The following is a 72,089-nucleotide window of genomic DNA, read 5'->3' as shown; positions in this document are numbered from 1 at the left end:
AGGTGTGTTGGGAAGATGTTGAGATTTGCTCTGGACACCCCATGTTACTCTGGAAAGGGCTGATGCTTTTTTTTAACTGTGATAGCTCAATTGTCTTAAGTTTTAATGATTTTCAATTTGAAGATGTTTATTTGGGATAAGTACACAAGGTTCTCTATGTAAGTTATCTCTTTTTCCTCTTCTCAGCATCTCCTTTTCCTCTTCTCAGCATCCTTTTCGGAGTGATTACTGGACTGTAGCTGGGAGATCTAGGGCTAAATTCCTGCACAGTGATTGCTAGTTCAGAGCATAGGCTCTGAAGTCGTCCTGTTTTGGCTGAAGTCACAGTAGTGCCTACTAATTACATGACTTGGGAGTTGTGTAGCTTTTCTCTAAGCCTCTGTTTTCTCAGCTATGAAATGGTGCTTGTGATATTATCTCATAGCATTTCTGTGAGAATGAAATGGAAATAGGAATGTAAGGCAATCAGTATATTAAAATAACTTGGGAAAATATAAATTTTCAAGAAATATTTCTTAGTACTAAGACTATCATTGCCATCATCATTCTCTTGTTACACGTGAATTTGGAAATGTGATTCCAACCTTCTTGGCCTCTTTGCTTATATTCAAATGAGGAGGATGGATTAGTTGGCTCTAAATTTCCCTTTAGCTTTGACACTATGAGTCTGAAATAAAGTAATGCAAAGTGAGTAATTAAATCCTCTTAATGTAGAAGAAAGGGAGAAGAAAAAGTTCTGATGCCTAGATTCCCTTCCAAGTTTACTAGAATTAGGATTATGTAGCATTTTGAATACAGAGTTTTTTTTTTTTTGTTTTGTTTTGTTTTTTTTAATTTATTAATTTATTTATTTATGGCTGTGTTGGGTCTTCGTTTCTGTGCGAGGGCTTTCTCCAGTTGCAGCAAGCGGGGGCCACTCTTCATTGCAGTGCGCGGGCCTCTCACTATCGCGGCGTCTCTTGTTGCGGAGCACGGGCTCCAGACGCGCAGGCTCAGTAGTTGTGGCTCACGGGCCCAGCTGCTCCGCGGCATGTGGGATCTTCCCAGACCAGGGCTCGAACCCGTGTGCCCTGCGTTGGCAGGCAGATTCTCAACCACTGCGCCACCAGGGAAGCCCTTGAATACAGAGTTTATTCAGGAAATCATTATATTCACTTTACTTAGCTCCATATTTTGTTAACTGTGGAAACACTGGAACTTAGGGGTAATCTTCTCTGAAGATTCCTCTTAATGACTTTATAAATTTTAATCTTGAAACTTCTTAATTTTGGAAGGTGTTTATCATTCTTATGGCTTATTATGTTATATTACATATGTAAACATGTATTATGTTTATATGTATGTTTTTATACATAATTTTATATAAAATTATATTTTTATATATTTATATGTTTACATATAAAAGATATATTATTCAACCTATCATTTTGCAACTTGCTATTGTTTAAATTTTTATTTTTGACATTGATCAATTTTGGTAAAAGTGACTTAAGTCTATTCATCTTAGCTACTATATATATCATTCAACTGTATGAACAAATAATATCCCTTTGAGCATTTAAGCATTTTCATTTTTTAGTATTAAAAACAGCATCAAAATGAATATTCAAGTATATTTTATCATTTTATGTATATGACTTCCTATATATATGGTTTGTATATCTGGAATTAGAATTCCAAGTGTTTTGTGGTTTCTGTAATTAACTGTACTCTCAATTTTAAGTACACAAGATTAGTTTTGTGTACATGATGAATCTCTTTATGCTGTTAAAGTTACTGATTAACTAGAATATCATTTTACTCAAAACTACAGAGATATGAGATACTTATGCTAAGTTGACACAAATGTGTTGAAAAGTCATATTTGTGTATGTTCACAGAGATGATATGGTGTTTTTAATACATCAGTTTACTTAAATAGCGACTTATATAGAGTGTCCACGTACAACGTTTTGCTTGACTGTACTCCCGTGGGTATTTTGGAAGTCCTTTTTAAGCATTCATAGATTTAATAGTCGATTTTGCAAACTGATATTGAAAAATATTCAAATGAATGTTGAGAATATGAGATTTAATATGAATGAGCTTTCATATTAATCATCATAGAATACCAAAGAGAAGCATGATTTTCAAATGTATCTCCTTGTAAGCAGAGTGATTTGTAAACACACAAAGCCTATTAGATATGGGATTTGATTGATAATACATTTCTTTAAGGTTGTAATTTATTATACTTTTCATGCCCACTCCTCTCAATATGCAGAATTTAAAATGCAATGGCCAGAAGACAAGGAGATGTCACTAGAAGAATGTGGGCATGGACTCCAGGACTGCTAATGATGATTGTGATCCTTTGGAGTCAGCAGGGGAATGGACAAGGCCAAGGTAGGTGCAAGCATGTTTTAATATTTTGAGAGCTGGATATGAGATTTGAGATTACGTGGACCTTTGGTTTGATGTTTTAAGTGATTTGTTGTAGTCTTTCCCCAAGTTTTTTTGTTAAAGTGGACTATAATGCTTATGAAAGCAGTTAAATTGAGCTGGAATTTGGTGTGTTGGTGTATCAAATTTGAAGCCGTTGCTTCAAGATTGGCTTTACTCTGTTGTAGTAGATGCTATATACATAGATATATTTGTGTGTGTGTTTATATGATTTTACAAAAACCTATTAATTAAAGTTATTATATTTTTGAAGTGAAGCTTTTGGATCTCTTTAGTGACTTTTATGTTTTAATTTTTTAAATTTCAAGAACATATTCATTAAAGGGTGTGATGTTCTTCAGAAATTAAGTGGAAAATTTGACGTTCCTCATTGCTTTGCCAAGTGTATTTGGAGGAAATTAATGATAGAGTGGAGCTGCAGGTTTGTTGTGTCCTGAGGTGTCCTTTGCAGAGTTGAAAGGAATCATAGATTTTGTAATAAGGTTTTTCAGTATACTGATTTGATCAGTAGCTCTGTGGAGTGGTTTATGCCAAAGCTAGTGTCTAGAAAATGTGTTCTGTGATAAGTATTATTTTTGGAGGTGTGTTGCCTACTCAGATGCACATTGGAATTTAATGTTTTATATGATAAAAGGAAGTCCTGACCCCATAAATTTTGTTTTGTCTTAGAGGAGAATCCATTTTGACATTGTTTCTGCATTTGTTAAGCCTTGAAATCTGTGAGCAGGAAAGGTATGAGGGCATTGCTCTAGATAAAACTGAAACTGTATAGTGGTGTTGACCTTTTGGTAGTCCTATGGTTTCCAAAATATCCATTAAATATTGTACATATTCAAGTAAGTTTATTAACTCTTTTGAAAAGATTGTTCAAAAAGAACATTGTTTCTTTATAGTATATAATTTTGTTCATTAATTTTTGAAATAAAATAAGAAGATGTTTTTCAAAAATAAAAATGCATGTGTGTCTTGTATGTGAATAGGTATGTATACCTATATGCAGATAATCAATTTTAATAATGAAATAGACTTTGGTTTTTAGTTTTTCTTTCAAGCCATTAAGAATTTATATTAACAACTAGTTGAATTCTCATTTTGCTTTTCTCTTTTGTTAAAAATAATGTAAGAAAATCATATTTAACACACGTATTTTTTTCATCAAAGGTCTAAAACAAGAATCTGTAGGCAGCATTTCTGTTGGATAGGAGAGTTGTTTATTCCTCCGGCAATGTGTCGGATCACTAAAATGCAGCAGGACAACTGTTTCTCTGCAATAGTGATCCAACAGTATGTTTAGTATTACAGGAGATTGCCAAAACCCTTTCTGTGGCCGTCATTTCCAGGGATTATGGTTTATTCTCATTGGTTAAGAGCTTATTGGATATTTCAAATATTTGAAGAAGAATAAGTATTGTCTCTCTCATTTGCCCATGCTCTTTATTCTTTCTTCAATATTGATTGCTTGGATATTCTTTCCTTTGATAGTGACCATCATTTGTAAAAAACATGCCCCGAAGTCAATATCATGCTAAGCTATAGTGAAGCTTCTAATGGTAAATGCAAGTTAATTAATTTAATTTCTTTTTAAAAGTATAAATTAAAATAGGCAATGATTCAGAGGACAAAACAACTTAATAGAAAAGATAATGGAATGCTTTAATACTATGTTAAGGGAATTTTACTTCCTTTACAGTAGCTAGATTGAATGAAGCAGATTTCTCAGGCATGGTAAGCAAATCTTATAATTTCAAGTACAACCCAAGCTACATATTACCATTTAGATCAATAAGCCTCATTAAATATTAATTTTTCCTCACTTTGGGACATATAATTAAGCAGGATTTTAAAATAAAAGTTTCAAAATTAAAACTTTATATTACTGGATATGTTTGTAAATAAAAATCTCATAGTACTTTACTATTGGTAAGAAAATAATACATTAAAAATCTGTAAAGTTTTTTCTCTATTAAGTTTACAACTTTGCCTTAAACTTTAATTATTGGGACCTCCAAAGTCTGGAGTTGTGGTTACATGTTAATGAGTATGATTTTTGTAGCAAACATGCATTCAAAATTAATAAAATTATTTTCATGTAAATTTAAATTTCTTAGGGATGATAAGCAAAGATAAATTGTATTTTTTATACAAGTGCTCCATATTTATCAGTAGATTATATTCTAATTATTTGTAAGTCACTGGGAAATCTGGATGTTCTTTCCTATAAAAACCATGTTAGAAATGATAATTAAGTTTGAGGACAGAAGACAAAAATCCACTTATTCTAGAATGTAAACGAAGCATCATACTCAATTCAACTGTGTGCAGCACCACTTATAACGAATGTTACAGGAAATGCGTTCTGAATTCTAAATAAGAATGTTGGCCGATAATCCCCCTGGGGGCATCAGGGTCAAATAAGAAGAAAAGAGTGGAAAGAGTAGGTGGGAATCAGGTAGACGTCCCTTGTCAGTTTTTTATATCTGTCAAGAAAAGCATCCGCTTGAGGACATCTGTTTTCCTGACATTTGACTTATGGAATAGTAGATGCTTATCCTTAGACTAGCATTCCCTGACTTGGACTCTGCCCATTCCTATGTTGCTTAAGTGGTTAGTACATTAGAAACTGCATAAAAAGTGAAAATTAAGTCAATCCTTAAGATAAGTAGACTATACATCATTTTTTTAATAGAAAATATGTCTACTATGCAAATAAAACAAGTAACATAAACGTTCAGATTTATTTTTGTCTTTAAAGGAACTGTTATAAGATAATTGTACACATATATGTTTCCAAACACTGAATGAGACATTGACTTTGGGGATAATCTAAATAAAACTGAACTAATATCCAATGTGTATAGGTGTAATTTATAACACAACAGGTAAAATCATGGGACTTTTGACTGGGAAGAGGGCTATAAAGGCACCAGAGAGTCCAGTAGATTTACAGAATTTTCGGAAGTGCAGGCAACAGTTATTGTATTCAGAACTGAGAATTTTTTTCCAAACTCAGAAATCACATTTCTTTCTTTCCCCAACAATATGCTCAAGTAATAATGAGATGTGTATAAAGGTAAAAGTGTGATTTATGTAATTTGTTTCAACAGTCACTGAGATGCATGTGAATTTAAAGGCAATGTGAGGCAGTTTAGGATTAATATGAATACTTCTTAAAGATAAAGAAATTGATTTGACTTTAACAAACTATTCAGAAATATTGCTTGGTAATTCATAAAAATATATTTCTCTCTTAATGGCGTCAATAAAGGAGCTCTATTCTGGTACATAATAAAGGTATGCTATTTTTCTGGTACATATTAAGAATAATAAAAAGAAGAATGAATATGTCAGTCTGTTTCTAAAAAACAAGTTTGTCAGAATTTTTGAATTAGCACTACTTTCCTGATTTTTGTAGCTAATATAGGGTTTAAACATTGTGATAATTTTTAATATATTATCATGAGTGCCCATAGAATTTTAATCAGTTTGGTTTCTATGAAAATTTACATGTTGAAATTCCAATTGGCCACCCTGAAGCTAGATGTAAGAGTTTGAAATTTTGAGGAAGCAAATGGAGATCACTCATATAACAAAATTCACTTTTGAAGACAAATCAATTTATTTTATCTTCCATTTTCATGACCAGATTTTGTGTAATACATTGAGCATTCAAAAAATAAAATATGATAATATTTAACAATTATAATCTTTAGTTTCATGATCTTCATCATGAAATATTTTAGTTAAGAGGCAAAAATTCTGGAAAAGTAAATTATTTGGCTGTCCTGTTTTTCAAGTTGTTAAACTATATTATCTTTGAATCACTATATTTACATACACAAACCTAATCACTTGTGTTTTGCATTCATCACACATCCATTTTTTTCTTTAGAGAGATCAGAGACAAGCTTTGCTAGGATGGATGGATGGATGGAGAGATAAAGAGTTCTCTCTATATATCTTTTTCTCTTTTCCTTGAAATCTTTTCCCAGTGTGTACCAAAGGTATTTTTATTGTTTCTCTCATTTTCTTTCATTCAGTAAATTTAAGTGATTATGTAATTTAATCAGTAAATGAAGATAGTATCCAACTTTGAGTTGAAGGTTTACAGTTATAGCTTTTCAATTAGAATATCTCAGAGAATGTGATCTATGAATTTTAATATATTAGAATCACGACTGGTAAGGAATAATTGCCTTGAAGGACCTTAATGCCACCTAGAGTTTATGTTTTTCAAGTTAACTTGGGTAAAATATTTTCATCTTGTAACTGAATATTGTTTTAAGAGAAGTAAGCTCAGACATTTGGCAGTGAGTATTAAAAGATAATTATTTGTATGTCTCAGGAGACCTGACCTTAAAATATCATCGAGCTAAATAGTGGTGAAATTGAACTTTATGTATAATACAAGTCTTAATGTGTCCACCATTGTTTACCAAATGTAAAGAATTTTCTATTGTTCTAGACAACGTGTGTGTGTGTGTGTGTACACATATAAAAATATGTATGGCAGAATTTAATTTAATCTATGGCAGAATTATGTTACTTATGTCCAGTTTTGGTTTTGGTTTAAACTGCTTAAAATATAAATGCAAATTGTCCCAAACCTGAAAAACCCCATAGATGCCCATCTCAACAACATTTAAAATTCTTCCAACAATTCCTAACAGCCTCTTCCTACAAAAAAGCCAGCCATTTTTAGCGATTGGATGCAGTACACCGTTTCCATAACTTGAAATGTTCATATTATATTGTAAATAGGGAAAGTAGTGATTTAAGAATGCAAGTGGATTTACCTTAAAGACAATATTTTTGAAGAACTTGTCCTCAAAATTTGGATTTTTGAGAAAACTATCTGTGCATTTCAGGTTCTTCGCAGACACCTGAAGGTTATATTCCTAAAATAAGTCTCAATGCATGTCCCCTCATGCAATCTGCATGGGAGCCCGTGAAGTAAGGGAGGTGATACCACAAATGTCTAATTATAAAGAATTGCTTTGGAGTGCTCGCCTATATATATACATTTTTTTTTCTGCAGAAAGGAATTCCTTTTCACAATTTAGATTGGATGCTTTTAATGAAATTATGACATAGTACTTTTTTTAGTGTTTTCAACTGTCTTTTTGATCATCAAAGCCATTGCCATGGGGAGAAAAAAGGCTAGGTGTGAAATATTCCATTTTTGGGGGGGAAGAACATGGCAATTGATACCTCTTTTTACTGAAATTATATAACATTATCCAACATTTAGATGACATTTGTTCACAATATTTTAAAACATATTTTTACTGTGCAACATAATAAAGTATGTTTGTTTTTTCTTTAACATTTTTATTGGAGTATAATTGCTTTACAATGGTGTGTTAGTTTCTGCTTTATAACAAAATGAATCAGTTATGCATATACATATGTCCCCATATCTCTTCCCTCTTGCGTCTCCCTCCCTCCCACCCTCCCTATCCCACCCCTCTAGGTGGTCACAAAGCACCGAGCTGATCTCCCTGTGCTATGCAGCTGCTTCCCACTAGCTATCTATTTTACATTTGGTAGTGTATATATGTCCATGCCACTCTCTCTCTCACTTTGTCCCAGCTTACCCTTCCCCCTCCCTGTGTCCTCAAGTCCATTCTCTAGTAGGTCTAAAGTATGTTTTAATTCCCATTTATTTTATTCTTTAAGGTAAATCTCATTTTATGAAGGTTCTTCTAACCTCTAAAAATTAAATTTATTTAGGAAAAAATTATTTTAAACACTGTTCCAAGTGCCCTTAGCATTTTTTATTGGGGAGCTTTAATGTTCTATGTTTACACATTTAAAGACAGCGGGCACTTGGTTTAGAATTAAAATTTCATTTGAAGTTTTTTGTTGTATTTGAAATTTGTTATGGAATTTGACTTGAAGAATAGATAAGTTTACCAGACATTATCTTCTATGTGATATGCTAGCCTTATCTTTCTCCCCAGCCGCACATATGGAGAGAAAAAAGAAGTTAAACTGGGAGTAAAGAGGCCATAAATAGCTAAGGAGATAGAGGAATAGAAGAAAGTGGTAAAAACAGGAAAAAAGGGAGAAGTGACAGGAGCAGGTGTGAGAAACATGTAAGTTAGAAATATGTAATTCTAACATATGCTAATAATAGTAAATCACGATGTAAATTCTTAAATTTATCTGCATATGAAGTTTTTAGTAGGATTTTTGCCACCAAAATATAGAAATAAATTGGAAGAAGGCTGAGGAGGGCAGCGGCTCCTTCTCCAAGCAGGCGCTTCCCCTACTCCCCCTTACTTTGTAGTCAGCCTCGTAGCCAACTCATGGTATGAAGTGTTAAACTGTGCTTTAAAAGCAACTTAAGTTCTTTGTGTACTAATTAAGGACAAACAAACTAGACTCCTTAGACATTGTAGTCAAGAGATTCAAAATAGCCTGTGTGTGACACTGGGCATCTTGGTCTTTGGCAGAAAATACTGCTTATTCTTAATTCTTTTTGTTTCTTTCTACCGCTTCGACCTATAATGTCATACCTACCTCAGCGTAAAGATATACTTGGGAATCACTTCTCTGTCACTTATTAGGTGTCCTTTAAAAAGCTCATGAATTACACATGAATTTCTATGTTGCCAACTTAGATTTCAAGAGACTTTAAAAAAATTAATCTGGCACCTTTCCATTATGAAGGCTGTACACAGTGTTCACAAGCTAGGTATTTTCTTTAAGGGATATGTTCCTCATCCACCAGCGACTTTGCTTCCCAGAATCATCATGTATCTTGTCTAGAAGATTTTCTGAAAATTTAGAAACACAGGTTTATATTTGGTCATGTCATAGTGTGATCTGTTTTTCAACTTAGCTTTATCAAAGTATAAACTGTGTTTGGTTTGTATAGTTAATTGTATATAACATAATAATTGGGATGCAATATATCTTACGTTTTTTCTTTCATGTGATGATTTTTTTTACTTACTTTTCCTGCAGTAACTTCTGATGCTCATTTGTAAGATCTTGCTTTCTCTCTTTTTTCCATCTATCTTCCTTTTCTCCCTTAACTCAGATATCACCTATTCTGTCTCTGCCCAGATTCTACATTATTATTTTGATGTTGCTTCTGGCAGTTTACAAAGCTCCCCATATACAGTATTTCTCAGTATGCCTTATAATTGTTCATTTGTGTCTTTTTCTGATTTATGTATAAGCTCTTTGATGTCTCAGAGTACATATTCATTTACTCAACAAAACTTTATAAAGTATTTACTTTGAGCAGTTTAGAAAATTGACAAAAAACCCTGCCATCATGGAACTTGCATTCTAATGTGGGGATACAGATGACAGACAGCAAGCAATGTAAATATGTAAAGTATAGCAAGTTAGATGGTGAAAAATAATGCTGTGATGGGGATCAGATAATTCTAAGAGGGTAATTTTTAATTGGATAGTTAGGAGTGACCTTATAGAGAGAATAGCAATTGAGAGTCCAAGGCAGTGAGAACCTGAGGCACACAGAGATTCCGGGCAAGAGTATTCCTTGCAAGGGTACAACAAATGTATAAATCTTGAGTAGGATCATGCCTGGTGTTATGTAAGAACAGCAGAAAAAAAAAACAAACAAACCCAAAAAACTTTGTGGCTAGAGCAAAACACAAAGGGTGGGGAGTAAGAGAAGAGGTAATAAATAGCACAGGGAGGAAGGGACGGAGACTGTTGAGAGTCTTACTTGCAGTTGTAATGAGTTTGGGTTTTGTTTGGAGTGAAGTGGGAAGCTATTAAAGGATGTTGAGATCTCTTTTGGTAATTCACTTTGAGTTTTCAGATTATACAGTGGTCACTGCTTAGGAGTCAGTAATATCACTTTATTGCTCTCGCAGTCAACTACAAACTACTGTATTAACAATGTTAAATTTTATTTTAAGCTGATTAAAATAAGCTTTTATTTTTCTCTTTTCCATTACTGAATATCTCTTTTTACATTAGTTTGAAAGCTTTCTAGAATAGTGAGCCAATGCAAATTTAGCATGATGTATAACTAATTCTTCATCAGATTTAGGTATTTGGTTGAATATGCTAATTAGAAAGGGCATTTGTTCTGTTGGAAAATGTTGATAAAACTTCTTTTGAATTACTGTCACATCAGTCAATACCATATTAAGTTATAGACAGTTGCAATGAGTTAATAACCATAAGTACACATCTTTCATTTCTATGGTCAAGGCTGCTTGAACATGGGACGATTTACTGGCTTCAAATCTGGGAACCAGGAATAACCAGCAGTGTTTTTGCTTGTTTGTTTCCTGGTGGAATGGCCCTTCCATGGGAAGATGTCTCCTTATACCAAGCAAACATTTACTCTGTTTTGTCTTACGCCTTTTTTTTTTTTTTTTTTTTTTTGCCAAAGCAGAGGTTTTTGAGGAAATTTTTCTCTCATTATAGAAAGGAGAAATTCTGAGGACATGAAATGATATGCATTTCAAAATTAAGTAGAAAGCCAGAGGAGAGATATGGGAGACAAATGCAGAGAGGGAGAAAGAAAAAAAGTGTAGCAAAAAGTAGTCAAAAGGATTAGCATATACATTGTAGTCAACAAGGCAATTAAAGAATAGTTATAGAGTGCTTACTCTATGCCAGGCACTGGGGTTGTAGCAATGAGGTAGGTAGAGGCTCAAGTGGTTAGTAGGGAGAGAAGGAGGAAGAAGACACACAAATATGTAACCAAGTTAATGCTGTGAAGAGTGTACTGCTGTGAAGAAGATTAGATGTGATAATGTGCATGAGTATAACTGACAAGTACAGAGCCACTGATGTAGCTATAGGGAGGTCAAAGAATTCTCTGAAGAGGTGATATTTCAGTTGAGATTGGAATGAAGAGAAAGAGGCAGGTCCTTCGAAGATACAGGGCGTTCTGAGCAAAAGGAATAACAAACATAAATTTCTGAAATGAAAATAAGCTTGGTTAAAAAACCAAAACCAAAGAAATTAAATAAATGAGGAAGATGGAAACTGCTTTTGAACGTTAAGACGAGATTACATATTTTTGACTGTGACTTCTAAACTGCTTTATCAGTTAAATAATTCTCTGTGTTTATGATCTGGGCCATTCTTCCTACTGAAGTTAAAAGCTAATGGAAATGTTGTGTCTGTCAAGTATTCCCACTTCAAAAGGAAAGTTTCTTGGTGCTTTGATGTGAGCAACACCTCATTTGTCTTCTTACACCGTACAGTTCATTCCTATCTAGGCTTTCTGATAGTCTTTAATATGCCTCCTTTCTCTAAAGCTTCAGGCAGATTCACTCCACACTTACAGCTCTTTGGATCAAGTGTAATTATAGATCTTAGACTTTCAAAGTGTTGTGTAAAAAAAAAAAAAAATCTATTAAGACAATTTATAATCTTACCAGAGTTTTGTGATAAGTAATTCATACAAGAACCATCGTATTTTTGGTTTTTGTTTTAATCTTTTGTGTGACTTTACAAGACCTAGAAAACACTGAGGTGTGAATTAACCAGATCATGTAATGAAATATTTTGTTCAGAGAAATAAAATCCTAATTTTATCAAAAAAAAATCTGCTTGGTATTTTCTTAAGAAGAAGGCCAGTTTGGCTAGAATGAAGGAAGGGCATGGGCGAGACATGAGGATAGGAGCTCTCAAGGGACCAGAAAAATTAGGATTTTGTAGGCAATGTTTAGATGCAAAACAAATCCATTAAAAGGTTTAAGATAGAGATGTGATATGATTAGATTTACTTTTACACACTTCGTTCTATCTACAGTATGGAGGATGTACTACTGGGGAGAAGTAAAATAGTGGTTGAAGAGGGACCATTTAGCTGACCATTGCACCTGCCCAGGTGAAGGATGACAGTGGTTGGAATTATGATTGTAGCGCTAAACTTGGTCAAAGTTTGTTGAGACTGGAAATTGTTTTGAAGGTAGAGCTGATAGGATTTACTGATTAAGAATTACAGGAGGCGTTTGGATTTAGGGACGTGGGGTGTTATGGTGTCTTATTGGGATGGGGAAAGTTTGATGACATGGGGTAGATTCCAAGTGGCAGAGGTATAGGTCAGTACATGGGTGTGATTGATTTTACTTTTCTCTCCTGATGCCTGATAGAATTCAAGTGGAAATATCAAGTTGGCATCAAGAAGATGACTTGGCTAGAGATGTAGGTTTGAAAATCATAGGCCTATAGATAATGCTTAAAGTCATGTGTCTAGGTCAGGCATTGGTGAGCTGTTATAGCCCATGAGCCAAATCTGTTCTGCCGCCTGATTTTATGTGACTCATGAACTATAAATATTTTTTTACATTTTAAAGTGTAAAATATAAAATATACAAAAGACTATCTGTCTTTCAACACAGACAATTGCACAAATTTGCCTCTTGGCCCACAAAACTCACAATATTTACTCGGGCTCTTTACCAAAAATTTTCCTGACCCTTGGTTTAGATGAAACTGTAAGAAGAGAGTACTGACAAAGAAGAGGGCAGCATAATTATGGAAATTAAAATTATGTCAACTATAGTGTGCAGGGTGGAGAATTTAAGCCTGGGTATAATAGACATTAAGAGTTTAAAACAATAGTTTAATTATCAGCATGATCAGTGAAAACTTGGGGGGTAAAAAGAAAATATCATCATCAGACTATTCTTTCTATCATACAAGGAGCCTAGGTAGGAAGTGAGCTGTGTTTGAGGAACTGAGAGAAGGCTAATGTAGTTTGAACAAAGAGAGCAAATGGGAGGATGACACCAAATACTTCAGGCTTTTTAAAGTGACCTTTAGAGAAAGAGGAAGTCATTAAAACAATCTGAAGGGGGAAGAACAAATCATATCTGGTGGGAGATGGTCACTCTTGACTATGTGTGCAGCCAAAATGGAAGGAAGCCAATATGGATGAGGAATTAAAATTGCCCATTGGTATTAGTGACGACCCCAGGTAACCTTAAGGGGAGGTTTGATACAAAATCCATATGGCATAGTCTTAAGAGTGAATGGTTGGGAGGGTAGGAGGGAGGATCAACAGGGAGGGGTACGGGGATATATGTATACATATAGCTGATTGACTTTGTTATACAGCAGAAATTAACACAACATTGTAAAGCAGTTATATTCCAATAAAGATGTAATGAAAAAAAAAAAGAGTGAATGGGATAAGGACCTAGCTATTATGTTTAATGAAATTTTATCAGTCTTCTCACTGTGTTAGGATATATAGGTGGTCAAAATAAGGAACTCCCCGGTTGTTTTTTAAACTCAGATTTGTGACTCTAACCCCTGGAGATTGTGGTATAATACGTATAGAGTAGGGCTAGAATATTTTTTTTTCTAAACTCCTCTAGTGAAGAGAATGTCAGTCATGACTCTAATAATACTGAAATACTTTCTGACACTTTATATTTCTTATACTTTCATTATTTTTCCACATAAAGGAAGTTTTGCCATAGCCCCATGCAAATGCATAAATTTAGCGCAGCTCAAATATGTCCTTCCATCTGCAGTTTGCATGGTCCTCTCATGGAGTACAGCTCTCCCTGCTCGGGCCTTCCCTGTATTGCCCTCTAAGATGAGATCCTAGTCTCATAACAGAGCCATCCCATTATATGGTAATTACCACATCACCCTCACTTGAGGATGGCCTCTCCATCAGTCCTGAAATTTCGTACTGTTCCTCTGAGATGTAATAATATTTATATTCAAATAATTAAACAAATTCTTCTACTTTGAATGTACCATATCTTCTAATTTGAATATCCCTTTTTTCATTATACTGCTTAGCTACTGAGTTATATTATGGAAACAAATTTTAGCTGTCTACAAATACTTCCAAATCTAACCCTTACAGTAAAGATTAATGTCTAGTCAACATGTGTAAGGATATTTCTTTCCATACGGTATTATAGCCTTTATTGTTGTTTTTAAAACGACTAATGTTTATTTTGGAATAATGCACCATGAAGATTGGAATGATAGATGTGTAACTCTTATACAAAGATATTTTTATATTTTTGTACCTAAAATACCACTTATCAAAAGAAAAAGCCAAGTGTTATTTGCTTTTGTTTCCATTTGACTACTGAATCAATTTCAACTCATATTCTCAGTATGAGCATATTTACTTATTTTTGCTGAAATAATTACACACTATCTTTGGATGCTTTTTCTCTTAACATGTCTATGTGTCACCCACCATCTCTGCCCCATCCCATACCCATTCCTTGATTATCTTTCCTTGGTAGGCTTTTTAGTTTGAGGATTCTTCCATTTTGGAAATTTTGCTACTTTCTAATAATTATTCCCTTTCGTGCAAATAAATAAAATGGCAAAGAACATCTATGGAGGAATTTATCTCAGAAGCATTCCGCATGTACCTTTTACCCATAGCTCCTCAGAGGTCACTTTTGAGGATGCTGATTTAACATGTCATCTAATGTAAAGCTTCAAGAACATGATGTCTGCTGACTCTTGCTTTGACATAGTTTGAAATGTTCACTCAGCATGGAGTAGTGGAAAGTTTGAGGTATTTTTTTTCCCTTCAGTGTTACATCACCTTAAAAAAAATCCAGCAGTTTTGGTGTTTCGGAAGGTAGCCCCTTTCTGAATAAAACAGGTTTTTCATGCAACTTTGCATGTCCATGTTGAATACATATCGTACTCCATGAGCACTCATTCACTGGACTGGAAAACATTGCTGTGACAAACCAGCAGAAAAATAAATTCTGCTTGTTGTTCACATTCCAGAGATGACTCTTCTGAAAGCTATTTGAATTTATTTTAAATTAAGTTGTGTTTGTATCACTTTAATTCATTTGTAATCTGAACTTTATGTACAGTGCATTTGTTCTCATGACTAATCATTTTTGTATGCTAAATCATTTATAAACAAATGGTTTGTCCTTGAGAAAGAGTTTTAGTGCTCAAGTTATATTAAGTGTCAGCTAGGATTCTGTGCCAGTAGCTTTATCAAAAAAAAAGATTGACAAAATTGACATGCAGTCTCTAAATCCTAGATAGTATCCCTGCATTCAGAGTTGTCCCTGAAATTTAAAGTTTCATCCTAAAATTCATAGTTCCCTTTGTAAAACTAGTTCTCATTTGTGCAAAGGAAGGAAAAATAAAACAAGAAACAGTAAACTCAGTAAACAGTCAGAGGTCAGATTTCTCTTGCAGGCTGTCCAGTCCCTTTCTTTCCTCTCCACCCTCCCCACGTACCCACATAGCAATATATAATTTGTAAATTTAGAGCAAATATAACGAGAAAACATGTTCACCATGCTGAAAGAATGTAGTATTACACGTTTAAGATTATATCTTAATTATAAGTAAAAGATAGATGTACGTATAATCTAAATTCTATTTGTGATATAGTTCTATTCCAGTGTGTTTTGTGGGTAGACTAAGAACATATTTCCGGGAAATTTTGATATTATTAGGAGACACACCATATGAAATAGAAGAAAATGTATGTATGCCTCTTAATTTTGAAATGATTGGAAACAAATGGTCCTTTTTTGGTAAGATATGTTTTTGTTAGGATTGACAAACTTTTTTTGTAAAGGACGAGACAATATTTTAGGCTTTGCCGGCCATATTTAGTCTCTCACTCTCTCCTTTTTTTTCTCTTCCTCTTCCTCCTCCTTACAGCTTTGTAAAATTGTGAAAGCCATTCTTAGCTCTCAGGCATACAAAATAAACCATGGACCAAATTTGGTCTGTGGACTTATAGTTTGTAGATCCCTTAAATCATCAGAGTGCTATTTTTCTTTTTAAATATAATATGTTAAAAGTCAACGGTGCTTCTGGTAGAGAGACATTAGCCCAAGTTAGCTTTGAGCTTTAGAATGCAGTGGACGGTGGGGTGTGGAGGGGATGGAGGTGGGATGAATGGGGAGATTGGGATTGATGTATATACACTAATATGTATAAAATAGATAACTAATAAGGACCTGCTGTATAATATAAATAAATAAATAAAATTCAAAAAAAAAAAAAAGAATGCAGTGGAAATGCCATAGAAGCAAATGCTCTGCTTTTAAAACAAGTTACACACTATGCATTCATTCTGATATTAGAAATACATGAAAACTACTTATTTAAAGGGCTTTCCTTAAGTTTTTCAGTACATCTACTCATGTTTGGTGGAACAATTTCCCTTTCAATTTGAACTTTCTTGCAATGAGAAGTTCCAAATCCGATTTTTTTTTCTGAACAATTGCTGTTATCTCTGCTGTATGCACATTTTGCTGCTACTTTTTGGTAACTATAATGGTACAATCTGTGCATTTTGGTTTTTCAAGCAAAGTGAAATAAGAACTTTAGTTAATATTTATATTAAGATGAAGGATAAGATAATATGAAAAAAGAGAAAAATGAAACAAAATAAATTGACCTTTTGGTAACTGCAGAGGATAGCAGATCAAAGTGGAGGAGTGGACTTTAATATCTTATACTTTAAGACCTGACACAGTAAGTCCACAGTATCCCAGCAATAGGTCTTAAACCTAAATTGCAGTGCCTCACGATACTATCATAACTTGGGGTTTGGTGGAGAAAGTGAAGTTAATGTGTCCCTCATTGTGTTTCTCTTTGTATCAAACGGTGTTTGTCACCTACAAAATGACCTATTCGTTTCTAAAGAGCAGATTCTGACTTTGGAGGTGAAAGTGTTTTTACTATGATTATTGAAATAAATTTCTCTAGAGATCTGCTCTTGTTTTACAACATAAAGAAAGAATTTATATTGTTGAATGAAAAAGAATCTAGAAAAGCAATATAAGTACGATTGTCAGGCACTTTCCAAACTTGTGCCAGAGTTTGTTTGATTAGGTGGAAATATCTGCCCTACTTGTTTCAATAGACTAATTTTTAAGCAGTTTTAGGTTGACAGAAAAAAATGGAGTGAAAAGTACAGAGTTCCCATTTACCCTTTACTCCCACCCCAATTTCTCCTATTTTTAACATGTTGCATTAGTGTGATATATTTATTACAAGTGACCCAATATTTATACATTGTTAGTCACTAAAGTCCATAGTTTACATTAGGGATCACTGCTTGCGTTTTACATTCTGTGGGTTGACAAATGTCTGAGGATGTACTCGCCATTATAGTTTCATACAGAATAATTGTTTCACTGCCCTAAAAATCCTCCGTGCTCCATCTGTTCACTGCAGAGCAATTTTTTTTTTTTTTTTTACTTTAAGTGTAACGTCAATTACTTCTTGGAAAGATTCTAAGCCTAGAAATGTAGAAAGCTTTCTACCAATTAAGATAACTTAATATTCAGACAAACACTACACAGGAGTCCTTGAAACAGTCATATAGTCTAAAAGCTCTCACATCCAAACAAAGCAAAGCAAAATGAAAAAAAACAAGAACAAACAAAAATGACTCAGATCCTGATTCTATTTGTTTGTTCCTTATTTTCAATTCAACAGCAGATTGTTGAACAGTATAAGTAACACATATAGTCATTATTTTTGCACTGAAATACCTTATGAAAGTTATCAAATCACCTTGAGTCTGATCTACATTATTGTTATTAAACCAAAATGTAATTAATCATACATAAGAAATCTTTTTGTAGTAATTTTTATTCAAGTGTATCTTTTAGCTTTTTCAGTTCTCCATTGCTGTTTCTCTAGTATGGTCACTGGTATTGTTTACATGGGCTTGTTAATACCAAGTACTTTAGGAATACAATTATCTTCCCCACACACTTCAACACCCTCTCTGTTCATGCAGTCAACATAAAGGAAGCATGTCAAGAGGAAAGCATGTTCTGTGTGACTTGTTAGCTTGAGGGGAAAGGTGCTAAGTGTATTTACCATGTCTGAGCTTCCTTCTGTGGCCTTTGTTCCATTTGAGGCATGTAAGTTTTCTATTCCTCAGGCTTCCCCAGCCCTGCCACACTCAGGGTTGCTTGATACAGCACTGAAGCTACTTCTTTATTGTATCCCTTTTTGCTGCCAGGCCAAGGGTAGGACATGGGGAAGACAGTGCCTGTACCTTCATTTTGCAGGACACAGGGCAGAAACATAAGCCTGCCCAGCCAGTGTGTCTTCTCTTTAACCATTAATCATCCATCCCTTCAACTCCTAGCACTTAAAGGACTAAACCAAATTCATGATTCACCCTCATTTAAAATATTAAGGACAAGGGAAAACCTGTGTTATTTTTCCCTCAAACTTGCCTTAGCAGGGACGTTCCCAAACTACAGTTAATGTATGTCCTCTCTCCCCAGCACAAACACAGTTTTCTAAGAGAACTGGATAAATTTAGGGCAAGTTGTGTACTACATCTCTGCTTAGAATTCCATCATTTGCTGTGGATGGTAAAGCTCTTAAAAAAACTATAGAAGGACTGTATTTAATATTTTTTACCTAGTATTTTCCAAACATTTGTGAGGAATATTGCAGAGCTAATGTTCTATGAGAAAACTTAGCAGAAGATCAGGTGTTCTATGCAATAATATAGATATATACAAAATTTAATAATGATATAAGTGAATTTTTAAAAAAGTATCAGTGATCCGTTTTATTTTTGTTGTTGTTCAGGTGAGGAGGTTAGAAGCTAGAAAATTAAGAAAGCATAGAACACCCCAAGTTAGAGAGAGGAATGCTACTGCATGATGTCAGTAGAAGGAAATACTAAAGAAATAAAACAAATTCACCCTTTTGCTCTCTTCCTATTTAGTTTTTTGCTGGTACAAATAGAAACAAATCAATTTCATGGTTTTGTCATTGTAAACGTATAACTCAGCAGTAGCTATAGCCGACACTCAATATATACAACAAGAGATTATATGTAGGTTTAACATTGTTATTTTGTTTATTTGCATGAATGCCAGTGAGGAATTTCCACTTATGTTCTTGTTTTCAAGATAAGTGTTTAATTGAATTACAGAATTCATTTTACAATAAGACTCTGAGTAGCATATAAATTTCTTTTCAAGAAAAACATTTTGTACACATGGGTCTGAGAGCAGTTTAATGTAGCTATAACCCCATTCCAGACTTCCATTTCCTACTTTTTCAGAAAAGGAATAATCTTATAGTGTGGTTGCTTATACATATACTGTTTTCACTCAGAGTGTACTCACTTCATTATTGTTCACATTTTGGGTTTACGAGACTACCATTTGCTGGCAATCCAAATATGACTCCGAGTTAGGTTCTCAGCGTGGGAGACGATGCTTGTAGTTTAGAGCGGCGGTCCCGAACCTTTTTGCACCAGGGACCGGTTTTGTGAAAGACAGTTTTTCCACGGACCAGGGTGGGGGATGGTTTCAGGATGATTCAAGCGCATTACATTTATTGTGCACTTTATTTCTATTATTATTACATTGTAATATATAATGAAATAATTATACAACTCACCATAATGCTGACAGGAGGCAGAGCTCAGGTGGTAATGCGAGCGATGGGGAGTGGCTGTAAATACAGATGAGGCTTTGCTCACTCGCCCGCCTCTCACCTCCTAACAGACCACGGACCGGTAGTGGTCTGTGGCCCCGGGGTTGGGGTCCTCTGGTCTAGAGCATAGGATGACAACTAGACAATCTTAGTTTCCCACCCTCTGCCACACACCCGCACTGTGCCCTTTCCTAACTGTTTGAAACAGCTTTTTATCATCTGTAAGGTAGGCTATGACCTCATATGGCTGTCTTAGGAGAGATTAGTATTATATAAGAAGGGCTTGCAGCAGTGGTTTGTGTCTAAATCAAAAATTATTGCTATGGCTGAGTGTTTGCCTAAACTAGAATCCATCACACTGTATGCTGTATACTCCATGCTTACCAAGGTGCCTAGTATACAGTAGGCACTCAATCAGTATTAGTGTTTTGACTGCTCAGGGGTTAATTATATCATATTTACCTCCCTCAGGTGACAGCATATCCCAAGATACCTTGTTTAGTTGGAGCAAAAGCTGGCACTTGTTACAAATATAACTTTGACCTTTTAAAGTTGCCTGATTTCACAGAGCTACGGGAGTTCCATCTTTTGGAGCTAAATCATTGTGATCAGGAGGAAAACTATATATTTTGGTCTCCATCCTACCAGGTTTTATATTGCTGGAGTCTGACACATAACTTATGGGATTTTCTGCGATGCCTTTCACCTCAACAAAGTTCATGAGATCTGCTCCCTGAATGGTTAGGCTTTTCTGTGCATTTGGTAACAGGCTGCCCTAATGGCATTGGAAAGCCATTTGAAATGGCCCATTTTAGTTTCCTGTGAGTGATTTTTATGTCAACCATAATTACTTTGAGCTTTACATTTTAATTTGGTGATATTCAAATCCATTAGCATTTTCCTTGAAATTTCATAAAGATCATATAGGATCATTGAGGTAAATGTGAAAATATCTACCAGTAGAGATTTTACTAAGAAATTTTGACTGTATTATTAATACTGCTGAGATTATATCCTTTATATGCTCTCCAGTTGAATGTAAAACAAAAATATAGGTTTCGTGTGGGCAAGTATTCTTAGTTGCTTAATGAAGAATGACTGCACATAACAGTCACTCAATTAATATTCATTGTTTGAATTCATATTGAATGACAGGTCTTTTTATTTACCACCATTGACTCTCACTAACATTGGCCCACTGTGTAAGGAAAAAAAAACTGGACAATATATATTGAGTCTTTCTGAGAAAATAGTTTTTTTCTTTTTTTTCTTTACGGTTATAACTCTAGTTGTTATCATGGTCTTAATTTTATTTTAGACCATAAAATGGAGGATACTATGCAGTTTGCAGTTTACTTAATAATACTATGAAGCTTTAAGTTTTCACTTCACTATAAATACTTTATTTTATGATGGAGTTGATTATCTTAATTGGTATTAATATCTACATATAAATATAACAATTATATCGTAACCTAATTTGAAAGAAAAGGTAGTACTTTTACTAAAATATTTTTAAATGGAGCATATTTAAGTAAAATTACAGGTAATTATATATATGTGTGTATATAGACACACACATATATATATATAAAGTTTTTCATTTGGCTTCTTTGTTCCTTTTATTGAAATTCCTACTCTAATAAACTTATCCGTTTATAAGATTCATTTTAAGAAGAAAAACAGGCCTAAAACATAATTAGTTTGCTTTAGTGATTATTTTTCCTTAATTTATAATTAAATAATTTAATAAAATATGCAAGGGCCATTTTGTATGAATGTCTGTGCAAGCTACCCACATAATTTCCTGCGTAAACTCTTAAGTAGAAAGTTTTTTGTTTTTTTTGTTTTTTTTTACTTTAGTGTCCACGTTAAAGTCAATCCCATTGAGTGGTTTTTATTTTACAGATTCAAGCTACTTAATGTGCAGAAAGAAAGCCTTCTGACTTTTAAGGCAATAGCTCTTTGATTCCTGCCTGTAATCCAATTAAAGTCTTTCCCAATAGAATTGTTATTTCTGTCAATATTGCTGTCAGTACTGTTAAGAATAGAGTTTGTCAGGACATAGTATTCTGCTCTTATAGTTTACATGAAATGTCTCACTTTTCCAAAGAGCATTAGAGGAGAGCTCTGCAGCATCATATGCAAAATACAAACATCATCAGAATGTGTGTGTAAATTAGTGCAATGCGATGATGCTGGTTATTTTATTGATGTGTTCCTGAAAGTAAAGTCAATTTGGAAAAACACTAGTAGAAGGGATTTCTGTTTTATCTTTGAACAGCAACTTGAGATAAATGATTACATTTGGTCTTTGCCTTCCTCCCTGCCCTCGTCTCCCCATCTTGGATCTCTAGCTAAACTTGCACTGAGTTTAATATTATATTTTACCTTTCTTATCGAATTGCTAGATACAACTTTGTTCAGTTTATATACTGCACAAAGGGAATCTCCACTTAACTTTTTAATCTCTTATTTACATAACAGATTAGTTCACCTTCAAATTTATAATCTTTAAGGAGAGAATTTCTTATTAGAAATGTAAGAATTTTACTTTACATGTAATGTTCAAGACAAAAAGAATAAAAATTACTGCATCAGTGGCTTGCATTTGTCATCCTAATAGAGAGCAACTAAGATTAGGAAAGGTAACACCATATTACTGAATGTAAACCCTGTTTCGTTTTGAAATTCGACCATAAACCAATTTTAGTACTTCATTGCTACAATCCCTGTTATTTCTAATGTGATTTTTATACATTGTTATTAACTGCCATGTCCTAGCCCCAGGATCTCATTCGCACTTTCAGTAAACACAAAAATACCTATTGTTTATTCAATAACTTATTCATTCCTTCATTTATTCAACAAATACTTATGCTTACTACTACAGAGCAACACTCTTATAAGCATAGGATCTAAAATGCTAAGTCAGATCTGATACCTGCATTTGTGGAACTTACACTTAGTGGAAGAAATAAGCAATAAAGCAGAAATATCTAAACTGTATAATTATAAATGGGATATGCTTTTATGAAGGAAAATGTAGCACTATGAGAAAAAATTATAGGGGAGATGAAGTAGGTCAGGGGCTTCTGGGGTCAAAGAATGAAGGTCTGGGATATGAGAGCAAGAGAGTGGGAGAGGAGGTCAAAGTGATAGAACTTCATGTTTACAAGGGATGAGCTGAGAAACTCAGTTTTCTGAATTTCTTTAATTTTTGACACTTTTAAAAAATTATTATAATAGTTGATAAAACAAAATAAATGAAAAAATGATAAAGCAGACACCTAAATATGTTGCTAGCATAGTCGGGTACTGAGTTTGGGAGATCCATTAAGTCCTTTAATCCACAAAAGTTATCCTGGTATTAGTTTGCTAGGACTGCCATTACGAAATACCATGGATTGGGTGACTTAAGCAACAGAAGTTTATTTTCTCGTAGTTCAAGTCCAAGATCAAGGTGCTGGAAGGGTTGATTTCCTCTGAGGCCACAATGTTCCACGCTTGTAGATGGCACTTTCTCACTGCTTTGTCCTCCTATATTCGTCCCTTTGTGCACACATACTCTTGATACCTCTGTGAGTCCAAAGTTCCTCTTCTTAAAGGGACATCAGTTAAATTAGATTAGAACCACCTAATGGCTTAATTTAATTTAGTCATCTCTTAAAGACCTTTTTTCCAAATACAGTTACATTCTGAGGTACAGGGAGTTAAGCCTTCAACATATGAATTTGGGGGGTACACAGTTCAGCCTGTAATACTGATGTACAGTAAGGAGCTATTTCCCAAGTTACTCAAGTGACTCAAAGAAGATGGTTCACCTAGTTTAGAGAAAACGATTCTTTAAAAAATTTCTCAGCTGTAGATCAGACTAAAAGTGTGTTTCAAACAGAAGTAGCATTTTAATATATTGTAAGAGATGTAGCTGAACCCTAAATACAGGAAACTATGATGGTTTTTTACATTTCATATCCTCTTTGCCTATATTAGGGTGTTTTAGAAGAATATTAAACACAATCTAATGAATTAATTGGAAGGTACAGGAGCAAGAAACAGTTATATTTTTAAAATAAAACTTTTGCATGATTCTCTCAAAAACATAGCTGTCTTATTTACCTCATTCTTCATATTGATATTAGAATGTATTTTGTTATATTTTGATTCCCCTGATCATTCTAATGATGGTTCTCCCCAAAATCACCATTTGTTGCATTTTGCTAAATTTTATTATAGTATGCATATAATCTCGAAGTTTGTATTTTTGTCTCCATTTTATACATATATATTTCAATTATAAAATCATGTTCCTAAATATTTCCATTATAATGGAGACTATAAGATTTCATACTTCCATCTAGTTGCTAACTTATTTTTCCATCTACACTTACCTAGTTAGCACTCTTTACTCTTTGCTTATCTTAGGCAGTTGAAATTTTCACCCAAGCTTTAGTCCAGTTAGAAATATATTTTACAATTCAAACTCCAAAGTGTCAAGTTCATACCTTTCTACAACACAGACATATTTTCACTCCTACTCAAACCCATACCTTTCAAACTCTGTGTGTGGTAGATATGGCTCATCAATAAGCCATGCTGGTTACCAGTTTACACGCGTTGGCTGTTTTGTATTTCAGTGATTATTGTCTCTTAGGCAATGGGTGTGCTTAACTTGTTCTATAGTTACCATTTATGGAAATATTAAATGTGAGGCATTTACTGGATATTAATAATTCAGATATATAATATGCACAGGGATCTTTTGTGATACCGTGTGATTGGTAATACTTATGAATACCCATCTTGATTGTGAGTTTTTTGACCATTCCAAACTAAACTAATCACTCTCTAATTAACTTTATGCTGTAGGGTTTTTTTTTGTTTTTTCCTGGTAATTTCTGTTAATGTCTATATCTTAATGAGACATAAATGCTTTAGACTACATGAAAATATCTCCTTAAAGTTTTCCATTTTACCACGGAGGGAGGGTAACTAAGGCACATGATTTAAAAGATTTAAGAGTTAACTAAGTAGAACAGGCTTGGAATTCTTAGAACTCATATCTATTCCTGTATTTTTCTTATGAAAAATGAAGTATCAAGAAATGAAATAAATACATTAAAATATCTTATTTCATACAACTAAATGGTACTTTGAAGAAGACTTTAATGCTCTGTCTTTTGACATAGAAGTAAAAAAGTGAGTTTATCTTGAAATCCAGTAGGATAATGACATTAGTAGTTATGTCTTCACATTTTGTTGCTCTTTAAATTGCAAAATCTGAATTATTTCTCCAAGAGATCACAGATATGTTCATATTAACTTGGCTACTATAGAGGCAGGAGTTTAATTAGTTCATTTTAAGAATCAGTCGAACCATTCATTCCATGAATGGGTAATTAACTAATCCTATTAAGATAGAGAGACCATGCCTAAAATTGGCTGGGTGGAATCATAAGACATAATTTCAGGAAGGTGAGATAGCTTCTCATTAGCACTTTGTCTAAGGAATACATTTTTAAATATCTTATGTGCAAAAAGAATATGAGTGCATACCTGATTAATTTGTTCATGGTTCCTCATAAAATAGTCACAATAGCAGTCAAAATAATGATAAATCAAAAGTTGTGAAGATAGATATTTTGGATGAACAATTTTCTTTTAGTTTAATTCTGTCTTATTTTTCTGGACTTTCATACAACCTTTATAGTTTTTCTGATATAGATTTATCTGTAGTTGGAAAGCAGTGGTTGCATAATGGATGGCATATAGACTGTGTAGCTGACATGTCTAGATTTGAATCATGCCTCAACCACTAACCAATATGGCATAAGTAATGTGAAGTCTCAGAACCTCGGTTTTCAAATATAAAAAAAAAAAAAACAGACATAGAGACGCTAAACTCATGATGTTGTACTGTTTAAATGAGATAATTTAAATGAAATAATTTATGTAAAATGCAAAGCACAGTGCCTCACATATAAAAGACACTCAAATATTAGTACCTATTTCCTAATCCTGAGGTCTTCACCTGATAAAAGCAGCTTTATTAAAAAAAACAATTTTCCACTCTATACTTTCTATTGAAGAAAAATAGAGGAATCGACATGTTCCTCTCTAGTAACTTTTATCTCTTTCTTGAGTTTTTAGAGTTAGATGTTATCAGATATATAGTTAATTTGACCTCATGTCTCTACAGATGATTTTTTTTATCCACACATTGTTGACTGTCACCGGGTTTTGGCACATAGGCTCATGTCTTTGATTTCTATGGGATATGTGTGCGTGTATTTATTTATTTATATGCTGTATATTTTGCCATTTGAGTAGGCGGAAGGAAGAGGGGAGAAATCATAAGTAAAAATTTTACTCCAAAATAATGTTCTAACTTTTCTTTGAAGGAATATATAACAATATAATTATTTAAACTTGGAACCTGTTAAACTATCCTTTTTTCCTCTTTTTTTGTAAGACTCTCAAAATGACATGACTGTCAGCAGGATGAGGCACATGCCAGTATATACTGCCAGCTTGAGATAGATCTTATCCCAGGACTTTTTTAGAATTGTCTACATGCCAATATTGAGAAAAATCTCAGTTACTTGCAGAGTTTTCCTGTGTATGGAAGTGAATTCAGTTCGCATATACTTGACTACTAAAAGTGCATAAATCATTTTTTTCAATAACTGGGGCTAAGTGAACCATCTTTTCAACTAATTCTAGATGTCTCTTGGCTTATTATATATATTAGTCAAAAAAAGTCAAAAAAAATACTACGGTAACTACAGTAATTAATTTTTTTATGTGTGTGTTCCTTACTACATGAGTGACATATTTCTTTGTCCATATGACGTGTTCTACAGGCAAAAAGGGGTACAAGCAGAAATAATATAGCTAAGGTGCATGATATAATCTTGTATTTTCTATTATCTCAGTCACCATGCATTAAAAAGCAAAGCTTATTTTAAGCCTCCCTAAATAAATTATTAGAGTTAACAGGATGGCAAAGATTTAAGGAATCACTTGAGTAAGGTGCCATTCCTAAGAGTGATTGGAGGTGGATATTAATGAAAACAGTATTTAACATCTCGTAATTGCTTTGAAGTAATGTTGACTTGAAATGTCTCGGGTACCAAGCAATGTTCCTGGCATGCAGAAAATGCTTAATTAGAATGTGTTGAACAATTTAAAAAGTTTTTAGAAACCAAGAGACAGTTAGAATCTTGAACAAATAACTTCAAATATAAATTTCACGTGATATTTCTAATGTGTAAGATACACAGTGGTTTTTTTTAAAATTTTGGTGACCAGAGTGATATATACGTGTATGATCATAGAGGCAGTCTGTTACAGTAAATACTGGAATCGATATTCATTTCATGTGTTGCAACAATGACGTGTTTGAGCCAAACTCTTTGATGATTTGACTGTAAATACTGTGGATGTTCTTAATATGCCCACGGGCTTCACAGATTAGTCTGTATTTATTAGATTATCTCCTTCCTCTTTTTTATCTTCAGTCATTCGCCCCCTCATAGTATTGAAGAAGTTGTAAATTCCTCCTATTTAAAACAGAACAAAAACACACCTCTGTTTTCCCTCCCTCTTCTTAATAATAAAAGTTGATAATAATATATTAATAATTGTTGTAACCAGGATTTCTTATGCAGTTAATACTTTCTTTGTTCATGAAACATGCTATTACCTTACTTATATGGTCTTATAAATCTTCACGATAAACTTTGAAATTACGTCTATTATCAGCTTTTTACAACCTAAGAGACTGACACTTAGAGAAAGTAACTTTCCGAAGGACAAATAGTGAGTAAATGGAGGGATCTAAACCCATCTCAGTTCCATCTTACTTTGAGTTTTTTCCTGTGTTGGGGACCCAGTCTGTCTCCTGCCTTTTCTTCACTTTCTTACCACCCATTAAAGTACCTCATTCTGATTCCCTTCCCGAGAACCCTGAATCCTTAAAGCACCCACAGAAAGTGCCCTCCCCTAGGTCTTCAGTGGTGTCAGTATTGTTAAGGGTGTCAGTAAAGTCTGTATTTTACTTGCACTCTTGCAGTTTTGGACTATTTTGACCCCATCCCTCATCTAGAAATATTCTTTGTCTGTCTCCTGAACACTCACAGTCTCCCTAGCTTCAGTTTTCGCTGTAGGACCGTGCTTTCTCAGCCCCTTTTTCATGCTGATCCTCTTCCTATATTTCTGCCCTTAAATGTTGAATCTTCATTAGGGCTTAATTTATACACACCTTAAGAAATCTCTGTTCCCATGACTTCAACCACCAGATAGTCAAGAATAATTGTCAAATCAATGGCTGTTCTGATTATCTCCTCCCGGAGACAGACCCTCACTGCTACTTCTTCGCAGGGACTGTTCCCTATTGTTTGCTCCATTTTTTTGCAGAGTAACTCCTACTCATCCTTCAAGGCTAAGTGCAAATCCTCCTTCCTCAGGAAGGCCTTGGAGGCCTTGTAGATTCAGTTAAATTGCCTTGTTGTTTGTTCTACAAGGGGTTTATTTTCTTTCTCACTCAAAATTCTACCTTTAAAAGACATATCCAATAGACTATATGGTTTGCAAGAATGAGAACAAAGTCTAACTTGCTCCATAAGCTATTATTGAAGTGAAGGAGTTTTCGTGACACATAATAAATGCTGAGAAGGATTTGTTGAATTCAGTGAAAACCTGCAACTCATGTTTATTTTTTAGTTGTGTGAGGTATGGATACCCAACATTTCCATGATAAAGTTTTGCTTTCTTTCAATGATGTGGAAGACATGCCAAGAGAGTGTCATATCTAGATAAAACGAAGCATTCCAAAGAATATATATGGTTGATTTGAATCATTTGCGGGGGAAGGAAAGACAATTTTCTAAAGGATGTTTCTTCTAAATTCTGTCTTAAAGCTGTTTGTAAGTAGAAAATTGAGTTTATAATACGTTAGAAGATAGTATAAAGTTCTTATTAAATTCACTGTGCAATCTTTAATCAAATAAGTAAACGCGTTATTTATTTCCAAGGTTAAAGCACATATTGTCTTCATCTGGAATGCCAGTTTTGGAGGAAAACACATCTAATAATATATGAAACTGAAGGACGATTTTACTTTTCATCATTGTTACAACATTTAAAGACCTAAAGCCTGTCTCACTTCTTGTCGCATGTTTTCAGTAAATATGCTTTATAGAAATTATAGCTATTCTTATGCATATGAAATTAACCTCAATAAATAATTTATTTTTGAACATTTCATGCTAATGAAAAATCCTTGGATGAAACATTTTAATCCTTTAATTTATTCTCAAGCAACTTTGACAATAAATTGACTTTCAATGGAGAATATTTAAAATGTCTGCTAGAGACTAAAAACCTTCTTTTGATCAGAGAATCCCTATATTTCTAATGCTTAAGATGTGAAGAATTAGATGTGACTTTGACCACTAAATAACTAAGTAAAATGTACATCCTTAGATTGGGGAGTTTAAAGGAAAAGCGCTTATAAGAATATCCTGGTGAGATCATGAGCCTCAATTAAAAAAAAAGAAAGCAAATTGTCAACTTGTACATCAAAATATATTAATAAGCTGTTGTCTCAATCAGAGACCTTTGAACACCATCATAAAAAGTTAACATACCTCTTTTTAGTGAGTGAGAAAAGCTATCACAAACTTGGAGCAAAAGAAGAGCTTGAAGCAGAAGAATAATAGAAACAGCTTAGGCCCAAATCCTGGTTCAGTTGCTAGTGGCAAACCTTAGACAGCAGTTAGCCTCTCATTTTCTCCTTTTCTTCGTCTGTAAAGAATGAATAACTGAACTCATCCTACTCTGTCAACCATTTTTATGAGGAAGTTGCATAACTGTTACTTTTGTGGTAGCATATAATTATTTAACCAGCTAGATTAATGAAACTTTCTTTAAAAATTAGCTCTTTGATTTGAAATAAAAATTCCAATTAATTTCATAAATCTACCTTGTCCAACTTTGGAAAATTTTAGGCGATATGGCCACATCATGGGGAAATACTGCATATATATATACTAATTTATTCATATTTCTTGTAAACTTTTAGAGATTATTAAATTTTACAGATTATGCCTTCACAAAAGGAGTTGCTACATATAAGAATAGAAATCCTTCAGCCTCTTCTATTAATTGGAAAAAACTGTATAATTGAAAAATTCTACTTGTTCAGAGTACATAATAGAAGATAGCACCCTGAAATAAATACTTCTGTTACTTTTCTATTGTTTACATTGTGAAAGCAAGGCAAATTAAAGACAAAAATCTGTTCTGTCCATAGAAAAATGATATTTCTGCCCAATACCATATGATTCACCTTCCTCATGGAAATGGAAAATGGTGCTAAGTCAGCTATATGTTTGTTCTTTTTTCCCAGTCACCTGTGGGTCCAATAAATGCTTATTGAATAAATGCTTATCAGAAGGCTATTTTGAGTAACTTACTTTAGAAGCAAAAATTAAGATACACTTAGGCATTTGTAAAAGTTATGAAATATGCACAGAAATGATCAATAAAAAGAAAAATGTGCTAAGTACCACAAAAGTGGTATACCAGCTTGTTATGGGAGTCAAATTTAAGAAAGTATTCTGGGATGAGTGAGGAGTCCTGGAAATTTTTTTGGCCATTGACCAGAACTGTGTTTTAGTGGAAGAAAGAATAAGGGAATGGTGGTAGGGCAGGAATACTTGACATCATGTTAAGGGAAAAGTAAAGACAAAAAATGCCATAAAATGAAAGACCTCTCAAGAGGAAAACAGTTGATATTTTTGCTACCAGTTTGATTTTGTTGACCTGAAAATAAGAGACTGCCAGATAGCTCTCCAGCAAAGATGGGTTTATTCAGGATCAGCAGAGAACTGTAATTCAGAGTCTGCAACCTTGGCAAGCCACGTGGAAGTCCCATCACAACAAGGGAAGGAGAACACTTTTAGAGAGGGGAAAAGGAAGCTGGGAGGGCTGTAGTAACCAAAGAGTCCATCCATGGCTTTTCATAGGCTGAATCCTTACCAGGAAATGAAAGGAGTCTTTCTTCTTCCCATTGGGCTCTACTATCTTCAAAGGACATGAGAGCTCCCCTTCTGGTCTCTCTACTCTATTTAATTGTGAGTTCTGTTTATTAATTTTTTGCAAGTTATTAGTCTCTTATAAGCAAATTCTAAAGAAATGAAATCACTTCATGTGATTATTTTAGGGATTACATGGACAGAAACTTGCATTTTAGATACACTTAGGGCCTGTCATCATTTTTCTGAAATTAAAACTTGTAGACCAGCGGTACTCAGAATGTGGTCTCTGGGCCAAAAGCATGTGTCACATTGAGACAGAAATTCTTGGACCCCTCCCCAGATCTACTGAATCAGAAACGCAGCAGATGGATCCCAGCAATCCCTTTTGTATCAAGTCCTCCTGGTAACTCCATTGCATACTTGAGTTGGAGAATCACTGGTGCAGACAAACAACCCAAGTCTCTGTAAGTTTGTCTGGTACTAACTGTGGTAGCCCTTTAAGTGTGGCTCCTGCAGGACTAACCTTGTTCATCCTACCTAAAATCCAGTGACAGATGAAAGAATGACAAATGAGAGGATACAGCTTTGTATATAAAACAAGACCCATGGGATAATCTATTTTCAAGTCTTCTGACTAGAAGACACAATTGAATGTTAAAAAAAAAAAAAACAGAAAACATATTTTATTGATATGAGAAAACCCACTGTGTGCCAGGGACTATTCCAAATACTTTACATATACTATGTCATTGAACTCACCTAAGCTTCCACATATCAAGAAAAAATTATCTTAAATCCACATGATACCATAGTATATGGTTATAAAACTATAAAATCAAAAATCAAGATGCAAAATCTTACATAGAATGAATTGTCAACTTTGCTAAAATAAATACGTGAATAGAAAAAAAGACTAACATTTAATTTAGCAAAGGGATGCATAAAGCTGATTATCTGACATTGGTTCATTTATGGGCAATTATATAATAATAATTTAATATGATATTTTATATATTATATAAATAAAAATTGTATATTTATTTTTAACATCTTTATTGGAGTATAATTGCTTTAAAATGGTGTGTTAGTTTCTGCTTTATAACAAAGTGAATCAACTATACATATACATATATCCCCATATTTCCTCCCTCTTGCGTCTCCCTCCCACCTTGCCTATCCAACCCCTCTATGTGGTCACAGAGCACCGAGCTGATCTCCCTGTGCTACGTGGTTGTTTCCCACTAGGTATCTATTTCGGTAGTATATATAAGTCCATGCCACTCTCTCACTTCGTCCCAGCTTACCCTTCCACCTCCCTGTGTCCTCAAGTCCATTCTCTACATCTGCGTCTTATTCCTGTCCTGCCCCTAGGTTCTTCATAACCATTTTATTTTTTTCTTTAGATTCCATATGTATGTGTTAGCATACGGTATTTGTTTTTCTCTTTCTGACTTACTTCACTCTGTATGACAGACTCTGGGTCCATCCACCTCACTACAAATAACTCAATTTTGTTTCTTTTTCTGGCTGAGTAATATTCCATTGTATGTATGTGCCACATCTTCTTTATCCATTCATCTGTCGATGGACACTTAGGTTGCTTCCATGTCCTGGCTGTTGTAAATAGAGCTGCAATGAACATTGTGGTACATGGCTCTTTTTGAATTATGGTTTTCTCAGGATATATGCCCAGTAAGTGGGATTGCTGGGTTGTATGATAGTTCTATTTTTAGTTTTTTAAGGAACCTCCATATTGTTCTCCATAGTGGCTGTATTAATTTACATTGTCACCAACAGTGCAAGAGGGTTCCCTTTTCTCCACACCCTCTCCAGCATTTATTGTTTGTAGATTTTTTGATGATGGCCATTCTGACTGGTGTGAGATGATAACTCATTGTAGTTTTGATTTGCATTTCTCTAATGATTAGTGATGTTGAGCGTTCTTTCATGTGTTTGTTGGCAATCTGTATATCTTCTTTGGAGAAATGTCTATTTAGGTCTTCTGCCCATTTTTGGATCGGGTTGATTGATTTTTTGATATTGAGCTGCATGAGCTGTTTGTAAATTTTGGAGATTAGTCCTTTGTCAGTTGCTTCATTTGCAGATAATTTCTCCCATTGTGAGGGTTGTCTTTTCATCTTGTTTATGGTTTCCTTTGCTGTGCAAAAGCTTTTAAGTTTCATTAGGTCCCATTTGTTTATTTTTGTTTTTATTTCCATTTCTCTAGGAGGTGGGTCAAAAAGGAACTTGCTGTGATTTATATTATAGAGTGTTCTGCCTATGTTTTCCTCTAAGAGTTTTATAGTGTCTGGCATTACATTTAGGTCTTTAATCCATTTTGAGTTTATTTTTGTGTATGGTGTTGGGGAGTGTTCTAATTTCATTCTTTTAAGCTGTCCAGTTTTCCCAGCACCACCCATTGAAGAGGCTGTCTTTTCTCCATTGTATATTCTTTCCTCCTTTATCAAAGATAAGGTGACCAAATGTGCGTGGGCTTATCTCTGAGCTTTCTGTCCTGTTCCATTGATCTACATTTCTGTTTTTGTGCCAGTACCATACTGTCTTCATTACTGTAGCTTTTTAGTGTAGTCTGAAGTCTGGGAGCCTAATGCCTCCAGCTCCGTTTTGCTTTCTCAAGATTGCTTTAGCTCTTCGGCATCTTTTGTGTTTCCACACAAATTGTGAAGTTTTTTGTTCTAGTTCTGTGAAAAATGCCATTGGTAGTTTGATAGGGATTGCATTGAATCTGCAGATTGCTTTGGGTTGTATAGTCATTTTCACAATGTTGATCCTTCCAATCCAAGGACATGGTATACCTCTCCATCTGTTTGTATCATCTTTAATTTCTTTCATCAGTGTCTTGTAGTTTTCTGCATACAGGTCTTTTGTCTCCTTAGGTAGGTTTATTCCTAGGTATTTTATTCTTTTTCTTGCAGTGGTAAATGGGAGTGTTTCCTTAATTTCTATTTCAGATTTTTCATCTTCAGTGTATAGGAATGCAAGAGATTTCTGTGCATTAATTTTGTATCCTGCTATTTTACCAGATTCATTGATTAGCTCTAGTAGTTTTCTGGTAGCATCTTTATGATTCTCTATGTATAGTATCATGTCATCTGCAAACAGTGACAGCTTTACTTCTTCTTTTCCGATTTGGATTCCTTTTATTTCTTTTTCTTCTCTGATTGCTGTGGCTAAAACTTCCAAAACTATGTTGAATAATAGTGGTGAGAGTGGGCAACCTTGTCTTGTTCCTGATCTTAGTGGAAATGGTTTCAGTTGTTCACCATTGAGAACGATGTTGGCTGTGGGTTTGTCATATATGGCCTTTATTATGTTGAGGTGAGTTCCCTCTATGCCTACTTTCTGGAGGGTTGTAAAATAATATTATCATTTGAGTGTAGCCTAGTCTAGTGTTTAACAGAGTAGTCTCTAGAGGCTGACTACCAGGTATAAATTTTGTCCCCATGTCTTTCTAATTGTGTGAACTTGAATAAGTATTTGAGCATCTTAGAACCTTAGATTCTTCATCTATAAAATGGTAATAAAAGTGTTTACCTTAAATGAGAAACTGAGTTAAACTATTTATATAGAATAAAAGGGTGATAAGTATTATAATTACTCAATGAATGTTATGTCTAATAAAAATTGTTTTACTTTCATATAAATAGAAAAATTCTGTTAAGGTTACGTAAGGATGAAAATATTTGAATCTGAAATTGTTTACAATATAAAGATAAATTCTCTAATAAAAAAGCAATAAAGCAATAACATGCAGATTAGTTAGTATTCTGTGGCCAGTATGTTAGTAACAACATAAGGCTGCACCTAAAAGAGCCATATTGCTGGCCAATTCAATAAGAGTTAGAGTAGCTGAGAGGAAGTTGAATTTGCTTTCTGCTATGACTAGGGAATGTTTTATGGAGGCAAGTTCAAGGGCATTTCTTGGATGGTATATCCTGCGCCCTATGACAGTTTGCAGTAAGATTGAGAGCACAGATGTTTAAATGCTGAGATATGGTCCATGCAAAGCATAAACATATAAGGGGTTGTTCAAACAGTGATGTGTAGAGCTGTGGCCACTTGTGATGGCAGACTTGTCTGTGTTTGCCGGTTCTGGTTGGTGTTGATCTTGGCCAGACTACCAGGGAATTTGGTGATCAAGGTTAGGGAATCTGGAGTCAGAGTATAAAGAGAGAATATGGCTTCTAGGAATATTAATACAACAATAGCTTGTGTTAAGAGCAACAAGAAAGAGAGATTGGACTGCAGAAGACCTAGGAGTCTAGGAACTAAAAAGGGGAGGAATGGTACGGAAAGAATAAGAGAGGTGTGAGATCTTGTTAACAACAACAAAGCAACTGATAGAATTTATTACCTGAATACATATAAATGTATGGGAAAAGGAGTAGTCAAAATGTTGTCTGGGAAAATGGTGGAAATTCTGAAAATCAGGAGAGTAAGAAAAGAGAACAATTAGAATGTTAAGTTTAATTTTAGATTAGTCTCAAATGAGAGTAGGACATGGAGATGAAAGTAGCTATGCAGCAGATGGAAATGCTGATATGAGGTTCTAGGTTCTATCTAGGTTCTAGATAGACTGGTATGTGAGTCATCACATAGAAATAATATTCAAGATCTCAGAGGTAGAAGAAAAGAGGATCATAAAAAAAAAAAGAGGAAACTTAAAAGCAGAAGATTAAACTGAAGGGGTCAGGTTTAGAGAAAGAAGTGGTGAAAGAGAATCCAATAGAGATAGTGAGAGTGGGCTGATGAGTCATTAGGGGGATGAGGAGGACAAAAATTGTGGGAATGTGGCAAGTGTAGAAGAGAGGAGAAATTTTTTTTAAAGGAGAAAGTAAGGTAAGAGAGCAGTGTATGATGAAGAATCTCAAATACTGCAGAGAAATCAGCTAAAACTCAAAGGCCATCAGGGGTAGCCATTGTGAGGTCATTATTATTGTAAATATAAAGTAATTGGTGAATGCAAAATATAGAGAGTGAAAGGAGTGTGTAAAAATGTTTAAACACAGGAGAGAAGTGAGTGCACTCAGTAAATGTAGAGTGTAGTGGGCAAAAAAAAACTGTATAAAAGTGCATGGAAGGAAGAGATAGTAGGTTCAGATGAATAATTTTTTTGGTTCAGAAGCAAGCAGCTAGAAAGGGAAATCATGTTTACTGTTGCAATTATGATCAGCATAATAAGAGGAAAAATTACATTCCCAGTATTTTTAATGGTAGGAGCATGTGAGGAATTGAGAGTAGCTATACTTTGAAGTAGCTAATGTGGAAGTGTTACTGGGGGTTAAAATACATTAATAAAAATACTTCCTAAAAATTAGTCAAAATACTGTTGACTACAACAGACAATTTAATTTTCAATTTCTATGGCTTGCCCCAGCAATCCCATTAACTAATTCATATGTAATTAGGCAAAATGATGTTTTAAACTTTACTGTAGTAACAGTTATCCTGTTACGTGTGTTATATAAATATTTGTAATATTTTCAATTCTTTGAGTCTAATTTCACAAGTGACTTCTTGTAAACTTTAGCATGTTTTATATTTCTGTAGTGTAAATAGGAATTATTTTTGAGAAACTAATATATTGTAGGTATATTTGCTTTCAGTAACTTTTTAGTCTTAATTCATATAATATGTTTTCAATAACAAAAGGAAAGAATTTGTTGATCTCATGTATATACACAGATGTATGTTTATACAGATGGAGTATCTGATAAATTGATAATAGCTTTGTTTATCTTTATGGTACCTTAGCATATTTCTGGATTATGTCCTCAAAATATGAATAAAGAATAACAAGTAAAAGGAGTCTATGATAGGAGTCTTTTTCACAATAGCTGAAAACATTATTTTTAAGAGTCTTAGTGTATGCTTTATATTTGGAACAAGATACATACTTTTGGTTTGGAATTGGCCAGATATAAAATATTTGGTTGATATCCAGAGGAACACCACTGTGTATCTTAGTCTGTTCATGTTGCTGTAACAGAGTACCACAGACTGGGTAGCTTATAAGCAACAGGCATTTATTGCTCACAGTTCTAGAGGCTGGAAGTTCAAGATCATGGATCTGGCATGGTTAGATGAGGGCCCTCTTTTGGGTCACAGACTTCTCATTGTATCCTCACATGGTAGAAGGGACTAGGGAGCTCTCTTGAGCCTTTTATAAGGGCATAATCACTTTCAAGTGGGCTCCACTCTCATGAGTTAAGTACCTCCCAAAGGCCACACTTAGTAGTACCATCACCACTGGGGGTTAGGACTTCAACCTATGAGTTTTGGGAAGACGCTTTCAGACCAGCCCTGTCATAGATTGTTTTGTTTTCTAATTGGGTATGATAAATGAATATTGGTAAATTAGGTAAATAAGATTTGCTCAGATACAAATTTAATTTAAAAATATCTGTACCAACTGAATAGTTTGTTGGCCTTTCCCTAGATAATTTTGTAGGACCAAATACCTTTGCAGATTATTTATATAAAAATAAGTATTGGGGCTTCCCTGGTGGCGCAGTGGTTGAGAATCTGCCTGCCAATGCAGGGGACACGGGTTCGAGCCCTGGTCTGGGAAGATCCCACATGCCGCGGAGCAGCTGGGCCCGTGAGCCACAATTACTGAGCCTGCGCGTCTGGAGCCTATGCTCCGCAACAAGAGAGGCCGCGATAGTGAGAGGCCCGCGCACCGCGATGAAGAGTGGCCCCCGCTTGCCGCAACTGGAGAAAGCCCTTGCACAGAAACGAAGACCCAACACAGCCATAAAAAATAAATAAAATTAATTTTAAAAAAAAGTATTATATGTAAATGATTAAGATATTTGCATATTTGAAGAGAAATGTCATCTACCCCTTATTTATAGCTATTAATAAATTTCAGAAGTCCCTATTTAGATTATTTTTAAATGATATTCATTAGCACTTCTCCATTTATCAGACTTTTTTCCCATTATTCATCTGCTGCTACTTACTAATGTCTGTTTTCTTCAGTATGCCCCTTAATATCAACAGCTATAACAGTTGATAATGTGGCTTAGAAAATTACTCATCCTCTCTGATGTAGTGTCAATAAAGAGGGGATGCTAACATGACTATATAAGGTTCCCGTATAAGGATTACATTAATATTGTTGGTGAATCCGTGGTTAACAACTGATTAGCATGAACTAACTAACCAGTGAAACTCCATCTGACTATAATTGGAAGAGATAGTTAATAAGACAGGAAGTAGTATTAATCTGATTTTTATATAACCGGGGGCTTTTTTCTTGTTGAGCACAAGCTGGAGGCTGTGCTAGAGACCACCTAAAGAACCAGGGGCCATAACACACTAAATGCTACTTTGCAATTGTGAAAATCAGTCTAGAATAGTAACTCTGAATGTATATCGCACAGAAGCACCATTGTCAAAGTAATGGGGATCTGTAGCTGTTGTCTTTGAGTCTTCGTTGGAGAAACTGGGACTACCTCAAGATCTGTATAATTGGGAAGATCAGAAACACAAACTGTAAACATTAAATAATTAAAAAACCAACTCCATACTTAAAATTTACATGTTGATATGCATATGCTATGACCTAGCAACCCAAAAGAAATGTGTACATGTTTTCAAAATAAAAATGTACTAGGACGTTTGTGTCAGCAGTATTCCTAATAGCCACATGTTGGAAACCACTCAAATGCCCAGAAAAAGTAGGATAAATACATTAATTGTAGCATATTCATGCAGTGTAATACCACAGCAATTAAGAATGGGCTACAACCATAAGCAGCAATATGAATGACTCTCACAAGTAGAATGTTGAGTAAGAGAAGCCAGACACAAAAAGCACACCCTATATAATTTCATTTATATAAAGTAGAAAAGTAGGAGGCCTTTCCTGACTGGAAGTGGCAAAAGGGGAGCTTCTGGGTCACTGGTAATATTTCATTTCTTGATTTGACTTTTGGCTACCTGAGTATGTTCAGTTTGTGGAAATCACTGAGCTGTACACTTACATGTTCAGTTTTCTGTAACTATATTACACATCAATAAAAATTTTTAAATCAATTTTTGTTACAAAAAAGAATGAGGATTTTCAGTAATTCATAGTAAAAATCTCACATCTAAGGGAGTTTCCATTGTGATGGAGACCATTGTAAGACATAGACTATGTAAAATACAGAGAGGAATTAGAAACAGCAGACTCAGGAGGAACAAGGAAGACAGAAAATTCACATATGACCAGCATGAAGACTTTTCTTAGCCACACATCTGTGGAATGGGTACTTCACGCTGTAGACTGGAGTGATTGAAGACATTTGCTGCATGGTGTGATTTTAGTTGGTTGCATCTAAAGTTGTTTTATCCATTAAGCAAATTGTTTAGAGTTCTCTTCCCATGGTTTAGTTTATGTGTTTTTAATTATCCCTGCTTTCTTTATAGAATGTTGCATTAAATAACTCTTTCATGTAGTATTAAATAATTGCTAACTACTTTTGTGCCTAGAATTGTATGATATGATCAATAGCAACCATTTCAGAAAACATGGTAATAAACAACAGATAGAAGCTTAATTAAATTAAATCTTGCCTGACATCACTCCGTCTTACACTAATGCCTGGCAACATAATACAAACTTAGGTTCTGGAGTAACCAGACCATAGATTAGAAGAGATGTCCAAACATATACTTAAACAGGTAGCTAAGTGGTGAATTTGAAAAAAATATATGTATGTATATGTGTGTGTATGTATATATTCCTAATTTGTGCTTGTTAGAATTATTGATCTCAAAATACTCTTAAAGAACATATAATGAAAAGGTAAGTCATTGCATATAAAAGTGTTGAGTTGCATATCTGTAGTTGGTTTTCAGTTGATTAGATGGGAGAAACAAAGTTTTCATAAGTCAAAAGCAGAAACTCCTCCCTTTTGAAAATGCTTAGAAATATTTTTCTACCATTAGCAAGTCTCTCTATATACTGTATTTTATACCACTTAGATATATTTTTAAGATAACTTAAAATTTAAGGAAGTATATTTATCTAAAGAAATGAATAGAGGTATGCTAGTTGCAATTTAACTAAGATCAATAAATATTCATGACGAAGGCATTTGAAATAGTGAAGTTGTCATATTGATATATACACTTCAGCAGGGAATTTGGACTCTTTTCAAAGATCTAAAAAACATAAAAATTGACAAAGATGGATCACATTATATATTTTTTTCTGCTATTGATTATTTCCACCATTTCTTACTTGTTATAGTTTTAGTAACAAGATGAGACATTCTTGTATACAGCCAAAAAGATTCTGAAAGCTCTGAGTAAATTATTATGGTTACTTTAACATTTTCTCATTGATTTTGCCAGTTTCGAGATACTGTCTTAAGACCAACATTGTTGAAAGATGACTATACTGTAAAGGAATTATAAAAGAAAAGCAAGAAATACAACCTTATGTGACATATATTCCAATTTCTGAAAAATATTGATATATTTCACATAAAAACAGTTTGTTAATACTATACACAAAATTAGCAATAATAGTTTTAGCTGAGAGTAATGAGAGAAACATGAAGCTGAGACTAAGAAGAAACAAATATGTGACATTCGGATAATATTTTAAGGAGGAGAATGTGATCAACTGAGTTTAGGTCATTTGTTGAAGATAAATCCAGTAATGTGAGGACTTGGAAGTGACACTGGATTTACAGTATAGTTATCATTGGTGACATTGATAAAAGAAGTTTCGATGGATTTGGGGAAATTAAAGCAGACCAGAAAAATGGGTTCAAGAGAACCATGGTAAAGGAAACAGGTGTGAATGGAGGGAAAATTTTTAAGAAATGTCATTAAGACATGAGAGATGTGGGAAGTAATTAAAGAGGAATACAAGGATGATTGAGACTTCTTTTAGAAAGTGGGGAAATATATAGATATATATGATATATATCATATTTTCATATATAATGGCCTTGCATATTTAGTTATAGGCTAATTACCTGCTTAGCAGGAGAAATGCTAAAACAATTTCTTTGAATAGGCGAGAGGGAATAGGATCCGAGATGTAACTTGAGATAGGTATAGGCGGTCCATGGATGATGATGAAATCCATGAGACTGGATAAGTTTATCCAGTAAGTGACTATAAATGGTAAATAATTCCGAGGACAGGTTCCTGCACACTCTAATGGGAGCATGTTGAAATTCTCTTCTGATGTAAAATTTTTAGTTATTAATGAAGACTGAGGACATAATATGTGTGAAAATGCCTTGCCTGTGGGATGTCCAAAATAAAGTGGGTGCTTCCTGTGTTTCTTTCCTCCCTTCAATTTCTATATTCATTTCACCTTATGAACCCTGTTGTCCTAAATCATGACCTTCAGCACACATCTCTTACTTCTTCCTAAGTCTTGAAAGCTGTACATTATTTTTTGTTAAATTCTTAATTGCTTCAAAAGTAGAAGTTTTATACAGATTGATGTTGATATCATTTAATCCAATATTTGGAATATATGTCATTTAATCCTATCTTGAGTTGCATAGTCCTGTTGGTCACATTGTTTTTCAAGATGTTCTATTTCCTAAAAATATTCATGGGAACATTAGAGAGGACTGTTAATGCTAAATTATATTAATAAAAATTTAAACATCAGTAAGTGATAAAATTTTAAAGTTTTACAAGCTTACCATTAACCATATGAAAGGTTGCATCAATTGAAATCTTCTCTTTCCAAATTTCCAAATGATGTAAGGGAAAGGCCTTTTTGATTGAGGGCTTAAAATTTTATACAGTGCTTACATTTCTCTTATGAAGTGAAATCTCAGAATCCTAAAGGATATGAACTTTAGGAGTATGTGGAACAAAACTCTCCCCCCTCCCTCTGCTTTCAGAACAATGTAACTCCTTGTAAAAAGAAAATACTTAAATACTTTAGGTTGTCAAGATCAACCAAATGCTGTTGATATTTATTCCATTAACTGTCTTTAAAAGCTTCCATGAGAATTTTTGAATTTGATTTTCAGTAGGAGCCAAATACGTATGTCTTTAAAACTATTTTCCTGCTCAGTATACATTGTCATACTTACTGCTGAATTTATAAGCACCGTGGTGCAACAAATGAAAGTGGAAGGAAAAAAACTTTTATCTCAGATCTTCCTCATATTTATTTTTGAGCATCTTCCAAGCATAAGTACCCATGGATGTGGAAGTAATAGTAGTTTATTTTTATAAGAAATATGGTGAATTTCTCTATTCAAAGTTATTCAAAGCTGGGCTGCACCTAACTACTGGTATGAATTATATACCCATGTTTACAATGATAAACTGGAAGACTCAAAGCATTGCTAGTCACTAAAATCCAAATTGGATCAGGATGAACACATGAATTCCTCACTTTAAAAAAAAAGTCCTAGTATAGTATAGATATTTGTATTGGCTCTCCTTGATTTCTTACCAATAATTGTTCCCCTTCCATTTCTCTCACTCTTTTAAGAAAGTAAGCTGTAAAGTATAGGGACAAACACTACTAATGAGAGAGAAAATTATAAGCCTATATGGTAGAACATTCATTGACTTGAAAATATATTGAATTAGTGTTCATATTTGAATTTTTACAACTATGTTCACCATGTGAAGTATTCAAATAAAATATTACTTTTGTGCAGTAGAAACAAGACGGTTAATACTTTTGATATGATAATATTAAACTAGCTCAAATATTAGCCAAGCCTTTCAATTTACATATCAGAAATTAATGAAAAGATTGTATCTGCTGTAATGCAGCCTTATTCTCAGTAGAATGTAAGATCATTGAAGGCACAGGCCTATGTGTTTCTTGACGACATTTCACAGAGAGTCAGCGTCTCATAGTGGTGAAGAACCTTGGCAAAGGAATCATACAATCTTACTTGGAATAAATTGCTTAACTCTTCTGTTTCTCAATTTCCTCATTTGTAAAAAGGGAATATCTACATACTATATCCTATATCTACATCATAGGGTTGTTGTGAAGATTAAAATGACTCATATCAATCTTAAAAGACAGTGTCAGTTCCATAATATATTCAACCAATGCTGTTTTTTGTCATTATTCACAAACAAAAATTCAGCAAACTCTAGGTATTGAATGCCTACTATGTATGAGAGGCTTGGGCTACACTTTACATCAGTGCTTTACTTTCACTATTAAATATTAACATTTATATTAATATTAAATAAATGCTATAACAAACTAGCATATAGAATAAGTTTAGTCTTTAGTTCATAAAATTCAAGTCTTTTAGCACTAGTTCCAGGATTTTGCTATTTTACCTTTGTAATTTCAACCACACCTGGTGTTTTGCATAATAAATTGCTGCTGTCATTGCCTTCTCTCTAGGATGAATGTAAAAGTTGGATCACACTTTTGACACTTGACTATGGAGTTGCCTGCTAGTCACCTTTCAACCTTGCCAGCAAATCCAATCAACTTAAGAGCATTTTAATGTACCTATGTAATTCCTCAGAATTTAAGATTAGGAGAGAAAAGCGGGTCTTGTGACCTTCATAAGCAGTATTCAGTGGTTACTCTGGAAATGATAGAACTAGTTTAATTTTAGCTGCAATTTGATTGAAATGTTTTCCAGCTTAAAATCAGATATTTGACCGACGCCTACAATGTGAGGGAGGTTATATGCAGTGCATTTCTAATGCAACAGAAATGCAGTCGAGTCAAATAAAATCATTTTGTCGTCAGTAATCAGGAAGAGGTTGCCCTAGATGTTTTAGATTCCAATTTTTAATTGAACAAGAAAGCTTAAGTGTAGAGTAGTGTAGAGTATACACGACTCAGCTCTTTTTATGTAGGAAAAAAGTGCACTATTTTACTTCACTCTGACCTTGAGTCAAAGCTTTCTGAAGAATATGATTCTGAGTGGATTGGGGGTGAAATGAGATGAAAAAGAGGGAAGAGCTGCTTTTAACATGACCAGATGGTAATTTTTACTAGTTGGCAATGTATTAAAACACATTTTCTGAAAGGAAACTATACATTATAGACTGGCATCACTAAATGTGTAAAAGCATCCCAAAAATAGATAAAAATATTCTTTAGCTTTGAAGTAAAGTTTTGATAAACTTGTATAAGTGTATGGTTATCTGTAGGGTAAAGATAGCGATGAAGACTAACTGTACAATCAAAGGTCCTAGGGGAATTAGCAGTGAATTGACAATATCTAATCTCCGATGTTATATCCTGCAAAACATGAATCATGTTCCTTGTGCTGGTTCCAGGATAAGCCAGGTATAACAGTTCAATATTAACTGCTTTCTTGCCCTACTGAAACCATGATCAGTCTCACTAATGCACACCCTAGATTTCCCAACTAAATTTTTGAAATCAACTAAATTTTAATCATCATGGGGGTAGTCATCTTGGAGTCTGCTAAATTATTCATTAAATAGCTTATTGCTGTTCTTTATGCATACTGAGAAAGTTGCAATGACATAACCTGAAAACCATTAAAACTCACTTGCCAAAAGTCCAGAAAACACAAATATTTAATTACTCATGAACAGTTACTCTATAATCAGTTTCATGTGTCTTATTTTTGGCATAACTACTCTGATTATGCCAAAATAATTAGGCAGACACAGTGACTCTGCCTAATCCTTTGATCATTGACATGGTGGGTCTGATAAACTCTTTAAAACATGTTGGTAATTTTTAAACCTTTCTAGTAGTGGAATATATAAATATTTCATCTGGAAATGACTGAAACACTAAGTTAACACACCACTGTAAGTTAAAATTAGAGCAGTCTCACATTTTGGTAAAGGCTAATGTAAAAATTTTATAATATTGAATAGACACAATGTATTCTTCCAAGGTGTATGGATCAAATCAGAGCAAATTGCATTGTTGAGCAGCCATATATGCACTGTTTAGAAGCTTATTGCTTGAAAGGAGTTTTAAACCAATTATTGAGTTGATTTCTCTTTCACTCTAGTTTTTGTAATAATCAGTATGATAAAAGTGAAATGCCCATCATGGTGATTTCTTTTTTTCATTAATTGCAAGAAACCCAGTGTGATATTTCTTCTTTACTTCAGTTTTTTAAAGCATGATTGGAAAAATGACTATAACACAGATTAGAATCTCAAGATAAATTGATGTATTAACATAAGAGAGAGCTGAGAGCATTTCAATACTCAGTACTATAAGAGAAGCATAAGTATTTTAAAATAAATTTTTAGCATACATCTTATTTTATACTGCAGTCATTTATTCAGGGGTGAACACAGTTCATCTTATTTAATATAGCTCATCAAGGTAATAACAATAATAATTTAAAAATAACCAATATTTTTTTCTGCATGCTATGTGCTATAAACTGTTTCGTGCAGGTGTACATCTGTATTATACATGTCCTTACATGCTTAGCTCTCACAAGAAATTTATGAGGCAGAGAGAAGTTAACTGGCCAACTTGCACAGCTGGTAAGTGATAGAAGTCCTGAGATCCCAATCCAGGCAGTCTGGCTGCAGAGTCTGTGTCTGACCATCATAAGATACTGCTTTTCTAAAAAATTAAAAGAATCTAATTGTCTACAGTGATTTCACCTTAGTTAGTGGCATATTTTATATATTGGTGTATTTTACAAGCATAATATACACTTGAAACATCAAGATAATGCTGGTTTATTTAAATAAGCACCAGTCCTACTAAAGATCTCTAATCCCTGTTAATATCTGTGTTTCTTTGGAGATCTTTATTTCAGTCACGCAAAATATGCATACACACAGAGTGCAGACAGCAGAAGCAAGAAGAACTACAGTCCTGCAGCCTGTGTGATGAAAACCACATTCACAGAAAGATAGACAAAATGAAAAGGCAGAGGACTATGTACCAGATGAAGGAACAAGATAAAACCCCAGAAAAACAACTAAATGAAGTGAAGATAGGCAACCTTCCAGAAAAAGAATTCAGAATAATGATAGTGAAGATGATCAGGACCTCGGAAAAAGAATGGAGGCAAAGATTGAGAAGATGCAAGAAGTGTTTAACAAAGACCTAGAAGAATTAAAGAACAAACACCTAGAAGAATTAAAGAACAAACAAACAGAGATGAACAATACAATAACTGAAATGAAAAAGACACTAGAAGGAATCAATAGCAGAATAACTGAGGCAGAAGAACGGATAAGTGACCTGGAAGACAGAATGGTGGAATTCACTGCTGTGGAACAGGATAAAGAAACAAGAATGAAAAGAAATGAAGACAGCCTAAGAGACCTCTGGGACAACATTAAATGCACCAACATTTGCATTTAGGGGTCCCAGAAGGAGAAGAGAGAGAGAAAGGACCCGAGAAAATATTTGAAGAGATTGTAGTCGAAAACTTCCCTAACATGGGAAAGGAAATACCCACCTAAGTCCGGGAATCACAGAGAGTCCCAGGCAGGATAAACCCAAGGAGAAACATGCGGAGACACATAGTAATCAAATTGACAAAAATCAAAGACAAAGAAAAATTATTAAAAGCAACAAGGGAAAAAAGGACAAATAACATACTCCCATAAGGTTAACAGCTGATTTCTCAGCAGAAACTCTACAAGCCAGAAGGGAGTGGCACAGTATATTTAAAGTGATGAAAGGGAAGAACCTACAACCAAGATTACCCTACCCGGCAAGGATCTCATTCAGATTCGAAGGAGAAATCAAAAACTTTACAGACAAGCAAAAGCTAAGAGGATTCAGCACCACCAAACCAGCTCTACAACAAATGCTAAAGGAACTTCTCTAGGCAGGAAACACAAGAGAAGAAAAGGACCTACAAAAACAAACCCAAAACAATTAAGAAAATGGTAATAGGAACATACATATCAGTAATTACCTTAACTGTGAATGGATTAAATGCTCCAACCAAAAGTCACAGGCTTGCTGAATGGATACAAAAACAAGACCCATGTATATGCTGTCTAAAATATACATACATAGGTCACTTTTATTTTGATTCACATAATAGGATAATGTATACAGTGATGAGAACATTATTTTTCATGTAATAAATCATGGAAATTTTTCTTTATGTATTGTGTCTATGTAGTAAATTCTGTGACTCACTCTGCTCCACCTGACAAATATCCCTATTCATTCTGTTGTGGTTCTCTCTTGCTTCAGGCTGGCCAAAAGGCCTAATATAGGCAATAATAAGTGGAAAACAAAATGGTAATTGTACAAAATTCTCTATGTGCGAGGTCTATGTAAAATTTATATATATATATGCACACACACATATGTACATATAGTGGTAGAATACACTTAACATAAAATTTACCATCTTAACCATTTTTAACTGTATGATTCATTGGTATATTCACATTGTTATGCAACCATCACCACCATCCATCTCCAGAGCTCTTCAGTTTGTAAAACTAGAACTCTATACCCATTAAGCAATAACTCCCCATACCCCTCTCCCCACAGGTCCTGGCAACAACCATTCTACTTTTACTCTCTATGATTCAGACTACTCTAGGTATCTTATATAAGTGGGATAGTACAAGTATTTTCTTTTTGTGATTGGCTTATTTCACTTAGCACAATGTCTTCAAGTTTCCTCCATGTTGTGGCGTATGTCAGAATTTCCTTCCTTTTTAAAGCTGAGTAATATTCCTTTGTATATGCCACATTTTGCTTAGCCATCCAACAATGGATATTTGAACTTGCATGTTTTAGCTGTTCTTTTGAGTATACACCTAAGAATGGAATTGCTTGATCATATGGTAATTCTATTTTTAATTTTTTGAATAGCTACAATACTGTTTTCATAGCAGCTCTACCATTTTACATACCCACCAACAGTGCACAAGGGTTCAGATTTCTCCACATCCTTACCAAAACTTGTTATTTTCTATGCTTTTCTACTTTATTTTTTGGTAATGGTCATCCTAATGGGTATGAGTTGTTATCTCATTGTATTTTGATTTGCATTTACCTAATTGTTAGTGATGTTGAGCATCTTTTTATGTGCTTATTGGCCATTTGTACATCTTCTCTGCAGAAATGTCTATTCAAGTTCTTTGCCCATTTTTGAATCAGGTTGTTTTCTGTTTGTTGAGTTTTAAATGTTCTCTATTTATTCTGGATATTAATCTCTTGTCAGATATTTGATTTACAAACATTTCTCTCATTCTGTGGGTTATCTTTTTTATTCTATTGATAATGTATTTTGATGCACATATTGTGATTAAAATATTATATGATTTCATTGTACATATCATTTGGTGTACATGCCTCCAGGGTATAGGTCTAGGTGTCTAAGAGAACCACTGGGTCAGAGATATGGGTATCTTTAATTTGAAGGAAAAAAAATTTAATTTTCATGAGGTTCAATCTGCTAATTTTTTTGTTGTTGCCTGTTACTTTTGGTGTCATATCTAAGAAATGTTTGCAAATCCAATGTTATGAAGCTTTTGTTCCATGTTTTCCAAGAGTTTTATAGTTTTAGGTCTTATTTTAGGTCTGTGATCTATTTTGAGTTAACTTTTATATAAGGTATTAGGTAAGCATTCAACTTTATTCTTTTCCATGTGGATATCCAATTTTCCCAGCACTGTTTGTTGTAAAGACTGTCCTTCTGTTGTATGGTCTTGGCCTCTTTGTGAAAAATCATTTGAAAAAGCTTGTTTCTGGGCTGTTAATTCTGTTCCTTTGGTCGATATGTCTGTCCTTAGCTAGTACCACACGGGAGCTTTGTGGTAAATTTTGAAGTCAGGTAGTATGTCACTTGGTTTTGTTCTTTATCAATATTATTTTGTCTATTCAGAGTCCTTTTGAGACTCCATATGAATTTTAGACTAGATCTCTACTTCTTCAAAATGTTTCATTGAGTTTTTGATAGGGATTGAACTGAATCTATAGACTGCTTTGGGTAATATTTACATTGAACATAGAATGTCTTTCCGTTTGTTTAAGTCTCTAATTTCTTTCTATTTATATCTTTATATCTTTAAATTCTTTCTAAAATTCTTTGATTTATTTACTGTTTTGTAGTTTTCATTGTACAAGTCTTTTACTTCTTTGGTTAATTCCCTAAGTATTTTATTTATTCTTTTTGATGCTATTCAAGATGGAATTGTTCTTATGATTGCCTTTTCAGAATGTTCATTGTTAGTGTATAGAATATAATGGATTTTTGTGTATTGACTTTGCTGAATCAGTTTTAGTTTTAACAATTTTTTGTGTAGATCTTTAGGATTTTCTACGAGTACAATCACATAACCTACAAAAGGGATAATTTTTACTTCCTTTCTGATTGGATAGGTTTTACTTCTTTTTCTCTAATTGCTCTGGCTATTCAATTTTGTTGACTAGAAATGGTAGCAGTAGGTATCCTTGCCCTGTTCCTGATCTTGGAGGAAAAGCTTTTATTCTTTCATCATTGAGTATGACATTTGCTGTGAATTTTTATATATGGCTTTTATTATATTGAGGTAGTTGTCTTCTATTCTTAGTTTGTTGAGTGATTTTTATCACTAAAGGATATTGACTTTTGCCTAATGTATTTTCTGCACCAGTTGAGGTGATTGGTTTTTTTTCTTCATTCTGTTAATGCGTTCTATTACATTGAACAGTTTTTGTATGTTGAAACATCCTTAAATTTCAAGAGTAAACCCCACTTGATCATTTTAATCTGCTGCTAAATTCATTTCACTGTATTTTGTTGAGGATATATGCATCAGTGTTCGTAAGGGATATTAGTCTATAGTTTTCTTTTCTCATAGTGTGTCTGGCTTTTGTATCTTAGTAATGCTGGTCTCACAGAATGAGTTAGGAAATGTTCTCTCCTCTCCAGTTTTATTGAAAAGTTTGAGAAGGATTGTTATTAGTTCTTCTTTAAATGTTGGTAGAATTTACCAGTGAAACCATCAGATCCAGGGCTTTCCTTTGTTGGTAGAATTTTGATTACTGATTTAATCTAGTTACTAGTTATAAATCTACTCAGAGTTTCTATTTCTTCATGATTTAGTCTTGGTAGGTTTTGTATTTCTAGGACTTCGTCCATTTCATGTAGGTTATCTGATTTGTTGGCATACAATTATTCTTAGTACTCTCTTATTTTTATTTTCTGAAGAATGGGCAGTTATGTCCCCATTCTCATTTCTGATTTCAGTAATTTGAGTCTTCTATTTTTTTTCCTTAGTCAGTCTAGCTAAAGTTTTGTCAATTTTATTGATCTTTTTAAAAGACTTTTGGTTTTATTGATTGCCTCTATTGTTTTCTATTCTCTATTTTGTTTATCTCTGCTCTGATCCTCATTATTTCCTCCTTTCAACTAGCTTTCAGTTTAGCTTCTTTTTCTAGTTCCTTAAGTTGTAAAGGTAGTTTGTTAATTATTTCTTCCTTTTTAATGTGAGCATTTATAGTTATAGATATCCCCTTTAGCACTGCTTTCATTGTGTCCTATGTTTTGGTAGGTTATATTTTCAATTTCATTAGTCTCTAAGTAGTTTCTAACTTCCCTGTGATTTCTTCTTTGAGCCATTGGTTGTTTAAGAGTCTGTTGTTTAATTTTCACAAATTTGTGAATTTTCCAGTTTTTCTTGTGTTATTGATTTCCAACTTCTGTTGTGGTGAGAGAAGATATTTTCTATGATATACATCTTTTAAAATCTGTTGAGACTTAATTTGTTATGCCTGGTATATTTTTAACTTACAATAATATAAAAATTATTTCTAATATGATTTTGAAATCTTATGATGTTGGATATGTTTATAAATCAAATGTAAAAGGCTGCTTTCTCTTGGTTTTGTATTATAGATCAGACTGACATTTCATTACATCCTAATATATTTGTTAAGCTTAATGAAGTTCCTTTTCTCCTCTATTTTTCTGTGAACTATTGCATTACATAACTAAAGGGCCCCTATATATCATGGACATTTCTAGAAATTGGTTAATTCAATAAAGTGATCTTCTCAAATACAACTTATAATAACTAGTATGTCAATAAATCCCACTGAATATTAAACTATTTTATAATCTACAGCCAAAAAAAAAAAAAAACTAGACATCAAAAAATTGATAACTCTCCTAGGCTTGCAGGTTTTCAAAGATCAGGTTGAAGATAAGTCTGAATACTTTTAGGGAAGATTTGTTTCTCACACTTCTCTGCTCCCACTTCAGCTTTGCTGGAGCTGTGTTAACATTATGAAAAATACCAATACCAAAATAAAATTTGAAGGCAACCTACAAAATTCATGGAGATATCAAAGGGACTGTGGATGAAGAATTGGATTAACATATGAGAAGTTGTAGATGTGTGACTAAGAATGTTTAATATAAATTCAGATATTGGTGACAATTTTTCATGTGAACAGTTTATTTGGTAGTATTTCTGCCATGATGTTACTGATCACAGGTTGATCCGTTAGTTGGTATGTTTTTTGTTCATTCATCCTTGAAATAAATAATTGATTTCTTAAGATAAAAGAAAATTGTCAAAAGGTCATCACTACAGAATTTCTAAAATAACTTTTTATTTTGTTTTACTAAAAATCATTGTTAAATCCATTAAAAAATTAAACAGACTTATAAAGTGTGATTCTAATACTTTGGTCTCTCTCTGTCATGTCATGCAAGTTCCTGAAAACTCTATTTAAGGGGTAACAGGATTATAGTGGTTAGAATTTGAAGAGTAAAGAGTTTGGTCTGCATCACCATGTCGTTTGCTTTTGTCCATGTATTTGTTGGGCTCTGGCTCTGGAACAATATGGTGAAACATGGGAATAACCAAAACTTTTTGAAATATGTTTACAAAGAAATGTCTTCTAAAGATGGCTCATTTTTTAACTTCAAGCTGGATTGAGATAAGGTGTGTTAATGCTCAATTTAATTTTATCTGGGGTTATGTAACTAAATGGTGTTTTTTTTTCCTTATAAGATATTATAAAATAGATTAGCCTTTTTGTGGTCCATTGCTAAAATGGAAATAAGTAATTAGATTCTTTTGAGTTTGAGGAGCAATGCTGGGCTGGTATATCATTGTGGGGGGTTGAGGTAGGAGTATTTTATGCTTTAAACTAAATCACAAAATAAAATATACATCCATTGTTTTTGTCCTTTATCTTGTAACTATGAGTATAAAAGATTCATAATGTCAGATAATGAATTAATAGCACTAGTCCCTTAACTAAGTCCCTTTTAACTTTCAAAATTATAGGTCAGAGTTCTCCTTTGCTTGTTAACTATACTACTTTACTTCCTGTGGGAATTTTTGTTATTAAGTAATTGTGGTAGGCAGATATGTGTGGAAATGGAGCTTCTTACACTCTTGGCTTATTACACTCTTACAATAATCCACACTGTGGCAATGAGAAGTGACAGGCAGTCATCATGTCCAGGAACACACAGCACCATGTGGTCCATTGATTAATCAGCAAATCCCTTCTATTTCCTCACTTTTCTTTTCAAATTGCTCCCAAACTCAAACCCTCTACCAAGGTAACATTTGACAGAATATATGTTGCTTTGTTTACCATTACTGTTTACTTTATTTAAAGATTTCTGTTTTCATTATAATGATATTACTGCATAGGACCTGCTACATGACAATATGGAGCCCTTTTTTAAAAAATATTAAGAATATCTAGACAGCAACAGCAGAAAATTTAACAGGTGCAAGGCCTTTACTAAGCCCAGGGCCCTTTGTGACTGCCCATGAAGCTAACCCAATTAACACAAAGCATCCATACCAAGATAAATCTAGAGTGTTATCAGGGCAGTTTTTTTCTGAGCTGGACCTTTTGCTCCATTTATTCAAACTCCACTTTTAGTTGTGTCTTATCTCATTCTTGTAATTAGAATGTTGGCACTCTGAAGCCTTCTTCAATTTTTTAATAAATCTTGGTGAGTAAGACGTATCTTCATAAATCTACTGATTTAGGACTTTCTATATATTTAATATAGCATGTGTAGTATTTGAAACTATTTATAATCATTTGACTATAACTTTACCCATTGTCTAACATTATACACTGTAAAAAAGTTTCTTAATACCTTTTTCCTCCTAAGATATAGGATATTATATTCTGCTACATATGACCGAATATTACTCTATATGCTACATGATCCTTGCCAAAATTCGTATTTTTTTATATTATTAAGCTAATAATGCATTCTTCATATCACTGTTTCTTGAACAATACTCTCCCTTCAGATCTCATTCAATAAATCATATAAGTGTAATATTAAATTATGACCTAATTATATCATCTCTTTATTTGTCCACCATTTGCCATTTTAACTTAGTTGCCCAAGCTTTAATATAGAACATCATGTAATTAGGCCTGATCAATATAAGTATTTGTTCTAAATAATATTGGGAATGTATATATCCATTATAGCTAAATTTTTAATACTTTTTAAACTGTTAATTGACTTAAATATTATTTTAGTTTCAGGTATACAACATAGTGATTTGATATTTTTATAAATTATGAAATGATCACCATGATGTCATTATACAAAGATATTAAAATATTATTGACTATGTTCCCTATGCTGTACATTACATCCCTGTGACTTATTTATTTTATAACTGTAAGTTTGTACCTGTTAACCCCTTTCACCTATTTATTCCATCCTCTCACCCTTTTCCGTTCTGGCAACCAGCCATTTGTTCTCTGTATCTATGAATCTGTTTCTGTTCTGCTATGTTTGTTCATTTGTTTTTTTAGATTCCACATATAAGTGAGATCATATGGTATTTGGCTTTCTGTGTCTGACTTATTTCACTTAGCATAATACCCTCTACATCCATCCATGTTGTTACAAATGGCAAGATTTTAATTTTTTATGGCTGAGTAATATTCCATTGTGTTTATATGCCACTTATTCTTTTCACATTCATCTTGGACAGTTAGGGTGCTTCCATATGTTAGCTATTGTAAATAATGCTGCAGTGAACATTGGGGTGCATATATCTTCTTGACTTGCTGTTTTCATGTTCTTCGGATAAATACCCAGAAGTGAGATTTTTGTGTCATATAGTAGTTCAATTTTTAATTTTTTGAGGAAATTCCATACTGTTTTTCATAGTGGCTGCATCAATTTATATTCACACCAAGAGTGCATGAAGGTTCCCTTTTCTGCACATCCTCTCCAACATTTTTTATTTCTTGTCTTTTTGATGGTCACCATTCTGACAGGTATGAGGTGATATCATGGTGTTTTTTATTAGCATTTCCCTTATGACTAGTGATGTTGAGCATCTTTTCAAATGCCTGTTGATCATATGTGTGTTTTCTTCAGAAAAGTGTCTATTCAGGTCCTTTGTCCATTTTTTAACTGGATTGTTTTTTGATATTGAGTTGTATGTGGTCTTTGTATATTTTGGATATTATAACCCCTTATCAGACATATCATTTACAAATATCTTCTCCGATTCAGTATGTTGCCTTTAGTTTTGTTGATGATTTCCTTCATTGTGCAAAAGCTTTCTTAATTTAATGTAGTCTCATTTATTTATTTTTGCTTTTGTTGTCTTTGCCTGAGGATACATATCCAAAAAAGTGTTGCTAAGACCGGTGTCAAAAAGCTTACTGCCTATGTTTTCTTCTAGGAGTTTTATGGTTTCAGGTAATTTTCAACACATTTTGAGTTTGATTTTATATATGGTATAAGAATGTGGTCTAGTTTCATTCTTTTGTGTGTAGCTGTCCAGTTTTCCCAATACTACTTATTTAAGAAGCTGTATATTCCCATTGTATATTCTTGCCTCCTGTGTCATAGATTACCTGATCATATAAGTGTAGGTTCATTTCTGGCCTCTCTCTTCCATTCCATTGACCTGTGTGTCTCTTTTTGTGCCAGTACAAACTGTTTTGATTACTATACCTTAGCAGTATAGTTTAAAATCAGGGAGTGTGATATCTCCAGCTTTGTTCTTCTTACTTAAGATTGCCTTTGCCATTCAGGGTCTTTTGTAGTTCCATACAAATTTTAAGATTATATGTACTAGATCTATGAAAAATACCATTGGAATTTTGATAAGGATTGATTTGAATCTGTAGATTGCTTTGTAATCAACAATGTATGGACATTTTAACAATGTTAATTCTTCTAACCCATGAGCACAGTATATCTTTTTATTTATTTATGTCGTTTCCAATTTCTTTCATCAGTGTCTTAAAGTTTTCAGAATACAGTTCTTTCACCTCTTTGGTTAAATTTATTCTTAGATAATTTATTCATTTTGTTACAACTGTCAATTGCATTGTTTTCTTACTTTCTCTTTCTGATAGTTTGTCATTAGTGTATGGAAATTCAGCAGATATCTGTATATCAATTATGTCCTATAACTTTAATGAATATATTTATTCATTCCAATAGTTTTTTGGGTTTTCTATATATAGTGTCATTTCATTGCAAATAGTGACAGTTGTACTTCTCCTTTCTATTTTGGATACCTTTCATTTCTGTTTCTTGTCTGATTGATGTGGCTAGGACTGTATTCAATAAAAGTGGTAAGTATGGACATCCATGTCTTTTTTCTGATCTTAGAGTAACAGCTTTCAGATTTTCACCATTGAATATCATGTTAGCTGTGAGTTTGTCACATATAGTCTTTATTATCTTGAAGTACGTTCCCTCTATACCCACTTTGTTGAGAGTTTTTTTCATAAATGGTCATTGAATTTTGTCAAATGCTTTTTCTGCATCTAATGAGATGATCGTATAATTTTTATTCTTAGGTTTTTCTTCTTTTTGCTGTTCTAAATTGGGTGATTTCTACTATTCTGTCTTCCAGATTGCTAATCCATTCTTCTGTATCTTCTAATCTGCTGCTGATTCCCTCTAGTGTATTTTTCATTAAAGTTATTGTATTCTTCAGCTCTAAATCGTTCTTTCTTATACTTTTTATTCTTAGTTGAAGTTTTCACTGTGTTCCTCCATTCTTCTCCCAAGTTCAGTGAGTATCTTTATGACTGTTATTTTGAACTCTTTATCAGTTAAATTACTTATTTCATTTCATTAGAGGTTTTTGCCTGGGTTTTAATCTTGTTCTTCCATTTGGAACATATTCCTGTCTCTACATTCTGTTTGACTTTCTGTGTTTGTTTCTATAAATTAGGTGAAACAGCTACCTCTCCCAGTCTTGAAGGCATTGCTTTGTGTAGGAGAGTCCCCTGTATGGACTCCAGGTAGACAGAGCTGGAGTGGATGTGGGCCACTGGGTCCTATAGTATGCCTTGCTGGGGATGCCCTGGTGGGTTGGCTGCAACTGGAGTAGGTGCAGGCCAGAGGGGTCCCAAGATGTGCTGTGTCAGGGCCACCTTGGGGGGCTGGCTATAGCTGGTCTGGGCCAGGGGTCTGGGGTACACTGGGGCACCCTTGATGGCCTAGCTGGAGTGCTGGATTGTGTTCCTGCCCACATTATCAAGGTAGAGAGGCAATGCAAAACTCATACTCTCTGGTCCCTCTGATCCTACAGAGAGTTCCAGCAGTTCCCCACCTATTTTGCAGATGCTCTAGGATTAGTAAATGTGTTTCCTTCGCATGTAGTTTAGGTGCCCTTGAAACTGCTGGTTTTTCACTGTGTCCCTGGCAGGTAACTCTACACCTGGGCCCCTCAGTGATATCTCTCCCTACTGCAGGTCAGTGTATCGGAGGTGAAGTTCCCAACAATACCATGTCTTCATCTCTCCAACCTGTCTCTGTTTGGTCCCTCTAATATTTATTGTGCAGAAGCTCTTCAGTCAGCCCTCAGTTCTTCTTCAGGAGGAATTGCTCTACATGTAGGTGTAGATTTGGTGTGTCCATTTCCACACCACCATCTTGGACCAGAACAACTCCTGTTACAGCTAATTTTAAGTGTCCTTGTTAATATTTCTGTTGCAGGATTTTTTTTTCAATAATATCCTTAGTAAATGTTGGTACAGTTTGAACATATCAAATGTAAAATCATTTATGAATTTCTTATGTATCAAAGGTCAGCTTTTGACACCTATGTTACTTGTGATGGATAACCTGGGAGGTTCTTCAGTATATAATGATACCTTTAAATATGTCCCTGAAAAAAGATTTTGAAAATATTGCTTTTTTGGTCTCAGTGCCTAAGCCTTAACCAGTGCCTGATCACACCAGGCCCAAGTCATTTTGTCTGCATCCTTCACACCCTCCCTACCTCCTGTCTCTCACCATTCAATTTCATCTGTATTCCAATTTCAGGTTGATAAAATTGAAGTACCTCCTGTGTCTGTGTTTGAAACTTTGGACTTTACATTGGACTTCCTCTTTTTCTTCATAGCATGCATCTTGGTCTGAGCACAGAGAGTTTATTTCTGTCTTTCTCTACTTGTGTCAAGTGCTTGTTTTATTACTTGTTCTGCCAACCCAGATTTTCTTACTCTTTTAATACTTATTCTCCTTTTACAGCCTTCACTGTTTATTTCAGCTTATATTTTCTCTCACATATCTTTAAACTTGTGTCATCTTTGTAATAACTACTAGAATTTAGTACAGTTGTCCCTTGGTATACATGGGATTGATTACAAGGGCCCCCGTGGATATCAACATCTATGGATTCTAAATTCCCTCATATAAAATGGTGTATAACTGTCCACCCTCTTCATCCACAGGTTCTGCACCCATGAATTCAACTTACTGCAGGTTGAAATTCAATCTGCAGTTGTTTGAATCTATGGATGTGAAACATGCAGATACAGAAGGCCAACTGTACATTTATTGCAAAAATTCCACATATAAATGGACCTGCACAGTTCAAACCTGTGTTGTTCAAGGGTAAACTGTATTTAATTTTTTTCTAGAGGAGGAGGAGGGTATGGGTACTTCATTTTTAAAATAAATATCTACTTTTACTCTCCAAATATATCATTTTAAATATAACATAATTAAATATATAAATTATTAGGTTATTTTCTCTCTCTTAAAAATCATCTTTTCTTTGCAGACCATCTGCACAGAAATATGTGTTGCTTATAAAAGCCACATTCTTGACCTCTTATACTCCAACTGTTATCATGATATATACTTGAAAAAGTAACTAGCTATGAAATAGTTGTTAGAGGGTTTCTATTAAAACCTCAGTCTTTAAAATTTTGGCAGATCACAACTCTCTAAGGAGAGGAAAGAAAACCTACATGAATGATGGTGATATAATTAGTTATGATAAAAATAAAATAAACCTATTGCTTTATGGCAATGGATTTCAAATTCAACAAAATATATTTAGAAAGAAGGTGTAAAATGTAAGTAACATGAAATAGGAAGAATTACAGCTAATATTTGTCAGGAGATTAGTGTATACACATCTTACTGGCCGCTGTAGAAAATACAGTAGCATGTATTGTAAAGGTTAGAAGAGAAATCTAATTTTATAAATTTTGTGTAGATATAGCAGTATTAAAATTTAACTGTCTGATTCTTGATAACTATAAGTAATCTGTTTACAGATCTTTCTCTTACCTTCGGTTAGATTCTTGTGAATTTATAAAATTATTTATGATATTTTCAATTCAAATGGCATGAGACTTGGAAACACAGGGTACTAGGGATCAATATATAATAGATAAATGACTTGAACAGGTGGTACTTAATGCTTTTGCACGTTTTGGTCACTTGGGAGAGTTCACAGTTACTGAAGTGAATAACAATTAGAATAATGTTCACCTCAGTGACTAAAGAAACTAAATCAAAAGACACCACCTCTTAGAAGAATGCACAAACAGTATACATAGTGTCTATAAGTCAGTTCAGATTTCAGCCTGTCAGCAACAAACTAAGTCCAGCAATAAGTTAACATTTGGGGATAAAAAGATTAAGGCTCAGCCTTATCTTTTAGTATGTGCTACTTTTGAGAGGCGAGATCATCAAACACATTAGTGTAAGGTAGAGGACAAAGCCCTGAAGTGAAAAATACAAAGTTTGACTCTAAGATTTATTGCGATATCCAACAAGGCAAGTAACTTGTTCTCTCTTAGCCTCAGCTTCTTGATTTGCACTGCTAGATACTTTGTAGGTTTTCCTCTGACTCAGACTTTAATAGGGGTTGGCTTAAAGCAGTTTCTCTTTCAGCACTAACTTCATTTCTCTAGCCTTACTAGACTTTAGTCATGAATGTCAATATGCCATCAGATATTATACAGACACAAGGCTCCTTGAAGGTGGTTGAGTTTAGTGATCAAACAGGTTCTTAAGATTAATGTCTGGGTTCAAATCCCACATCCTCTACTTTCTCACTATATGATTTGGGCAAGCTAGTTGTTCTCTGAGCCTCATTTTCCTCATCTGGATTGTTTTGAAGATGTTAGAACTTTAAAAATATATATAAAATAAATAAGATTAAACAATATGTAAAATATAAGTCTCTGGCATATCCAAATCCTCAAGAATATTTGCCGTTGTTATTATTTAGTAATACAAGAATAATGGGGTTTGATCAAGAGATCCTTGATAAATTTGAGTCAAATGGAAATTTTCTTGCTTCAGGGATGATTGAGAAAGCCGGACTTCTGGAAGAGCAAGGGAACCTTAGATAATGCATGGGAGGAGTGATAGAAAGTAGGCTACAAATTCAGAAATCAGTTCTCCGTTATTCACTGGTTAAGAGGATGAAGTTGCCTCATGTATGTATGCTAAGTTTGGAACATAAGAAGTATGCCTGAGATTTATAATACCTTAGTGATAACTGATACATCCAGAAATGCTCAGAATATATAAAAATAAAGGTATTCTAGGTTTTTACAGTTCCCCTAAACTTAGATTTGACATTTCACTCCTCTGAAATGAATGAAAGTGGGAAAATAGCATGTTAAGCATTTACTTCTTTTTTAGAACAGTATAAAGAAAAAAACTAGCAACAAATAAAAAATATTCATATTTTGTTCATTTTATAGCAACCCTTTGAAATGAAAGATCGCTTTGCATTCCTTTAAGAAATTTACATACAGAAGACAACAGCAATATTTGACTCCTAGGCTAATATCATTCACCTCCTGAGAATACACATAAGGCTTCAAGAGAAGTGATTTGAGCTTGTGCTGTGTCACCATAGTTGGGGGGGAAAAAAAAAAAGCATCACTATACATGAAAATGTCATGAGTGATAAATGAGAGGGTTGTAGATGAAGAGATCATAGGAAATCATCTTCTGTGAAAAATGCTTTCCTTCATTTTTGGGAAATTGGAGTAGTAGAAATTAGATTAATTCTTGGTAATTTTGATTAAAAATGCTGTATATTAAAAGGTGTGTTCTTTTCTGTGACTACTTTCTACTTTAGATTCCTCAGTAAACATTAAGATGACAGTTAATTTCCTTTAATCAAAGCTTATTGTGAAGACACTACAAAATGGATTCTCAGAATAATTGTTCTAAGCTAGGATCTCCGTAAGTCCAAAAGTTAATCATGAATTATTAAATGTTACAAAATAAAAATAAAATATGCAGCTTTATTTTTAAAAAATAGAACTGCAGTGTTTGAACCACAAAAAGAAATGATAATTCTGGGATGTGATAGAGATGTTAGCTAATGCTATAGTGGTAATTATTTTACAATATATAAGTATCAGATCATCACACTGTACACCTTAAACTTACACATGTTATATGTCAATTATATTTCAGTAAAGCTGAAAAAATAATTCAAGATTGATGAATATTTTCTCTCAGCACTTTGAGGAGATTTTTATTGCCTCCTATAATTTTAAGACACTTTATTTGTTTAATTTTAAAAGCAAAAAAGAGAAACCTAAAAGTATACAGTTAATAGGTTGATGATGTAATGGGCTGAATTGTTCCCCAAAAGATGTTAAAGTCCTAACCCCCAGTACTGTAAATGTGATCTTGTTTGGAAATAATGTCTTAGCGGATGATCAAGTTAGGATGAGGTCGGTAGGGTGGGTCTTAATCCAATATAACTGTGTCCTTTCAAAAAAATTTAGACATAGTGTGCACAGAGAGAAGATGGTGTGAAGACACACGGACAACCTTGTCTCCAAGCCGAGGAATGCTTGAGGTTACCAGAAGCTAGGGAAGAGGCATGGAACAGATTTTCCCTCACAGCTTTTAGAATGAACTAACCCTTGAATACCTTGACTTCGGCCTTCTTCCTTCTAAAACTGTGAAGTATTTCTGTTGTTTAAGGTACCCCTGTTTGGTACAACACTTTGTTATGGCAGCCCCAGGAGATTAATCTAGACACACATATTTTAATCAGCAGAAATAAAACCAGGGAGCACTGGCACCTCCAGTTCTCCATGAAGTGCCCTATCACGTCTTTCTTGGGGTCTTTACGAGGCACTCCAAGCATTAAGTAGCAGTTGTGTAGACCACTATATAGGCCCACCATTTCCCCACTCTTTTCCTGCACTGGCTCTCCCGGTCAGATATCTGCAGTGCTTACCAGGCAGTAGTTTTATGTCTGCTTGTGACACTAGACACTGTGCCCTCTCTGAATCATGACAGCTCCCAGCTCTCTAGATAAATACCAGTGGGCATAGCGACTGATGTGCTGGAGTCCTGAGCATCTTATATTCCATGCAAAAGTGCAAAGAAGAGCTCTTTCAGTTCCCACTGTTGTATTTAACACCAGGCAGGGGCAGGTAGTGCCATCAGTGCACCAGTGACTCCTAGAAATTTCAATGAAAATTCTTCTCTGTTTAATAAGGTCACACTGTGAAGTCAGACTTACAATCCATGAGTTCCTGGTTTTTTAAAATGCATTTTCCCAAGAGAATCCTCAAACCCCTACACAAAGACAATTTACCAAACATGGTAGTTGTTAGAAATGTCAGTAATTGACAGAAATAGACTCAAAATGAGACCTCCCCTAAATATATATCAGTGGCAAATAAGTACTGAAATTTGCTTGAAATCATTAGTCATTAGGAAAAATACAAACAAAAACCACAGTAAGATGCTACTGTATGGCTACTAGAATGGCTAAAATGAAAAATCACACAAGACAGAGGGCTGATGAGGATGTAAAGAAATGTAAACCTTCATGCATTGTTGGTGGGAATGCAAAATGTTGTAGCTACTTTGGAAAACAATAGAGAAGTTTCTTTTAAACATACATTTATCATATGACTCAGCTCACGCCAAGGTATTTACTCAAGAGAAATGAGAACGTGTTCATACAAAAACCTGTTTGCAAATGTTTCTAGCAGCTTTATTCCTATAGCCCCAAATTGGAAATAACCCAGATGTCCATCCGTTGCTAAATGGATAAACAGAACACTACTCATTAATAGAAAGAATAAATCATAAGTATATATGTAGCAACATATATAAATCTTCAAGGCATTACATTAAGTGAGAGAAAGCAGAGAAGACTATATAGTATATGATGCCATCTATATGATTTTCTGTAATAAGCACAACTCTAGGAAGAGAAATCTGATTGTAGTGGCCAGGGACTGGGTGTGGAATTGGGGTGAGGATTGATTACAGGGGGGAACAGGGAACTTTTTAGGGTGATGGACATGCTCTGTGTCTCCATTGAAGTGGTTGTTACTGTAAACATATATCAGTATTCATCAAACTGAACACTGAAGAGAAGAAAATTGTGTTATATGTATATTGCACTTCAATAAATAGCAATAAAAATTGGACTTTTACCACAATACAGGGATCTCATAACAAGTCCTAAATCTCTGTAATCAAGAGCTGGACTAATGTCATAATGACAGATGAAACCAGATTGTCACCTTGAAAGCAGAAAGTATAAGAAATTCTATAGCTTGGTGTTCCTATGATGGTAGCAGTAGGAACTGAAAATTCTTGGGTTTTGTTTTTGTTTTGTTGTGTTTTAGGAGGGGAAAGGGACTCTTCGAATGAAGGGGGTTAAGGAAGCAGCAACTATTTATTTTGTGTGAACAATTATATAAACTCAACGTAACAGTTATCTATAAAAATTACTTTGGAGAGAGCCTGAAATCCCATCTGCTTTTTAAGAAGTGTATCGTGGATAGACTTGATCTGCAAAATTGTTGCAGATATTCGGGAAGCCAATAATTTCCTCTCTATATAGGTATCCCTAATTCAGGCTTTGGAAACTAGTGTTTCTAAATCTGCAACAAAATGATCCATAATTGAATCATGAGACACACAATACTTTTCAAGATGACTCCTTTTGAGTGTTGAATGTATGTAGTTGACACAGCTGCTAACAGAAGAAACTAAAAATTTGGCAGCTTTTGAAATTTTAGTCAAATATGTAAGGCATTGTTTTATTTGATGGCATAGCCAAAAAATAGAGGATTTCCCATGCTTCTTTTTAAAAATATTTCACGTACCCTAAGGAGGTATAAATCACTGGCTAAGATCTAAATAAATACATGGTTTGTTAGGAAACAAAAAAAATCCCATGTTGAAAATAATGAGGAAAAAATAAAAACAAGCTTGTTTTCTCCATTGTTCTTTTATTGTTGTTGTTGTTACTTTAATTTTTTTCAGCATTTAAATAATATATCATACTTTTTTACAGATCAATACTAGATTAATAATATTTGTCATTTCAGGAATATTATGTTTTCTTATACCTGAATCTTCACATTGTTCTTGAATAATTTAAATTGCATTTTCAGATTACATTCAACTTTGTTCTCATTTTATTAATATTTGAAATTGTTGTTTGAAGAGGAAATGGTATATGATAGTGGAAATGGTGAGTGCTTTTAAATGGGGAGTCCTGGATAGTCAAATATTGGTTCAAATTCTAGACCTTCCAGTTATAGCTGTTTCACCTAGAAAGCAGTGATGTATGTTTTGCATTATCTTTAGCCTTAATTTCCTCATTTGTAACATGGAACAAAACATTTTACAAAATTTTATTGATGATGGAATGATATCTCACATACTTAGCACTCAGTAAATGAAAGCTACTGACTTACTTATTGATCCATTGATTCATCTAGCTGTTCACTTACCCTTCCTTTATTTTCTTTTCTGCAGACAAAACAAGGTTCAAGTCCAAATTCTAGATTGATATTGTATTAACTTGGTGACTTTTGACAAGTTACCGACTTTTAAAAGTCTAAATTTTCACATACATAATAGATAACTCACACCTTAAAGGAATATTATTAATATTAAAGTATATGTAAGAATCTAGCTTTGTGCTTGGAACATAGTAGGTGTTCATTTACAATATTTGCTGCTATTTTAACTTTAGACTTATTATACTACATAGATTGTTTTAAGATTTGACCTTTTTAAAATATATTTTTTGTTGTTTAAAACATATTTTCCTGCATCAAAGCTACATCAGAAATTAAATATCTAAATGAAAATTTAATAGTTTTAAACAGATAATTGTCATAGTGATTTTTTGAATAAAAGACAAAAATCTCTAGGAAAAAATAACACAAAAATTATTAATGGTATGTTTAAGACAAACTACGTATATGAGCATTATACATATGCTGGAAATGACTAGTTTTTAAGGTGCTGGTCATGAGGTGTTTTGATAATTGACATTATTCAGATAATTATTCTAATACATGAAGTGTGTCAAAACCATGGATAATGAGTTTAGCATAACATTTTAATCTGCATTGGTTTGTTACTTTATCCATTGTTACTGAATGCATTGTGGTTATGCATTGTTATTAATTGTATGCATAGAACTTTTAAAAAGTGTTCCTATGTAAATGAGATTACTTTACAGAATTAAAAGTACTATTTTCAGGGATTGTCACTTTTAACACATTTGTCTTATGAGATCAATTACTTAAGATTTTTTTAAAAAATGAAACAGATCCCATTCGAAGTAAATATTTTTATTTTTAATTACTCATAGGATATCCTCATTAATCTATGATACTATACATTTTTCTTAGTAAAAGTTTTACCTCAAAATAACTGCTTATCCAAATCATACTTAAGTTGGACTTATATTTTAAAATAGATGAAAAGCAAATATTTCCACAGAGATAATCTTAAAAATACCTTTTTGTGGATCTGGAAATTAAATAGTAAAAAAGAAAGAAGTAAACAGTGCCACTTCTAAACATATTTCTGCCTCTGAAATCAGAGGTAATTAGAGGAAATTAAGACAAGTGTATGGTATCATAGATGAATGAGGATACCCTATGAGTACTTCAAAATGAAAATGTTTATTTCACACAGGAGCTGTATTTCATATTTTCAAAAAATTTGAAGTGCAGTTGAGCCCTGAACAATGCGGGTTTGAACTCTGTGGGTTCACTTATACATGGATTTTTTTTTTTAAGGTAAATACTACAGTTCTACAAAATTCACAGTTGGTTGAATCTCAGCTGTATAACCACAGATACGAAGGAACTACGTATAGGGAGGACGGACTGTAAGTTATTCATGCGTTTTCAGCTGTGTGGAGGGTCAGCATCCCTAACCCCTGCATCGTTCAAGAGTCACCTGTAATTTAACGCAAAAGAAAAAGAGATATTAAAATATGGATAATCCCTATAGGATAAAAATGTTCTCTCAAAAAAAATCTTTGGAAATGACCTTGTCGATGATCTTCATTTTAATTTGTAAGAATGCTTTAAAAAGTCACAATAGTACAATTAATTAAGGAAATTCGAGGAAATTAGAAAGATAATGCAATGTTCAACAACTTCTAAAATTGCTGCTAATTTCACTTCTAGTTTTTACTAATTTCTATTCATACTGGTCTAATTTATGCTTCACTTTTTTTTTTTTATAACGAATACTTTTTATTTATTTTTATATTTTTATTTTTGGCTGTGTTGGGTCTTCGTTTCTGTGTGAGGGCTTTCTCTAGTTGCGGCGAGCGGGGGCCACTCTTCATCGCGGTGCGCGGGCCTCTCACTGTCGCAGCCTCTCTTGTTGCGGAGCACAGGCTCCAGACGCGCGGGCTCAGTAGTTGTGGCTCACGGGCCCAGTTGCTCCGCGGCATGTGGGATCTTCCCAGACCAGGGCTCGATCCCGTGTCCCCTGCATTAGCAGGCAGATTCTCAACCACTGCGCCACCAGGGAAGCCCCTATGCTTCACTTTTTAATAAAGAATTGTACTGTTACAGGAAAGCACAGCTCTAAGGATGAGATGGTTTGACTTCTCATGATACCGTTTGGGGTAAACTCCAAAAGGCTTAGTACTAACAGTGTCAACACCACTTACTTCCAGCAAACACAGTGTCATACTTAATGTGAAAAAAATATCAGACTTCTGTGGCGTGCCTTGCGAATTGAAATTCTTTCTATGAGGGCAAATACAACAGGAATTTGGAGCACCAAAATCCTCTGAACATCAAAGTTTCAAGCATTCCTTTAGATTGTAAATTTCTGATTTTTTACCTAAGAAGACACATTAGAATTTTCTTTCTTGTTAGCGTATAAAAATACTATATTTCCAGTTACATTTAGTTCAGAAAGCTACCAAACTTGTTTTCTTCCACATCAAGCTTAAGATACTCAGTTGTTGCCCAACTTTTGGTGTGCTCATTTTGTTTTTCACCCTTGACTTTGGAGGAGTTGGGCACATTATGATATTTCTGTTAGCTTGGAATGAGAAAGAAAAGCAGTTTAATTCAGGAAGTTTAATACTTGGTTCCCAGTTTTGTAGAATGTTATGGTTTACTATTTTCTTTTCACTTAACAGAAGGCATTTTGCTTCTTACCCAGATGCTGATCACAGATTTGTTACTGCCCTGAAAACATCCCTCCACTTAAAATTGTCTTATTTTTTTCTAAATTTTCTGAAGAGCAAGGGAAATTTGTGAAATATCAAGAGAATAGTGATTTCCGCTTCTTTCAGAAAATCAGGGTAGGAAATCCTAGGCATAAAACATACAACCTACTCTATTTTTCACATCTATGTTTAAAATAAATTTTTAAAAGAATAATGGCAAAAAACATTCAAGCTAATTTCATACTGGTTTTTCTGATTTCTATTTATGGACAATAGTTAAAGAAATTCTCCTTCATATACATATTATTTTGGAAAATGAAAGTATATAAGAATGCTAGTTGCTGAAGCTTTTGTGTTCTAGAAGAGTTCATGAGTATTTCTTTAAAGGTTGGCACAAAAGAAGAAAATTTATTTCCAACATTTTAATCTTTGACTCTACACTGTAGTTCTTTTTTAATGAGATAAATTAGTTTTTCATTTGAGTTCTTTATTGAAAATTGGTCCACTTATTTGCTGAAAAGAAGCTTTAGTTTTGCATTTCTCTTTTATTGGTCAATGATTATTAAATTCTCCTGTGTTGTAATGTTTCACTGATATTCCAGAAATTCTAGAAAATTCATTAAAATTATGTTATTTGAGTTGGACAAATGTAGACACCTGCACGTGTGAAAACCTTTTCTATAAAAGTGTCTTTAAAAATTAGTAAAAATCAACTTAGAAACCTAGTATGCTTGGGACATGAGTGAGTCCAGAGGAGAGAGGTACCAGGGGAGGTCAGACAAGGAGGCATTGGAAGGGGATTTGAATTTTATAATTATGATGAGGGCCAGTGGGCTATTTAAGAAAGGAGTTGACAGGACTTGAACATACAGTACTGCCTGCTCTGTAAATGTAGCAGTGGTAGTGCTGCCTGTCTCTTGGTCTCCAAGCCAGAGCACAGGCTCCAAATGAACAATTCCTCCTCCACTGATGAAAGGGGTTTACCCACTCAGCTAGAGGTATGACCTTCCTTGGCATCACTGTGAACTTCTTGTCACTGTCTCAGAGGCTTCAAATTAACATTCATGACCTATAAAGAGCCTGATTTCCCCAGGGTCATTGAACACAGTGTTTTGGCCCTACTAGGCTGAAAGCCACATGGTATAAATTTTTTTGCTACCGTTTCTAAACATATCTACCTAACTGATTTACTGGGTTGACCGGATGCTCACCTTGAGTATGGGTATGTTCACAAAAATGTTTTTTAAAAACATTTTAAAAAGCACAGTTTTATGTATGATTAACTTTTTCCTATCAAGATGCTAAAGGAAGATGTTGAAGTACCTTCCTATTGTCAATTCATAGCAATGTATGAAATGACGTAGAGAAAAGTGTTGGAATGAACTTAATTACAATTGCCATCTTATAAGTCCAGACATGTAGGCTGTTGAAATTATAGTTTTGAGAAATTTGCAGTGTAAAATTTTGATATGAATGTGCAGAGAATAAAATAGATATGGCGCACCTTGAACTTTTGAAACTACATGTTTTTTATGTATAAATTTAGTCCAAAATATTACCCAAAATGCGTCCTAGAGCTTGGAGATGTTTGGAAAAGAGAAGACCCCCTAGAGCCCCAAATTATTAGGTGGAATCTGTAAACGGACACAGAAAATATAGTTTCGGGGGAAATATAGGAGGAGAGCAAAAGGAGAATTTACAATTGGGGAGAAATGAATTTAGGAGAATTAAAAACAAAGGTAGAGAAAACTCAGAAAGGAATCTCGAAGTAGCATTTGTGTGGGCATTGTGTTCCTCAATTAAAATTTTAAGAATGCAGTATTGTTCCCAGCTGTCTGTCTCCCTTTCAGCACTACAGCCCAGTGACTTCCTATTATGGCACCATCAGTTCTCTTCTCAGGAAGTAGTGTTACGCTGATTCAAAGCTTAGTTGTTCAGTGAGAAAGCAGTTTTATCCAGGATTTTTAATGTCTATTTTAATTGATTAGGAGTGATACAATTCTTGCCAAGCAAATAATCTGAATTCATCAAGATTGAATTTTATTTTATATCTCTTGAGAGGTAGTGAACCACTCTTTTGGGGAGGCATAAATTAGGATGATAGCCAACATCCATTCACTCTAAAGTAAAGCCTTGTGTATAATAAATTATTTGTCATAATTCTAGGAATGACATATTTTAGCACTTACAAACACTAACTGTATTATATTCCAAGAATAAAATATTAAGCTATATCTTTAATGTCAAAATAATGTTTAAAGAAAAACTGTAACTGTAGTCTCTAATATATTAAAATGTGATTTATTACATAATATTTTGTGTATCAATCCCTACAAGAAAAACAACTTTTTAATATTCAAATCTTCTTTGGCTTATGCACAGTAAGACTTGATAAAATATTTAAAAAGTACAAATATTTGACAGAGTCTGTTTCCTTCAAATTAGTTTTTAATTAATTCACTAAGCATTAATTGGTGACCTACTGTATACAGTGCATTTTCCTGGTACTGGGTATATTTGATTTTGTCCTGAGGTCATGAATCATGAGACTTGTTCCTGGAGGATGTGATTTATTAAATGTTTGAGAGGTTGTTTTTTACTGTAAGCAAACTAAATAAGTTAATAAATAAATGCCTAAGTTCCTAAAAAAAAAAAAAAAAAACAGTAGTAGTATTTTGATAAATTATGTATCTTCTCCAATCTCTAGTTCCTTCCATTGGAAAGAATACCTAGTTCAGAGTTAAATGATATATAAGGGCAACTGGAACATAGTAGGTAGTTAATAACTTGAGTTGATATGAATCTCTGCCCTCATGCATTGTATTATCCTATGTACTCATAACCTTTAAATCTGTTATATTCTGGTCTTGGACTCCCTTTTCTGTAGCCTTACATATTTAGATTAGATTAGGATAAAAATAGCATTATGTAAGTTTTTCCTTAACTGTTTCATGGTTATTTTCAGATTTACATTTCCCTGTTGACCAAATTATAAATGGCTAACATATAAAAATATACCTTTCTGGAATGTTTTAGCTTTTAAAATTTTAAAGCAACTTATATGCATTTATATGCAAAAATGATATGAAATATGCATATATTCACATATTATATTCATTTGAAAGATATCTACTGAAATTTAGAGTTTGCAGTTATGTTACATAAAGAGTTGAAATTGCAAATAGAAAAAGACATCCCAAAAATTGGGTTGAATTTCCACCTCAGAATTATTTGCAGTCCCTCATTAATAGAGCGACAGATTTTGTGATTTTTAAATTAAATAGTTTGTATATAATTACATTTTATACAACTGTATCCATCAGCAATTTATATTAAAGACTAAATTAAGCCATACATCAGATGAAAGATAGTGAATTTCTTGTGTTCTGGTGTGGGAAGAAAAAGACATTTTTAGTACAAAATTTACTATGCAACACAAAATGGACAGATGGTATGCACAATCCATTTGTTGAAAGGCTCCTAGTTCTGTGCATTGGAAGAAAACTAGGTGACAAGTTAGGCAGCAGTTTTTATCTAAGACATTTTCAAATTGCACATAACCTGAAAGATCTAGAAGATGGCTTCCAAGTAAAACAAGCCACTCTTAATCAAAGGCTCAAGATTACACTATTAATAATCAGAAATATTTTGTCTTTTCAGGCTTAAAAATCCCTTCTCTTCTCACTTTCAGTTTTTACAGGAGTTTTGCTTACAAAATCTTATGTTTTTTTTCCTCTTTACTGGATGGATTGGCAGCAAAGATGAGAGAATAACTCCTTGCAGTTGGTGATTTTCCCAAGATCACAGAGCTGGTAAAAACACCACGTGGTTCAAATAAAACATGAGAATAACTAGTAGCGGTTACCTAAAAATGAGCAGCATTGCAACTATTGTAATAATAAAAATATCCCTCATTTTATTAGTTTGGCTGATTACTACAATAATCATGAATTCATGCATTATACAATGAGAGAATTAAAAACAAAAAATTCATGTTTTCATTTTTTTTCTCTATGGTATGCATCTGCTTGGGACAGACTGTGCTTTTTAGGTGAACAACTTTATCCTGCAGTAAGACTCTCTAGAGATGTGTGATGTCAGAACTCAGTTGGACTTGATAGTTTAAAGTCTTTGTGCTAAAATACTGAATCTATTCCTGAACAATACGTGAATGAGATTTGGCATAAAAACTATAGTATACTTCAACATATTGGTGCCTAGCTAGGGTATTAGTTCACAAGAAAAATACTTGGCATTTTCCAGCGTCAGACATTTATTTGAAATCTGTCTGTCTTTTTGGTAGAGATACTTTAAATAAGGAATCTGGGGAAAGAGTTATGGTTCTATGTTGACTTAAAGAAGAAGACTGCTCACCAAACTTATTTAAATGGATTATTTTTATTAGTTTGGCATAATCTCAATTTTCTAGAAAAACCATAAACTGGAATATGCAGACTCTCATGCTGTGGACCATATTGAAAGATAGTAAAAAATTGAAATAAAATGCCGAGATATCGATGGGTACCCATCTGTGCCTAGTAGGATCTCAGTTTTACCTGAGCACCCTTCAGTACTTGAATATGTCCCAGAAGGCAATGATTTTTTAATACCTGCTCACTTTTTCTATTACTGAAAATAATTTACCAGGGAAAGGGGGAAAATGAAGGCTAAATTATTAAGATGGAGCCCAAATAGTGGATCAAATCCAGTACAGAATGGCAGGGGGTGAGCAACTCTGTGTTAAAGCTCATTTAAAATTCTATCAGCCACATGAAGTTTCAGAACAAAAGAAAACAGCCTGTTTCATACTGGCGGTGAGCAACTGCGGGCCAGTATGAAATGTGATGCAAGATGTGGATGAGGAGTTAAGGAAAAAAACGTTCCTTTCTTTTATCTTCATCCTCCTTCTGGTTCTTAGCCAAATATAACAATTTGTTTCATATTTTGCATAGGGCACCTTCTATGGCAGCAGTTTCTTGCTTTGACAAACGTCACTTTCTTAACAATAAGGATGTGCAGAAAAGGGGCCAACAGTTCCTCTAGCTGTGCAAAAGTACCTGCTGGGGATTGAAGACTACCCACTTCATGACAAGTCATGATACATTTCCACTATTAAAACCAGTAGAGTATCTATTTGACACAGGTTGCCAAAGGATAGGTCCTGGTTTATTCTTGAGATCCATTTTACTCGAAAAAATATCCTGATTTGTCAAACAAATTTTATCATCATCATACCTAAGGCTCATGTGTTCCCCTTACAAGAAATGCTGGTGTTACAATTTGGCAGCAAAGTAGAATAAACTTTGTAATATAGGCAAGTATGAAATTATATCTGAACACCACCTCTGTCACCTTGCATTTATCAGGATGTTGTTTGCTAAGGCAATGGGTCCACATATTTCACCATATTTGTATAACCTGCACGTAGCAGATTATTCATGTACACACCAGTCACATGTACACACTCATACAATGTCGTAGCAGCCTTTTGGAAATAAAAGTTTCTAAAATTCAAGTAAAGTGGAGCACAACTGTATAATATTGTCTTATTTAAGCTTTAGAGTT

This window comes from Eschrichtius robustus, chromosome 6 (assembly GCF_028021215.1).
Source record: "Eschrichtius robustus isolate mEscRob2 chromosome 6, mEscRob2.pri, whole genome shotgun sequence".
Taxonomy (NCBI): Eukaryota; Metazoa; Chordata; class Mammalia; order Artiodactyla; family Eschrichtiidae; genus Eschrichtius; species Eschrichtius robustus.
Note: the sequence above shows the minus strand (reverse complement) of the source record.